Source organism: Cupressus sempervirens, chromosome 10 (genome assembly GCF_028749045.1).
Source record: "Cupressus sempervirens isolate cs-2001-9-10 chromosome 10, ASM2874904v1, whole genome shotgun sequence".
In the NCBI taxonomy this organism is placed as follows: Eukaryota; Viridiplantae; Streptophyta; class Pinopsida; order Cupressales; family Cupressaceae; genus Cupressus; species Cupressus sempervirens.
In genome coordinates, this window is record NC_143127.1 from 484,139,778 (window position 1) to 484,211,866 (window position 72,089).

Consider the following 72,089-nt stretch of genomic DNA (forward strand, 5'->3'; position numbering starts at 1 on the left):
TGGGGCATTTTATCAGTTTCTTATAGTCATTCTTGGGTTCTAATCATCTATCTATCATCTTGGACATTGCTCTTTTCTAATTTTCTCATGTCTAGCCAGTTTTTGCATCCCCTTACCTCATTTCAATTTCGATCCCGAGGGGGCAAAAATACTCTATTGCTGATTGTTACAGCTATCTATTTCTTAGGAGCATTTGTTTGACCTTATCACTTGCTCTCGATCTATTCGCTTTGCTAGGTGTTAGAATTCTTTTCGGATCTTAACATCATCTTCCTAGTGTTCAGTACTACCGCTATCAGGCTGTGCATTCAGGACTTGCTATCTATTTCTGCATTTCACTCTTTGAAATCAGACATCTATATCTACCACTGCCTACTTGGCTTCGATTTTCTTTGACATAATGTGTTCCCAGATCGATCACACACTAGTCAAAGAGGGGCAAATGTAATCACCTAAAAATGGTCATCTAGACTATTAGCCCCCTTTTCAACATTTTGGCTAAATTAATTTAATCATTTACATAGACCAAATTCCTAATAATCAATTTATTTGATTATAACCTATACTTTGACTATGCTATCCTAAGTTCATTATTTGATTAAAAGAACATGTCCCCTTTTAATTAAATAAAAGACCCCATTCTTCTAACCCACTTAAAGTGCACACATAAAGTCCTTTTTCTATTTTACAATTAAAAGAAAAGGCTTGTGAGACTTTTTGTCTTATGTGACAAGTCAACTTATATTCTATTGGTTGACTTGTGTGTGCACATGGATCACTCCTATTTTTGAATTCAACCGTTGATCATCCACCATCTTCATCTTGATCTCTACCGTCCATACATCTTTAAAAGGGAGAGAGCTTTCCCCCTCAATCAATCCATTTTTGAATATTGTTATGTTGCAGGTTTTCTAACAGGTTTCTTTGGAGCTTTGTGGAGAACTTCTATTTCTTGTCTACATTCTCTCATCCATGGCATCATGGCATTCTAGCTTAGCTTAGCTTTCATTTTTACATGTAGCTTAATCTCACATAGTTTAAATAATGGTATTGTAACACTCTCATTCACATTCTAGCATAGCTGCATTTTGCATTATCATCTTAGCTTAGTTTCCATACTTGCATTGCATTCTTGAGGAACTCCTTGGGACATTTTCATTCTTGCATCTTGTCTTTGGAACCTCCCATTGCATGGTTTACTAGCAAGAAGAGTATCTCTAAAGCTCATCTGAGAGCCTTTGAATTTGAAATACACTCTCTTGCACTCTATGGATAGGGAGCTCTAAGTCGACATCCAAGCATTCCAAACTCATGGAATCATTTGGATAGAATGGTTTAGAGTGTCACACTTTCGAGTGTACACTCCTTGTCACACCAAAAACTACCCTTGTGGCTGCATATATAATAGCAAGTCCCACAAAACCACCAAGTGGTATTACATAAACCATGTGCTACCTAACCCACAAACCCCACATTTAATATTGGGCATTTAATTATTTTCTCCAATATTAAATAATTACATCAAATATTATCACAATGTTACAATACAAATCATCAAGTATATCCCATGGGAATCTTTACATGTTGGGCGTCCATCTAGGTGCTCACAAATACAACATTACATATTAAAATAAAATAATAAAATTTAAGCGATATCATCCAATGTGTGCAACACCGATTATCTCAACAGGTAGCTTTAAATGCAAGGCTTGATGTCATACCGATATAATGTACTCTCTTTTTTAATATTAATACAAAACTATATTACTAATCAAATAATAATAATTTGATGTTTTTATTTCGTTGTCAATAATTGTCATCTTTTGTGCACTTTTAAACCCCCTTCCTCAAGTATCCACTACTCCTCATTTTGATTGAGAGAAATTTTATTTTACATTAATGAATTATTTTTTGTGCATGGGAGTTGGCTATTCTTCCAAGTTAATTACATCTATGTTTCTACATTATTCTTATTATAAGAAATCATAATAACATTCTTGCATTTGGATGCTTTTTCGATAATGTAGGATAACATGTGTACTTTTTCCTATGTCTCCTTCCTTTAGTTGCAAGATCATTTAAAATCTTTGCACTAGTTTGGCATGCTACTAATACACCTTTGTAATATTGATGATTAAATACATCTATTTTTCCTTAATGTCATACATGTTTGCTTTTGCATATAGTTTGATTGATTGGAACAAAAGAGAAAGTAATCATATGATGAAGCATTTATTCTTAGAGTTTAATCAAATATAATGTCATGTTTAGAAATGTTATTCAATTAATTTTAGAAGTAATTTTTTGAATAGTATCATTTGTTTATAATTGTTGTAGAAGTATTTTGATCTAACACCCTAACTAAATCTCTTGATTTTTGTTGTGTTCGATTATATTGTGTTCTTTGATTAAAAAATCCATTTTGAGATTATTTGACAGTAGTTATTCTTAGTCTACTGGCCCAAAAAAAATCTTTTAAATTTTTTTGAATATTGTTGAAGCATCTCTCTTGGTCTATTTAATTTAGTTTTTTTCTATTTGCTCTTTGTTTAGGATGATGGAGAAGTATTATTAGTCCTAGATGATGTTGGAGTACCTCTATGTTTTTTTTCAATTAAATTCATCTTTCTCAACACTTTTTTTATGATTTTTATATGTGTGTTTGTGAAAATGGATAATTCAAAGGGAAATAAAACAAAGACTGGTAGAAACTAAAAAATTGAAACACCCATCATAAGTATTGTAGTGCAAAGTGCTCAAACATATGTTTTAAAAGGAAATAAAAATGTGGAGATTATTTCCAGTAAGATTGACGATTTTGAAACATCTATCAGACCAATGACAATGTTGCACAAGTAATATATAACTTTTTAAAAGTTTATATAGAAGTTGTAAATATTTGTGTCAATATCCTACAATGGATAAATGAAAACACTTTACAAGTAAGTGTTCCCCCATGGAAAAAACATCAATACACTAATAATATTTGTTGGATGCATGAGTAACTTGTCTATACAATGATTTCTAATATAACCTTAGAAATAAAATGAATATAACTTGGATAAAAATAATACTGAATATGGTCATTCTTAGTTTATTTGGGATTGATCTAACAAAAGTTGGTAATATAAGAACGATTTAAAATTTCATGTACAATAAAAGGAATATGTAACCATGATATGATAAAACAAGAATTGGGAAGGTTCTAAAGATAATTTCCTACTCATAAGAAGTTTAAAGTTTATCTTTCATTCTTTTTACTAACTTTAATAGGAAGAAGAGAAAATTAAAAATTAAAGGAATTATTGGTCGGTTCAAAAACCATATATCATATAGTCTCAACAAAAATCATAGAGATGTCCTCTATGTAACAAGAAACCTCACTAGTAAAATAACTTAATGCAAATAAGTCAAGGAGAGACAAGCAATTCTAGATGAATTTGTAGGAGATGCTTGTAACTAGAAATAAATATCTCCTTTGTCTCTATTAATATGTTTAGGGAATAATCAATAAAGACCACTACGTATGGCATGGTTGTGCACTATACATAATTTTGGCTCCGCAAAACAATAATTGTTATGGGAAAAATAAATAGAAAAGGGCTAATGATTATGCCTATATCAAGGGTTACATCAATAGATGGCCTTCTATATAACTACCATTCTCCTTTGACTAGTATCCAAAAATGATTAACGGTCCATACACAATTATGAGTAAAAAAAGAAGATTCTTGACTACAACAGCCCTCATTAGAATGATAAAAGGTACACAACTAATTTCTTGTTTTCATGTTTCAAATAAAATTTAGGTTATAACAAATAAATATCACTTCAAACAATATAGTTAGCTATAAAAAAATAGTATGTTAGAAGTTACATAAACAAGCGCTTGCACCAAAAAGAGGTGCAATGGTTATGTTAGTAGCTTTGTATGTTGCGAATCAATGCATATTTATTTGGAGATGTGGAGTAAGAAAAATTATTTGTAGAGTGTCAAAGTTGATTAATCTAATCATAGTTGTTAGTAGTTAGTGACATTACCCAGTTCATTCTTGGCATGGCTCCCTTGAAGACAACCTTGTGTGGTATCCACAAATTGAAAGGCAGAAAGTTTTCAATTCATGTCCAATCAATGCTTGACACAAATTATGTAAATTGGTGGAGGAGGGTGTGCAATCATTACAAATATGAAGAGATATTCAAACAGAGGATGGAAGATTTTATTAAAATAGTTTTGGGACAATTTTATCAAGGTTGTATAACTATAGGCATTGAATTATTTTTAACAAGTGATTAAACTAATTAATGTCAACCAATCAAATTTCATTATTTTCATTAACATGTCAAATTTAAAGATTTGGTAATGTAATATACACAATAGTTAACATTTTAAATTTATAAAATTATTTATCTTTTGCTTTATTGGTTAAAAGAATTACGCGATAATAGCATATCTAGCAGAAATTCTCACTATACTAAACTTTCATGTTATAGTTTAATGATGTTAATTTTAATTTATTTAACTTATAATAAGTTACCTATAGTTTAATGATGTTTGATTATAATTTATTTAACTTATAATAACCTATATTTTTAGAATTTTATTAATTTTTAATTTAATATTAGTTAGAAATACAATATTTATTTTTATGAATGTATAAACTAATATTGTTTATATTTATTTTAAAAAGTTTAAATGATTACAAAATATGAAATAAATTATGATATAGTAATATAATATAGGATATAGTAATATAATAAATAATATAATAATATAGTAATATTTGTTGTGTTGGTAAATAGATTTGTCACTATGAAGTTACTTCTGAAAATGATCGTGTTCGCCCTGTGAATAGTGACAAGTGTGCCAACGGTTGGAGAGATCACAACTGATCGCTATCAGAATAAAATCTTCTTCTACATTTGAGAGGGGCAGTTCCCTCGTAAGATATGGGTATTTGGGATTTTTCAATGAAAATGTATTCAAACTTAGAAGACTAAATGAAAGCTATTAATGACAAATGCACCACACAACTTTGAAGGTTCCCTAGATTAACGTAAATTGCTAATTAAAACAACCAAGAACTACGCTTGAAGGTTGTCATTAACACAATCCTAATTCAATCATTCATGAATATATGTACAATACCATAAAAACACTCATTACAAAGAATTAACACTTCAACAATTCAGAAGTATGGAAAAAGAACCCAAATGCAAGTTCCTTTATTTCCTTGCACAAAGAACATAAGCAGAAACTTCGATTACAAAGTGACTTCTATACACACTTTCCAAAAATTGTCTTATCACCAAAACATAAGTGTCCCCTTATTCCAAATTCCAAAAAAAGTCCCCCCTTACAAAGCCAAAAATGATTTCTTATATAGGCATTGAGGTTAAGAACTACTCCTCTATGATTAATAACTACCTTCCAAATACATGATTTAGGAGAGGTTAATTAACCTTACAAAAATTAATCTATACAAGAAAAATTCTACAAACATTACTCAAGCCAAAGAAGTCACACAAAGCATTCCAGTTTGTTGATCTAACTTGACTATACACTAAATTTCTAAAGTAAATGTCTTTCCTCATGTCTATATCCAACTTTGAATGTTCCTATCTCATTCACAAACATAGTAGATGAAGGTGAATCCCAAGGATGCTTAGGTTCACATTGTCATATTATTGAGACAAGGTGCTTGAAAGACATTTGTTTCATATCTCTCCGATCTTTTCTCTTGTTGATCAAAATTTAGGTCTTAGAGAAGACTTGTAATAGCACATGTAACACTTTCAAATCTCCACAAATGCATCCAAATTATTTGATGTTAATTGATTTTATTTGATATCAATTTAGTTTAGTTGGGATCAATAAAAATATTTGATATTAATTGATTATATTTGATATCAATTTAGTTTAGTTGGGATCAATAAAAATATTTGTTATTAATTGATTATATTTGAAATCTCCTTAAAAATCGCTTGTTACTCAAATCTCCTTCAAAATCACTACTTCACATTTTACTCAAGTCTTTAATGGTTTAGTTCTTATAAGTGCCAAAATTAAGAATCTCGAGAAAAAATTGATCACAATGTCCTACTTTGGCTAGAGGACACAGTATTGTGAGTTTGTTGGCATTATCATGATGATGATGTGCAAAAAAAGTTAAAAGAATTAGATTGGTTGGATTATCTATATTGTATTGTCATTGTTGGCAATAAGATGATTTACAAGTCATAGATCAGCTATATTAGTGAAAGGACTGATCAAATGGATATAATTGTTAAGTGTAGCATACGTGTACCAAGAAAAACAATGGCAGATGTAGTAAGTTTGGATATATGGTAATATGATTGATGAGTTATGATGTATGGTTGATAGGCCATGATTTTTTCAGGCATGTGTATCTACATGATGTAATATCTACCGAAAAATTCAATGGATGTGAAGATTTGATTAAGTCTACAAATCACAATATGAAGAACAGTTAACTAACAAAGTATACTTCTCTAGATCTACTAATTTGGTAAAGATTATGTTGTTAGTTAAAAATTCAAAGTGGTTAGTTGATAATGGGTTGACATCAAAGCATGAAATTCAAGATTATAGTGCTCAATCATGGAATTTGAATTATTTTTTTATCCAACTAAAGATAACACATTTAGAGATTTCCCCTACCTTAATTGTATAAAAGGGATTGAAATACCAATGTGCAATAATGGTTGGTGTGATATTTTTATTGTGGGAAAAGTACAATGTCTTAGAAACAGTCAAGAGTAGAGAATTGGTTGGGAATTAGATTTTTCATGCATTTAGTACAACTTTCATATCACTAATTGCTTATTGGTTTGAGTAGGTTGACAAGTTAAATCCCCTAATAGGGTCACTCCTAACAGAGTGGGAAGGATCCTAACAGGTTTGAAGATAAAATCCTCTAACAAGTTGACTCTCAGAAGGAGTTTCAAATCCCTTAACTAAGTAGATCCTAACAAATCTTCTTTGTAATCTACTAATAGGGCTAAATACTCTTAATAGGGTATACCCTTAATCGAGTGGATGTAATGCTCCTAACATAGACACTTATTATTATAGTAGTGAGAATTTGTGGGTCTTAATTTCCACAGTGTTTTTTTCCTTTGACCAAGGGCTTCCATGTGAAAAATACTTGTGTTAAAGTGTTGCATTTGTAGATCTTTGATTTTATTGCTATTACTTTGTTAATTCCTTTGCATGTTTCATATCGTGGATGTTGATGGTGAAAGTAGCTAAAAAAATTGTTACACCCCCACCCTACCTCTCAATGTCTCTTGACAATAATTATTGGTATCAGGGTAAGGTTCCCTTGAAGAAGTCTAGCAGCTTGGGAAATTTTCTTGAAGGAGACATGGAGGCCTCTAGATATGTGAGGAATCTTGAAGATCAATTTGCAAAGGTTGAACATGCAATTGAGAGGTTGAAGAATCAACCAATATGCGATTAATTGGAATCATGTACTAATAATGAATCTAAGGAAGTTGGAGCCCTATAATCCTTGTCTCAAGAGAATGAACAAGAGCACAAGGACCAAAAGAAGAGGGAGTTAGAAGATTTTCCCATTAAGATGGGTCAGCAAATGGAAGCTAAGAAAGCTACTGAGGAAGCAAGAAGAATTGTAGAAGATGCCCTACGAGCAAAAGTTGACGAGCTCTTCAAATTGAACAAGAAGTTGGTACCCTCCATTTACATCTTTATGAGACTAATGAAGAAATGTATGATCTACGAGGTGATCTCAGCAATTTGATAATGAAAAATGAAAGTTTGGGTAGAGAGAATGAGATATTGCATATGAGCTATAGATGTTGTGAACAAGTTGATAAAGAAATTTGATGAAAACTCTAAAAATCTAGGTGAGCAACTTAGGAACCAAAGGATGCATGGTGAAAATCAAGGTCTTGTCTAACACTAGTTTTGAAAATGGAGAATCATCTAATCCAAGAACCCCAAACAAGATAAGTCCCCACCCAAAGTGAACAAGAAATTTCTTGGTAAGAAAACCTGCAAATTTATTTTCTTTAACTACCATAATGTAGGATATACTATAAGTATATGAAAGAATAGGGCTAGTACTTCTACATGCTCAATTTACTATGAGTTAGCTCATACTGCTGGAGTTTGTAGAAATAGGCAAAATATATTTAATGGTCACCGCAAAAAGTTTGGCAATAAAGCTAATGAGTGTTGGATAAGACTCAATAACCAAAGGACATTTGTGAACTTAAAGAGTCCTTATCAAAATGAGAATAGGTGGAATGTTACATGCTCACAGTAACACAACCATGGTCTTGTAGAAATCAAGTGTAGATTGAGGACCAACAAAGGTAATGCTAGACTTTGGAGATCTATTGAGATGACATGTTTTCATTGTCACAAGATTGGACACGTTATGAGGTTTTGTAGGTTAAAGAACAAAGGAATGTTATCAATAAATCAAGAAAATGACAAAAAAAGGAAAGTAAATTGTTACAATTGAGGAGACAAAGAATAAGATGAGAAAAGTTTGGATCAAGAAAGATGAGAACAAATCATCTCAAGTGTCTATATTTACATTGGGTGCAAAGAATTCATTTGTAAACTAAGATTGTATTAGCTTAGGGGGAGCTTCATTGTCAAATTCATTTATGAAGCTCCTAAGTATAATTAGATGCATAATGGTGTGATAATATGTGGTATGAAGTTTGGTTACATGATGAGATAACTTTCCCTGCTAGAAATAAGATTATTTCAGTGAAGTGCTAGTTTTGCTACACCAGTGATGCATTTAATGTTGATGTGTGATAGTTAATAAAAGGCCTTTTTTACTTCATCACTCACGTGTTTAGTGTGAAACCATAGAAATGATAGAAGTGATTACCTAAGCAATTGAAGTGATCTAAGCTGCCAAACAAACGTTTTACTGGCTATTTGGTGCAAGTTCGGGGACTTGTTCAAGTGTTCTTGGAGAAAGCCTAGTTTTGCAATCTCAGAAGGTAATTATCAAATCTTAAAGATTGAATTGTTAAAAAAATCATGGCCACTCTTGTTGTTATTGTTGTTATTGAGAGACCTTAGCCTGAATTCAAGAAAAACTCATTCAAATCAACTGAGGTCGATCTAATCGATGTGTTATCTAGTGTGTGTTATGGTGCCATGCATATCGAAGACATACAAGCTTACAAACACTACAAAATAAAAAGTCTAGGTGTAATAATTAATTTTTATTAGTATAAAGAGATGAGCGATGATAATCTAGGGTTGAAGGATGAATATAAGGTTTTGGAGAACAAGGGTTTGACCCACACTATTCAATTCTTGGGGAATTTTTAAGATAAACAGATTAAGTATGTGTTAAACTAAGTCCTTGATCAATTCATGTGGTTAGATAGGCCAAATAAGATCACAAAGGAGGTTATACAAGAGGTTATTGGCTATTGCTACTAAAAAGTTTGAAATGTTAGGACAACTCAACAAGATAAGGTCACCCAGTTTACCAACTCGAAGTGAGATAGGTGAGCTATGATTGTGAATGATATGTCTTAATGATCATCAGGTCCAAGGCATTTCAATCTAGTTGGATTAGTGGCATACCATCAAGTGTTATTCTGACAGCATACAAGATGGTCAAAAAGAGTGTGAATTTTGACTTGTGTGAAATACTAAGGGAATAGTTATGCCTAAACTTGGAAAAGATCAAAACGAATAAGAGAATACCCTTCAAGTATGAACACATATTGATGGGTTTGTTCTGTACTTTCAAGATTTTTTCCCGAGCATAGAAATATTGCATGGACATCAAATACTCCAATATTAGTGCAGATCAAGAGTTGTACTATAGTAGTGGAAAACAGTTTTACTAGTGTAATATGGGGATATTTCAAGGATTTCCAAGAGAGGATTCCATTTGTTGTGGTGAAAAAGTATAAAATTTCTATTTGTTTCATGGTGGACATTGATACCTATTTAATGGAAGCAATAGAACCAAGAACTTGTTGGGTTATGTTGACGAGTTATGAAGTACAGGTTGAATTATTGATAGCCTATGTGGAGGACTTACTATCGAAGCCCAAAGATTCAAATATTCCATTGTTTGGAGCCTTTGAGGAAATACTTAATGTTGAAAATGTGTAATCATGAAATTAATCTTATCCGAAACATAGGTTCAGTAGCTGCCAATAATATCCAATTGTTGAGTTCAAGATACCAAGATTTATCATTACAAATATCAACTATATATTGTTTTTGTTTGCATTAATAACAAGCCTCTTATAAAATGCTATTAAAACAATCAAAGTTCGCATTTTCATATAATGTACATTAGGACACGAAATGATGATAAATCACATTTCAACTTGATGAGATGTAATTCATCAAGTATATACTTGATGAGATGTAATTCATCAAGTATATACTATTTCCCATGAAAACCAAATCCAACTATGCAATAAATGAAAACAAACATATCAAACATGGTATAATAACATTGCAAAACTATCATAATTATAAAAAATAAAGAGTTCATAAACCACTATCAATTTTAAAATAATAGCTACAACACATCTATGAATTAAACGTATTACTCAAAAATGGATACTAATCTATAATGTCAAAATGAAATTGCCTATCTGTGCATACATTTGTACAAAACACAATAATTGGTACAATTACAATCCACATCAAAAGAATTAGTATGGAAAGATTATGGAATCAATCAAATGTTCAAAAAGACAAGTTACGCAATTACAAAACTTATTTAAAGACACAATTTTAAGTTCATAGTAGATCTTCAAGAAAGAGATCAAGAATGACGTTATGCAATCTCAAGAGAGAGATGGGTCTAAGAATTTCTAACAAATATACTTGTATTGAATTGATACACTAAACCAAAATAGATTACAATGAATGCCTAAGGGATCAAGCTTAGATGGTAAAATGACAATTTGCAATTGTAGAGACCCAAGTTCAATCCCTTTGAGGGACATCTAAAGTGAAGTTATAATTTGTGACTAAAGGACATCATAAGGGGTGGTTTCTAGATGAAAGTGAGTTTCTAAATATTGGCTCTTGGTCTTTGATAGGTGATTTATAATGTGTTTGCTCATAAGGAGCTCATATTGACCTGATTTTGTATGTGTGAGATATTTATAATCACAATTCATTTCAAAATATATATTATAAGTCTAAAGATTAAACCCTAGATCTAAATCTAGATGAACTTTGAATTAGAGCATGACAAGTATCATCATCCTATGTAATGATGCAAAGTGACCTATACTTAATCTAATAATAAAAAGCACTCCTAGGTTTCGCTTATCTATAATAAAGTAATATATATCAAAGTAATTAATGACTAATTAAATATTGATGATGCAAACCCTTTAGATTAACTTAGAGAGAAGCCTAAAACCAAATGGAGAATGCACAGATGAATGCATCAAAATGACTAGACTAGGGCTTGATATGAGGTACACATGTACGAACAAATAAAATCTCTCATAAAATGAAAAATGAATGAGTAAATCTCCTCCTAAAGAGAAATAAAAAATTGTAAGTCAAAAAAATGATAGGACTCCTCTTATGTAACTTTTAAGGATTTCTTTTGCCACTTGTGTACCATAGGTGCTCCTTTATAATAAAAGAAAAAGATGATTTTCACGACTCTGACATATATTTTATCACTAAAATGCTTATCACATCTAAAGAGCCCGAGCAATGATTAATGATATACAACCGTGAGAGAGATCGGTGCAAGATAAAATGATAGATATGCATGCATTGGATTGATACAATAAGCCTAAATAGAATACAATGAATGCCTATAAAAGTACAAAGATAAAACTTTTAGATCAAAACCTAAAAGATGGTCAATTTAGAGCATGGCAAGTGTCCTCGTAGTCTTATATTAGTAAAGCACTCCAAGTTTAGTGCGAGTAAAATAAAATAGCGGGGGCATAGGTAATTAAATATTGACTAATTATTACTTACGTAATTGCAAGGAAATTAAGGCGGCAAAACAAGTTGTTACACTAACTTCTTTTAAACAATTTACACTAACCTTGAGTGGAGGGTTATGCAAAAAAAAGCTGAGATCTTTGTAACATTTACAGAAACGAACAAAAATTGAACTTAAATAGTATACCTACCACAACAGAATGGTCTTACTCTAAGTTCGAGCATAGAATTAGAGTGTAAATATTGTTTTGTACACGTACACTAAGCTTAAGGGTTCATAGGAATTTTGCTTTTAAGTGCAATAAGAATTGAAATAAAGATTCTATTTTGATGGGTGCAATTTCACCAAAACACCAGTTTTGACTACTGCATCGCACTAAAATAGTTTTGGTTGATACACAATAAAACTACTCCAGAATAATCTTTTTTTGGAGCTCGAAAGTTTCCACAAATTCCTACAGTTTCCCATTCAATCATACTCAATTAAAAATTAAGCATTACTGTATTGAGAGCTTGATAGGAGAAAAGGGGAGCATTCCATGAAAAAGAAGCAATCTGGTATCATTTCCAAAGAATGTATCACAATATTAAATAAACCATTTCAAGTTCTTTCAATCACACTCCATTAAAAATTAAACATTACTATGCTTGATAGGAGAAAAAGGGGAGCATTACATGAAAAAGAAGCAATCTGGTATCATTTCCAAAGAACGTATCACAATATTAAAAAAATCATTTCAAGTTCTGTCAAAATCTTGAATACCATTTCAGGTTCTTTCAATCATTCTCCATTAAAAATTATTAAAAATTGAACATTACTATGCTTGATAGGAGAAAAAGAGGAGCATTAAATGAAAATGAAACAGTCTGGTATCATTTCCAAAGAATGTATCACAATATTAAAAAAAATCATTTCGAGTTCTGTCAAAATCTTTCTGCCAGTGTGGCAAAGGAAATGGGCAGCATACAGTAGCTAGAAGCTTCTAGAATATATCAACTAAAGAACTATGGGACTCTCTTTCCCATTTGGACGTTTGAATAAATTGCCTACAATAATTGATCATGGTAGCAATCACTGGAAGAGAAATTCCCTCTTTGGCAACATCACCAAGTACGCTTTTCAGTTACAAAGCCGAATGCACGCTAGTTATCTGCCCGTAATTTGAAATCTCCAGAGAGCAAAATCCAAATTAATGAACATTCAAGACCAATTGACCTCAAGAACAAAGGCTCTCCTGGAGTAAACTTTTAAATGGTAAAGATGATGAGAGAAAATTAAGCAATTTTCTTCTGACTAGAAGACATTTGCCGCTGTCGCCTCTGCCATGACGGCATCCGACCAGGGAATAGCCATCGCAATGTATGCTCCCAAACAAAACAACTTATCATCATAACAAAAGCCCACAGAAGGAGCTTGCTACCAAAGGGCTGTGGTAACGGAACCAGCTTTAACCAATCATTCAAGCTTCTGAATATGTCTGAGGTAATAGCAGAGAAAAAGATAACAGCGACAGTCAGAGCATAGAGAAAGGGTTTATTTTCCCGAATACTTTGGTTGAAAGGATGGCCCATATAATTTACTGCAAACGTAGCTACCTGTATCATCATATTGGCCATGTAAGAGACCGTGTTAACCAAATTGGGATGAAATTCTGAGTCGGGCTCAACACATTCCTCTGGCATATACTTCTCAGCTTCTTTTACAGTTGAGATGAGGAAAGTCAGATGTATAGCAAACTGTCCTAGAAGTGAGAGAAAAACATAGGAACAAAATATATTTGGATGTGGACGCTGGGCAGAAAGCTTATCCAAAGGTCGGGCATGAGAAATGAACAAGAAAAATGCTGCAGTAAATATACCACTGATGGTTGCTTGCATATCACCTAGCTTAACTCCATCCAAGTACATCACACTTAATACATAAGCTGTTGCCAAGCAATTTAATCCCAATATCTTGAACATCTGCAAGGTTGTCACCAGTGTGCTTCGTCCCTGCCGAATAATATCTGTTATTGGCCTAACAGAAGCATGCTTAGCAGTGAAAGGAGAAGCCATTGATGCATCACCAAGCTTGACCATGGGAGCAGTTCTGCCATCTCCCTCATCTCCCATCTCATCCATAATCTTCTTCAGTTTCTGCTTTTGTCTCTCTGCAGAGTTAAGATGTCGATTGCTAGATGAACCGTGAGATTGAGATGCGGCAGTCAAGGCATTACCCCTTGCCAATCGATTTGTGGGCACAGAACCTGCTGATCCATCATCAATGGGGTTGACATTTAATGACTGGCCCGCTGAATCAGAAACTCCACTTTTGGACTTCCTTGACTTTGATGTTTTGGCTGTTAAAAAACAGAATCACAACCCACCCATTTAGACTACATATTGAATCAGCTTAAAACATAAAAGTAGAAGAATGCATCTCTGAAGATTTTACCTCCAGGACTCAATGGTTGTGCTGCTGAGGTAGAACTTTCAGATGATTGAGTAGGTGGGATTGCATTTAAAAGGGCTACACCAACATGAGCCTGCAAAATTTTCAGTGAACAATGCATTTCTTGTCAAAATCATTTTCTGTAATGTGCTTCCTTAAAAACTTAGATATTCCTTAAATAATAGAAAGAGATATGCCACACCATACTTGTTTGAGAGCACCAACATCATTTGTACCATCCCCACACATCAACGTCATCCTTCCCACCATCTTAAGAGTAGTCAATATAAGTTCTTTCTGCTCAGGGGCAACTCTTGCGAAAACCTGTGGTTCAGATAGATGAGATGCAATACAGTATGATAGTTGTTCAAGCAATAACTCAATCAACAAAATGTTTGCGTTAACTAATGTATAGGCTTATACCTTGACATAAGGGATGACTAATAGTAAGGCATTTGTGCGTTGTAACATCATGAAACAATCCCCACCTATGCAAAGGTCATGAGAAACTGATAGATCCTCCACTTCATTTTCCCTAGAGAAGCATGTAGCATTTGGGAGTAAGTATAGAATGCGCATAAACCATCCCTAAACTCAAAAACTAGTTTGAAACCACCTCTTCAGTATGAAACACAATTTACAGTGACAAACTACCGGTTGTCAGTTGTCTGCAACTGTTCTGAACAATAACTGCACAAAATAAAGAGGATGCCAAAAGACTTACTGGTAAGGAATTGTCACCATTTCATCAGGAGAAATCCATTCGAACCCATCATTGTTCTTCATTGGAGTTAAGATCAATGCAGGTTGTGAAATAATGTGAACTTGACCAGCAACATGACAAGCTGTCAAAGCTTGATCGCCAGTAATCATTACCTGTACAAAATTGACATCCAAGCAATCAATGTCCTCTGCTCTTTATTCAGGTTTTTGAAACAAGTACAGCAAGGTTGGGCCCAATCATGGAGATGGGCAAAACATTTCCAGAAATTTGGGGAGATAATTATTAAAAATTATTAATAACTAAATCAAACAAAAACCAGTTAATTTTTAATCGGGTAAAACATGATCTGCTAAACTTTGCAAAGATAATCCTCCCATGTATATTTTTGCCTTTCCATGGTGTTTTTAAATTAATTTACTTAAAATGTTACTTTCTCAATTTTATGCACCAAATACAGTAGATAGTCCAGTCCTGAAAATTGGGCAAAGTACCCATCCCCAGGAAGCCCAGGACAATAACCAAATCCTCGGGGATAGATCCACGTAGATTGCTCATGTCTTCAGACAGTTACAAAAGAAATTCAGCTTTTCCAAATAAAGTAAAGAGAGAGCATGAAATACCAAGTCATGTGATGATGCTTTAAGTTCCTTTAGTACATCAGCAGAGTCAGCACGAACAGGACAGTTAAAGACCTGAAGAAGAAGAATAGAAACAACTCAGGATGCGGATAAAAAGGAATTATATCCAATGGAAAAGGATCTATAATGTCGTAATTAGAAACAAGCATGCATATGAGAATTACTGACCACAAACCCTGCAAAGGTAAGCTCACTCTCAACAGTTTCTCTTTCTAGACTCCTAGCCTCGCCAACCTGCAATGTGTACATGTATATAGTTATGGTCCAGAACTCTCTAAATGAAAATAAAATTACTGGTTCCACTAAATCTGATCAAAGCCACAAATAATATAATGTTGTGCATCAATATGTATTTATTTAGGATAGCTCATCTTCTGAAGTACATGTATTCTTTGTAGTCTGAGATTGATTAGACTTGGACTTTCATATTATAAAATCAATCACCTTATACTTCCATAGATGCATATTTAGTATTTAATTTTAAGAAAAACTGTGCTACAGTTGTATACTTCTAATTCTGAGAATGTGTACCAGTAATTCAGATTAATATCATACAAATCTAGCAAGCTTCAGTTACTCAATAAACAATATATTATATAATATTGGCATGAGTGTAATCGTATCCAATATATTGAAAAGATAAGAAAAGAATCCAGAAGAACTATAATATCATCTACATACAGCCATTTCAGGAAGATGCTTGTATGCAAGGGCAAGAACTCGAGAGCCTTGGCGGGTATAATGCTTGTAAGTATCCACATATCCAGGAGGTGTAATTGATAGTCTCTCCTGAATCGTTTCAGGTGCACCCTGTAGTGAGAAGTTCGTGCAACAAGAATCTTCAGTACAAAGATGCAAATATCTAGTCATAAGAAAATTACATGCCCATATCATCTTTAGTGAACCATTCATTACAACTTAAAATAAGTTAGACTAATTGCAGTTATTCAATCTCTATCAATCAATGTCTGATCCGAAACAGATTATTGATTGCATCCAGTACACTACAATGTTGGATAAACAAAAGAAAAGAATGGAGCTGTCAATTTCACACCTAATAATCTCAAATCCAGTAAAACAACGCTAAACACACCCCAAAAACAGTCTGTTACCATGCAAATTCATTCCAAGAGGCATCTCTAATGTTCAGGATTAAGGACTCCAAAATGATTTCACATTGCAAAATTATTTTTTTGTTTCTTGTTCTAACCATAAAGTACAACATTTGGGAACAGACTGCATATAAATTTGATCTGATCCATCAACTAATTTAATCCAGTCAACCATATAATGAGGCTATACCCAAGATGATCATATGCAAAGGATCTTGTTAAAGATGATACTGTTCTTCAACAAGACGTTGCAGCACAACAATTCAACTAGAGAATATCCACAAAACAATTAAGAAGCTTTACTTATAAAAGTACTTAGAATTTCTGAAAATGCCTGGAGTGGATCGCATTCACATCATGATGAAACTTGAAATTGATATGTATTGAACTCTCTTTTTTTATTCGTGTAGTCAACTCTAATTTTGGTCTACATATGAAGGAGACCAGTAATATGTTCTCTAATTCGATAGTAAGCATGTTTTAGGCCGAATATTTTGCAAATTTGTGTCTTTTTTAACGTTAAGAAAAATTGGCATTTTGCTATTTTCAAAGTATTTCAGATTTCTGTATTTTTGCAAAAAATTGATCCCAACATATTTTTTCCCCATTGCTCTTTCTGAAGACTTTGCTGCTGAAATCGAACTATATCATATCCTACTTATCTACAAGTCAGCCTTATTGGTAGTCCTACTTTTGAGGGGTCACCCAAAATACAGCCTTACTAAGTATCATCAAACTTCCATTAATCATGTGATCCATGCCTTACTAGTATCATGACATGCATGATAAACTCCTTTATTCACTCCGGCCTTGGGTCAGCTTCTCTTTGAACAACTCAAACATTTACTAATGCTACTCTGCCAATTAAACCAGTCCATCCTCTTTCACCAATGCTTCCAGCAACATACAGAAGCATACATAATTCTTCATTCTTGTGACATCCCATAAGTTTAAAGAACACATGCACTTCACTCATTGTTTCAGGTAACTCCCAACATTCTGTAATCAAATCATTGTCCGATGCCTCCATCATCAACAGTATCCTGAGTACACAACAGACCTACTTGTCTTTTGCACAGGTAGCTGGCACTGCACAGACCTTGCAGATCCTGCAGTGAGTTCCAGATGCCTGTGGTCTCTTCTTGGCTGCAACATAATATAAGGGTATATTATGGCTATTTAGTGCCTAAAACCATGTTCTATCTATTACTTGAGAAAGATTAGTATTCTATATTATGTGTAGGTGTCATAATGGATTATGTCAAGATGTATTTACATTTCCTCATCCCCGTAGTGTGTAGTTGAGGGAAACCTTATCATTTCCTCAATCAATCTAACACCACACTATCCTGTCTGGACTCTACAGTTTGTGGTTGGAGTTGCAAGTGTAAGTCCCCTTGCCTTTTTTAATATTTTCAGAATTTCATTATATTCTGCCTTCCCATTTTTTAACCTTTTTTAACAGAATTGTGATAGAGATATCCCTGGTTTCTTTTACAGATACTTGAGACAACTAAAGCTATCACAAAGATCACCCAAACCTAAATTTTGAACTACAAGAAAGCACAATTACACTGTTGTAAACATGTGGGATTAACTTATAGCAGTTACAGAGGTGGAATTTTAAACCTAATTTCAACTACTAAATTTTGGGCATGTAACACGGGTGTTAACACTTAACAAAACCACAAACCCAAAGCCTCAGGCCATAAAACTAGCAGCACACTAACAACAGAAAAACATCAAAAGCAGCTAGTAGCCAAACCATTCAAAAAGTAACCAAAAGCAGTGGTTAGACAGCTAAAAAACCTCAGCACTACCATCATTGTATGGATAAGTACCGAAAAAAGCTGAAATCAAGAAAATCCTTTTCTAATACAGAAAACACAGCAAAACCTATAGCTAAGTAAAATGTTATTCCAGGAACTGTAGTCCAGGTAAAAGACCAGAACAAGAAGAAAAGTACGTTGAAAAGCCCCACGGTGGTGGAGGTAATAGTCATAGCCACCCTAGGGTTTAGGGTTAGAAGGGGATTTAGTTGCAGCCCAATTGGTACTGCACTTGGCTCCAGTCACCGTGAGAAACTTGAACAGATCTTGGTAATTTCCCTCATCATCACCATCCTCGCCAAGAACCTTCTGTTGTGGCAGGCACAATGAAGTCACAGAGCTGTGCATACCTGAAGGCTGTACCTTGAGATGCTCCTTATCATGTGTTCCATTTCAGTCAATTTGTATTTCAGATTCCCTACCTCGCTCTTCAAATTTGTCCTTTCCAATATGGGTACAAAATTAGGATTGGCCACGATAGTAGTTTCCACCTTCAGCATCGTGTCCCTATTAGGTCAATGGGTTCCCTTTTCATGCTGTCAGACATTAGGGTAGAACTATTAGTAGTTGATTTTTCGAGCTGCAAATAGCATCAGCTCCATTCATCACCTTCCATGGTTTTCTCTCTGCTATCCTTGTCAATTTTCTTATTCCCCTGCTCAGTGTTCTCCTCCATATCATAATCAACTAGCAATTGCCTCCACTATGTTCCTCCTCCACCTCATCGTCCTCTTCACTGTTAACATCCTGAATGCAAAGTTTGGTTTTCTTAATCAGGGAGAGGATTTTTCCCCATTTTCTGGAGTTGCCCAACTCGGGTCCTATACTTTTCAAGCCACTAGTGTCTGAGGTGGCCAGATCAGACTTATACACACCTAGATGATGAATGCCTTTCTTTTTAGTATTTACAGGCCTTGGCATTTCACTGATACTGGTTGGCTGGGGCAATAGGGGCGCAGTGCAAAACAAGGGCCTCATAGACAGCAATATGTTTGAGAGGATAGAGTGCTAAGTGAGAATGATAGAGCCTAAATGAGGCCTTGGTGCAAAGGAGTAAGTTTCCTTAATTCAATGTCTGCAGTGTTTTGCATCAAACAGAATATTCAAGGGAGTTTCTTACCCAGATGCCTTAACAATCACCCTCTTACTAATTTCTAAGGAGATACTCTGACAACAACTCTCCTATCCTCCCAGGAATTGGCAAAATAGACAGACAAACTCTCATCCTAAGTTGTCAGTTCAAATTTGAGTTCGAAATTCATTCAAAATTTCCTTGGGGTGGCTTTGAACCCGTTTTAGGTTTGTTCATACAAAAGCATATGCATAGCAAATAAGTTCATACACTAGTATGCTGATGGTAAAGCAACATGGCAAAATACAACACAAAATATATTAATGTTTTAGTCCAAATGACATTACAAAATGCCAAGATACACCGCCATATCAATGTTTCAGCTCAAAAATAATATTGTCAACATTAACAATCAGCCATCGCTGATAAAATATCGACAACCGTATTTTCATCATCTGTTGTGAAAAACTAAAAGCACAAATAGTGTCATTGGCATTGATACTAACAATGTGAGCCTCAGTAGCAACTTTAGTATCACTAGGTAGCTCTTGATCATCATCAATTGCAAGTGCATCAAGGTGAGCAATTAAACCTTTCAACTCCACACACTCTGGTTCAACATCCCAATGCATTGTCTTCCCTTTTTGTAGGTATCGTCTTTGTGTTATAAACCTCAAGTTTAAATACACATAGACCAAGTCTTTCACCTTCTTAAAATGTAGTCTATTGTGTTTTATTATGCTAATGAATGAGTATGTGGTCCAATTCCCCTTGTGGATGATAATGACCTAGCAAACTATCAAGATTTTAATTTTGAAATTAAAAAGTTAAGAGTTTTGAATTAAAAATGTAAGTATAACTAATAAATTCAATATTCATCAACAAGAATTTAGAAAATAGAATCTTAAGAGTTACAAACTTACTTTGATAGCATTTGATGGCATCGTATCATAGGTTTTGGTACATTTCTCCATGGAAGTATCACTACTTATGAGCATGAATATTGTTCTTGTCTTCAAGAGCATCAAGACCACAATCATCGGTCCATGTGAAACTCATGAATTCATCCCTCATCATAGGCCATATGTGATCAAGAATGAGTCTACGAAGGGCTTCCACGTACCCATGACCAACTTCAAGATCTCTGTATGTGGCAACTTTGGTGCTACTCTCCTTGAGGATATAATGTTCCTGAGCCTCTCCGAATTCAAAAAAATCATAGGATTCTCGCGGGAGATCACTTGAATGTCGATGTTAGGCGTACAAGAGGGCAGGAGATTGGTCGTACGCTAATAGCAAGTAACGTACGGTATGGGTAGGCAGGTCTGTACGGAATAATGGTCGTACAACAGCAGCAGGAACAATAGAGCAGACCGTACGTCAGGGGAGAAGTGCAGTACGGTGGCAATTTTATGTCTATTTTGTGATTAGAGTTTCGTACGGATGTGTAAGGGCAGTACAGTGTTGGCAGATTGAATCAATCGTACAAATATCTTGAAGTCCATACGGCATATGGGAAAGCCGTATGGTAGGCCTTAAGTGGCCGTACAGTGTTATGTAAGTCAGTATGGAGATTGTTGAGGGTGGCAATTGGCCATACGGTGGCGTACAGAGTATATGGAAGATTGCTTTGCACAATGATAATTTTATGTATTACGAATATGTGCCAAATACAACACAAAGATAGAAGATTTACCATACAGATACTAATATTTCCACAACAATAAGCCTTCAATTTGCCAGATACAATCCGAGATGAACACCATGGAATAGGGAGAGGGTTGAATCCCACCGAAACCATGCAAGCCAAATAGGGAAGGTCTTTCACTTCCAAAATGGCGAACAATGCCGAACTCCAACAGGAATCCGCAGTATAGAAAGATATAATCCAAAGCATACCTATAGACTACCTACAGTCGTGCTTAAAAACTCGTCGGGAAACCATTCCGAGGGTGTACAAAGATAGCCGACAGCAACACAAACTACAAAGACAATAAAATATGGGTTCGAGATAAATTAAATCAACCGGCCCGTTACAAAGTTTAATTAAATACATTTATTTTATGACGGGAACATTACAGAGAACCAACTTATTACAGTTACTGGAGCTCAATACAAAGGCAAGGAGGAGCAAAGGAGTGGTCATTTTGTTTTGTCTCTCCACCATAATGTTTTGGAGTTCCTTGAAGAATGTTTGTTCAAGATCTTGCTTTTTCATTTATGATTTTTTTAGTATCCTCAATCATGGGGTTCATGTCATCATATACCTCAGCCAAACAAAGCCTATCAATATCAATGTATCGTATCATGCTCAATATAGGCTCATGAATCTCAGGAGGTACTCAGCACGATCCCAGCAAGAGTCACGTAGTATCGTTTTCTTAATAGCAGCTGCCCTTATAGTACTGAATTGCCTCCATACACTCCAATTCGAACTGATTACCACTCTAGACAATGCCTCTTTGACCTTCACAAGGCATCTCAAAACACTAACCTTGGAAGACAAAATGAGTCTTGGCAACCTTTCCAAAATCAAGACAACTACAAACTAAAATTAAAAACATACAAGTTTACCAAAGTCTAAAATATATTTAAATTTTATATAGAACCACTTGCCTTCAAGACTTCCAATCTGAAGAATTGTCCTATTTTACACAAAAATGTGTTTTATGTCCCTAGGGATTTGTTGTTATCCCCAAAATGTTTCATGGCCAATTAATCAAGAAAAAACGCGTCCCCCAACTGTCGCCATTTTCAATAATCAACATGAAACTGTACGAAACGTCCCGACATTTTGGGACAGCAATCCGTATTCGAAGCACCTAGAGGACCCGCGAAATGCACCCAATCCATCCTCAAAACAGAAAAGCATCCCCAAAAATTTTGGATGATATTTGGCATTACAAATTATTTAATTATTTTTGCCAAATCCACTTCTACAAGAGGGAGGTAGTGACTCAAATGATTGTGAGCCTTTGGATATTTGCTAGCTGGAATGAGGCTTAGTTTCATGGTTATGCCTATAGCCTATTATATTTTAATGTTTTGACTCTTGAGACTTTTGGATACATGTTTGTGACATTTTGATTTGGATATTTATATTGATAGACCATGGTTTTTATGTTTGAGAATATTATCAAATCTGTTGTTGTACTACTATATTTATATTTTTTCAGATGTGTTATTTACTTGACCAAGATTAGGATCTTGATATATGATTTTAGCATTATACTACAGAAAAATTCAACCAAAAATAATCCGTGCAAAGATATTTTTCATTTCAGACATGTAAAACTGCAAACATTTGAAGGAATGAGATGTATCAGATTCATTCCCAACCAACCTTTACAAAAGCCAAAAATTCCTCCTGAACTCGTGCTACAACAGCCATTCGTTTCAAGTGAGATGCAAAATGGTGCCTTTGCATTATCTGCACAGGTTGCCCGTTGCTCCTACAAATAAGACAAGATCATTAAATTCATATATGTACATAATCAAGCAATGCTCAAGTAAAACTTACAAGAACATATTTACACACTACGAATCCAACATACAAAGCAAATAGTTCAAATGTAATAAATTCCAGCAGGAACAATTGTTTCTTCAAGATTGTTATTCTGAAGAAATTAGTTTTCTTCCTTGCAGAAGTCTGCTATCCGATATGGGGGATGAAACCAGATCCATCAAATAGTTTTTCTCTTGCAAAATGGGGAGGTTTATTTATACTGGTATACATTAAAATCACAAGCCTAAACTTCCATGGAATTTGATATTGGTATTCAGTTCATCCTTCTCTTTACCTTTTTCAGCACTTCATATTCAGTTCATTTTTCTCCTTGTTTCTGTAATGTCTCTTCATCGTAAACTCTTGTGCTTTAGTATAGCTGTTTTCCCTTAAAATTAATTATCAAGTGTCTATTTTTTTGCAGAGATTTCATGTTTTTTCATTTCAACTCCCTTCATGTTCTCTAACTTGTGTTGCATACTCCTTTATCCTACTACAAAGCAAGGATAGTGCATAGCCAAGTAGTATATTAGCAGTTAGTGTTCATCTTTTGGTAGTAGTTCATCATTCGCTGCATTCTCGCAGTCCGGAATCTCATTATTTTGCACCTCTGTTGCCTTCTTAAGCTGCACCTAAATCTTTGATTTTTATTCTCTCTAGCACAGCCTCATTAGTGTCATTTCATTCTTGCTTCTTTTTAGCACTATTTTAATCTGTTCTCATATATCTTTATCACTGGTTATTAGCTGATAGGCTATTTTTTGTGAGAATGCCCCCCATCAGTTGTAATGTCTCACGACATATTAAAAAACTAAACTCCCTGATCCCCCTACTAATCTAAAGGGAATCAATATCGAAGCACTTCTGGAGAATGCATCGTCTGGAGCAAACGCACTAGGAGAGACAAAAGTCTGTTTACAAAAAGCAACAACTGACATTGGCAAAAATAAAGTGGCAGGACTTGACATCACCATCCAGAGCCAGATCGTTGAACAACCTTTGCATTCGACCAAAGTTCACCTTACAAGAGATACTCTGAAAATCAAAATAACCCATACACAATTATGAGAAAAACAAGAGGAAGCATCGTTGCAACAACTTTCTCTCTGACGAATCAATGTATGAAACTCTTGCCTGTATCTGCCTCACATTACATAACTAATAATTTCTCGGAAGATTTCTCAGCGACTAAAACTTTTTTCTTCTACATCAACAAGGTTGAGTTGTCCTAAGGACCAAGTTAACATTTTATTTACTCAATACCTAATGGAAAGTTGGTTTTAAAGTTGTTGCTGAGAATCTATCTGTCAGGTATTAACCAAAAGTAATTTAGTATAGTAATGAGAGATATTTTCTAATTGTTTATTGATTTACCATCAATGCCTATACTAGCTAAATCCACCTAGGTGGATAAACTTATAGATTTCTTATCTTCTTGATTCTGTGAGGTATTAACCAAAAGTAATTTATTATAGTAATGAGAGATATTTTCTAATTGTTTATTGATTTACCATCAATGCCTATACTAGCTAAATCCACCTAGGTGGATAAACTTATAGATTTCTTATCTTCTTGATTCTGTCAGGTATTAACCAAAAGTAATTTAGTATAGTAATGAGAGATATTTTCTAATTGTTTATTGATTTACCATCAATGCCTATACTAGCTAAATCCACCTAGGTGGATAAACTTATAGATTTCTTATCTTCTTGATGGGTTATTAACCAAAAATAACTTAGTATAGTAATGAGAGATATTCTCTTACTTAACTGATTTACCATCGGCGCATATGTTAACTAAAATATCCACCTCAGTGTTGCCTTCTTGGAATATGTGATTTAATTTTATGTTCTCAAAGGAATTTAATAATTCAAGGGTTATTTCCAAAAATGACTGGATTTTCCGGTTTGGAGTTTTGCCTCTCCTTAAAGTGTTAATAATTATTTGAGAGTCTCCTTCAATTCCAGATTGTGAATTCCTAGTGATTTACTGAGTATTAATCCTTCAACTAATGCATGTCCTTGCCATCATGGTCTCTAATAATGCAACCGATACCTACCTCTCCAAGGTTTCCCCTTGAGGCACCATCGAATTTAAGTTTGACCAATCCAATTGTTGGGGACATCCATATGCACTTGGCTCCTTCCATCTTCCTCATTAGGCTGCCTTTTCCATATTGAGCAGGGATTATAAATCCAAACCAATTTTTACGAATGATTCCATCCATGATGGAAAAACAACCCTAGTGATGGTTGAATTTACTTAATCTATTAGTTAACAATAGTAGTGTCTATCTTGTTAACTAAGGACAGAACTGACATTTCTTTATCTTGGAAAATACGATGATTTATTTCTTTGCATAATTCCCAAGTAATAATAGAGGGGGCAATCTTCCAGTAGTTTTGATACAAGCCTTTGCATATAGACCTAGGCCAACTTCTAAGATGCTCAGTGAGATTGTTCTGAAATGCAAATTTCCAATTTAATTTAGCACCAATGTGAAGCTAACACTCATAAGCGTAAGGATAATTGAGGAGAATGTGGTCCACTGTCTCTTCATTTGTTTTGCATAGAATACATCTGGACGGACCTTCAAATCCTCTCTTTTTTTCCATTCAATCATAAGAATCGTCTTCTGCATTGCAGCCCATAAAAAAGTGCCTCCTTTCGAAGCAAATTTTTTGTCCCAACATAGTTCAATTGGGAGATCAAAAATAGATACTTTTGAGAGGATGTTAATAGTTTCTATCCATCTTTAACCTTGTGACTCCCATCCTTCCACCACCAACCTAGAGATGACTCAATGTCTAAAGTAATAGTCATTAAGATTGGTATCTCTAAAATCTTTAAGAGTATTTATTATAACTTGGTCTATACCTAAAAAGATCAAAGAAGTATATCCTGTCCAAGAATCTTCGCAGAGGAAAATAGATTGCCCATCCCCTACATCCCAGGGAAGTTTATCATTAATAATTGGAATACATTTCGAAATAAAATTCCAAATTCTAGAACCTTTCGGGTGGTTAAGGGCCCGGAAAATGTTAATAGGTTCAGCATTAACTACATATTTATTTAAAGGAATGGAAGCCCATTTCCTATTTGGGAACTTGAGCAGATTCTAGATCAGTTTTGCTCCAAGAGACAGATTTTGCCAGGATAAATTCTTGATTCCAAGACCACCATCTTTTAAAAGTTTACAAATATTTTCCCACTTTCTAAAGAGCCTTGCCAAAAAAGAAGTTCCTAAGTTCAGAATTTCATTTGTTCTTGCAAGAGGTATTGAGGAGAAGAACTAACATTTGGTAGGTAGGGATGGCTGTCAGTACAGATTTGATCATTGTGATTCTACCAGCATTGGAAAGCCACCTCCCTTTCCAGCTGTCTACTTTTAGGTGCAATTTTGTAAGAATATCATCCCATAATTTGTTGCATCTTGGATCTTTGTCTAAAGGAATACCTAGATACTTACACAATAATAAGCCCACTTTGAAGCCCAATATGTTGCAAATATCAGTTTGTACTTTAGGATCAGTATTCATAAAGAATCTGATTTATCAGCATTGACCTTTTTGCCCAGATGCTTCCATATAATTACTTAGTAAATATATAATTGTTTAACTTCCTCACTGGTGCTTTCGCTCGGGAGAATGGTATCATCAACAAATTGTTGATGGGTGGCATTCTGAGTATTTTCTGCAATTTGGACTCCTTTGATCAATCCTTCTTTGTGGGCTTTATGAATTGGACAACCTAAAGCTTCAACCATTATAACAAAGAGGAAAGGAGACAAGGGATCGCCTTGTCTGATACCGTTGTTAATACCAAAAAAGCCAATCGGACTCCGTTCACTAAAATGGAGAGTTTGGGGGATGAGATACAGTTGAAAATCATATTAATCCAAGTATTGGAGAAGCCAAAAGCTTCTAGGCATTTGCAAAGGAATCTCCAATCAACCTTATCATATGCTTTTTGAATATCCAGCTTGATCATCATGCATGGGTCCAAATTTGTTTGGGTCGAGTGAATGACATCTTGTGTTATTATTATACCTTCTAGGATGGATCTATTGGGGACGAAACCTATTTGTACCTCTAAAATTATCTTGGGAAGTAACAATTTCAATCTATTAGTGATAATTTTTGAAAAAATCTTATAAATCGGGTTACATAATGTTATAGGTCTAAAATCTCCTATGGTGTCGCACTCGGATTTGTTAGGTATTAGAGTCACAGAGTATTATTAATCTCAGCTAGGAGAGACCCTGCATTCCTAGAAGTTTCTATGGCTTTATGAAGATCCTTTCCTATAACATCTCAGTATTTTTTAAAGAATTTTGGGTTAAAGCCATCTTGGCTAGGAGCTTTGTCTAGGTTCATTTGAAAGATTGTCACTCTAACTTCTTCAAGTGTGATGGTCTTATTTAACATCTTGTTATCTTCTTTTGTTATAAGGTTGGGATTGGAAGATAGCATCTTGGTTTGAGCTACATGATTTGGCTGGTCTCTTTCATTGTAAATTTTAGTGAAGAAGTTAACTATCTCTTCAGTAATTTCCTCTGGATCTTCCAGAATCTAACCTTTTCCGTCTTTTACCTTGGAAATCCTATTAGCTACTCTTCTCACTCTACTGCTGTTATGAAAAAACTTCGTGTTCTTATCACCATTAGAAAGCCAAGACTCTCTAGATTTTTGTTTCCAAAAAATTCCTTCCTTTGTAAGAACCTCTTCTAGATTTGCAAGAATTGTTTTTCTTTTAAGAAACTTTTATTATCCATACCATTTTTAATAATAATGTCATTAAGATCAGCTAGCTTTGTCTCAATAGTTGTTTTTTCTTCAAAGATATTGTTAAAGTGTTCTTTATTCCAGGAGATCAAATTTAGTTTAACGTGTTTTAACTTTGATATAAATCTGAACATATTTTGAACCTTCCATTGAGCATTGTTCCCACCAATCTCTGATTTACTTATAGAAGTCCATATGTTCCAGTCACATTTTTCAATTCTAAATGGATATTTTGATGAGATTTGGGATTCTGATATGCTTAACCTACCTGGGAAATGATCGAAGCCAAAATGTTTAAGAATTTCTACTTCGAAATCATAATTAAAGGAGGATAAATCTCCTTTAAGAAAGAACCTATCTATTTTCTCAGAAATGCTATTGAAAACCTTCATCCTGTTAGTACATGTATATTTGTCATTTTTAGTAGAAATCTCTAATAAGCAGTTAGATCAGATGAGACCCACAGGCTGAAGTCTTTTTGAGTTTGAGAAATAAAGGTGCTACCTCCTCTCTTTTCTAAGGAGTCTAATATAGCATTGAAGTTACCACCTAAAAGAAAAGTTTCATTAGAATCCTTGTTCAGTAAATCATTAAGTTGGTTCTAAACCAAAAACTTATTATAGTGTTAATCGGCCCATACACATTAATTATAGTGAAGGTTAGATTACTAAACACACTGTTAACTTTAGCTAATATTGATCAAATTAACTTTCCTAGGATCCCAAAGTAAAGCTAGACCTCCTAAAGCACTATTGGCTTATACGTGGGTAGAGTTCCAGATGCTAATCTTTTAACTTAATTTACTATATTCTTCTTTATTTAATCTAATTTCTTGGAGCAGAATTAAGTTTGAGTCGAGAGTTTCCAGGCTCCTTTTAAGGAGTATTTGTTTGTTAGGGGCATTTAATCCCCTAACATTCCATGTAGTGATCTTCATCTCGGGGTGGAAAGGACATTCCCTCTTCCAACATGAAACAGATTTGTTATTTTTGATTGATTTCCTGCCATCCCGTCTCTCTTTTATGATTTTATCTTGAAGTATAATTAGTTTACTTTTTTAAAGTATTTTCTACTTCAATTTTGTTTACCTTTCTTCGTTTAAAAGAGGTTTAATTTATTTAGGTTACTTTTAATCAAGTATTTTGAAATCTCTTTAATTTTAAGATTTTCTAGAGTAAAAATATTTCTAAATTAATTTTTCTATAAATCAAAATTTTAATATTTCCATATTACATTCAATTTCCAATGTTATAAACTTTTAAGTTTTTATTAATGCTAACATTTAATATTACAGTTCTTTTCAAACAGCGGTGCTATTTTCATTATACAAAGAGGTGATTTTTTTGGCTAACCTATTGTTGAAGCTTTTGAAATAATGTGTTATATGATTGATCCAAAACAAATAAGGTCATTGCTAATACTAAATTATAATTTGTTCAAGTATTACGAGTCTTCTCACTATTTTGCCTTAAGGTATTATTATTGATTTCAATTATAAGAATTTAATACTATCAATTTATCAAGTACTATACTATCTATTTGCATGCACATATATGCATGTTTTTGTTAAGATGTGTAGGAAGCCCTTTCCATAAGATTAACACTAGAGGGCACTTCAATTGCAACTCGTTCATAGTAAGCTTTTTGGGACCTATGGAGAATACCTCTATCCAAAAATTTCATATACTCTTACTTTTGTTGATGACATTAAACTTGGATCTCATTTCTTCAGAAGGATCAAGTTCTTGAAATTTTCTCGTATCTATTGAAAGGCAATTTGATTTGATATACGTAATTCTCTTAGAATTGATTATGGTAAGGCATAAATCAGAAATTTATTCAATGGTTAATCAAAATAATTTGGTATTAAGTTTGAGCTATCCATTTCCTATACGCATCATCAAAATGGTGCAAGGGAAAGGAAGCATAGCTCTATTGTTGAAGGTTATCTAAATGTCAGTTTATTTTATGATGTAATTCATGAGTTTATGTTTGAAGTATATATTGATTCATATCTAAGGAATGGTTCCAATTATGGGAAATCTACTTGTAGATATTGTTTCTTTGTTGGATCAAGTACAATATTCTTGGAAAACTGAAAAAACAATCTTCTTCACTTGGCTCTACCAAAGTTGAATATAAAACTTCAATCCATGCATCCAAAGAGGCCGTGTGGTTAAGAAGACTACTTAAAGATTTGGGTTTACCTCAAGAAGCTCTTTTACCTTTGTTTTGTGGCAATCAAAGGGTCATTGCCTTGGCAAAGAATCCAATCTTCCATGCAAGGACCATACACATTTCTCTTCAACACTGCTTCATTAGAAAGCAAATAGAAGACAAAGATTTCTCTTTTTGTATTCTACGGGTGAAGGCCAAGATGCATACATTCTAACTGAACATCTTTGTAACAATAAATTTCTCACTCATTGTAAAAATCTTAGTTTGCAACTCATTAAAGGTTTGATGTAAACTCCTGAAGTAAAGCTTGGAGGGGTGTTAGGAATTAAACTTTACTTGATATTTACTTTCCTCGTTTTGTCTCTTTTAGCAATATTCCTAAAAAATCCCTTTACGTTGTTTGTCCTCTTATGAGTTCACACAACTCATTTTCTTTATTTCATATATTTAGAATACTACTTTTACTCATTATAAGGTGACACATTTGACCCACATACGATGCTTGATGGCATTATTAGACTTGGGAGTTAATTTGTAACTCTTCTCTCTCTACTCTATATATTGAGGTGCTCCTCTTTTCTACTATATAAGCATTTCTATGCTCAATCTCTCTCTCCCTCTCTCTATAAGCATGGGGGTTTTCATTGCTTCTCCCCCTTACAAATCTTGTCTCCTCCTTGGATCTTAGTGAAGTTGCTCCTGGTTTTGGCTTTTCATCTTTATGGTAATATTCTACCTTGAAACAAATGCTCTTTCATTAGTTATATTTGATAATTTATGTTTATAAATATATATAAATAAAAGCAAGCAACAAATGAATATTTGAATTTCATATTTATCTGTCTGGAATTCGTAATAATCGGTCATGTGGGAGGAAGGAATGCAAAGAGGGGGAACAATGAAATTCCCACTAAGTATGTCACCTCATGATGGCGATTAAGGACTACATGAGACCAAGGAAGATAAGGTCCCCCTTGGGACCTAGGGTTGAGAGTCATGGGTACCCTACTGCAACTCCCCTACAATCCCCACATGGATCCATTATTGAAGTGAATATGAATGGGATCTTCAATCAAAGGAGGAACTGACATGATGAAAGGCAACGATGTAAAAACCTCACTAGGAAGGGTTGACATGATGTGGTGTACAACCCTCGCAAGGTATGCCACCTCATGATGATGGTTAAGGACCATTGGTAAATACCAAATGAAGCCACAGAGGATAAGGTCTAACTTTTGGGCCTAGGGTAAAGGATACTTGGCACATTTCCCAAACTCACCTTAACTCACCCAAACTGAACAGGTCATGGGCAGAGTGACTCTAGGCAAGTCCTAGGGGCTTGAACTCAAACAAGTATGCGCCAAAACTTGGCAAACTTGCCCACTCATTGACTTGGGGGTGACCTGGCAAGTGCCGATGATGAGATTCGTCCAGCATTGCCATGCATATTTGCAACCCTAGAACGGACTTCATTTCATTGTAATGGCAAGAAAAAATAAGTGTGACTTGAGAAAAAATAAGAGTCCATTTTAGTGCAACCAGCAAGGAGGTAGAGCTAAAAATCTTTTAAAAATCACATTGGGACAACATAATACTTGCATTTGGTTGAAGATTGTAGCTGTGACAAGATAAAAATCCATACCAGCAATTGCAAAGAGCTCTCATCTTGTTGAAGCTTGTAGCTGTCATAGAGATCTTTATCTCTGATTTTTCTGTTGAGAAAATACCTCTATATTGAGTCAATAGCTAGAGAAGATGTTTATGATAATATTTGATATAATGTTATAAGAAAAGACATGTCCTATAAAGAGTCATGTGTTTGAAAACTTAAAAGAGTCTTGTTTTTGGAAATTGAAGAGACCTTCAGTTGTGATATGAAGAGTCTCTCAATTCTATATACATATGTGATTGCTTATGCATTGGATCAAGTGGAAGAATTGTACTTGAACCTTTTATTATCAATAAAAGAGATACTTTCCTGGTATGGTAGGGCTTTTCCCTTCAAGTTGAAGCGTTTCCCAAGATAATTTACTGTGTCGTTTAAGCCTATTTTTTCTACTTTTTCCTTATTGTTGTTTATCATTATTTTTGGGCTAAACATTAACATGGTATCAAACCCAAGTTACATAACAGCATTTAAGGAAGACTCTTTTCTCTAGCTCATGAAATTCTGGTCACAGTGAGATAAATTATTCTCACTGGTGTTTTGGTAGCTCCGAGAGAAATCATTCTTATGATTTATCAATATTGACCCAATCAGTTTCTCAGAGCTTATCTGCCTTGAATTCTTAGAAATACACTCGTTATTATCTGCAATGTTCTTGTTTCTATGTTTTGTAGAAGTGAGGATGTAAAGATGATTTTGTTTCCCCTTTCATTATTTCTTATTGGAAAGTAACCAGCTGTAGTTCATTTAGAGTGTTCGAGCTGCAGCTGTTCCTTTTCATCAAATCTTTCTCCATGAATCTTTAAGTGCACCATGACTATGTGGAGCCATCGTTGTGTCTTTCATCCTTGCATTGATGACATCGGTTTATGCTGTGACGCTATGTGTTATTGCCATCTTTGTAAATAGTCTTCGACATGTCTTAATGTCATCATATATGTGCATCTGAGGACGAACCTTATTTTATATATATTTTGCACCTTTAATATGGTCAAACTTTAATATGGTCTTATTGTGATTATCAAAGTTGTCCCTTCTAAGAGAGAATCCCAGCCATTTTTTATGCATGTTGTTAATGAGTTATTCTCTGTCGGAGAAGTTCGAGGTGAAATCCATTGTTAAAAGTTCTTTGTGAGAGAAGTTCGAAGTGAAATACCTTGCTAATGAGTTATTCTCTGCGAGAGAAGTTTGAGGTGAAATCCCTTGTTCCACCCTCTGCAAGTAGGCATAGTGGAAATGTCTTCTTCTTTGGAAGAAGTCTAAGATGAAGCCCTTGTTCCACCCTCTACAAGTAGGCATGGTGGAAATGCATTCTTCTTTGGGAGAAGTTTGTGGTAAAAGCCCTCATTCCACCCTCTGCAAGTAGGCATAGTGAAGTCATGTGTGCGACTCCATGACTTGAATTTTAAGTGCTTATGAAATGACTATGGTGAATTGTGTTATGCTGAGATAACATGTTTTAATTAGAATGTATGTGATGAGAATTTATCATTGACATCTTTGGTTGCAGCTATGTGTGCCCTAGGCATAGTGGAAGTCATGTGTGTGACTCCATGACTTGAATTTTATGTGCATAGAAGTAACTATGGTGAATTGTGTTATGATGAGATGACATGTTTTAATGAGAATCTATGTGATGAGAATTTATCATTGACATTTTTGGTTGCAGCTATGTGTGCTTGTCATACTAAAGATCTCGCTCTTGCTAAGAGAGAGTGATTTGTTTGTAAAATTGTCTTACTGCAACAGCCTTGACGATTTGAAACCATATTTTTTTCTCAATGCCTACTAATACTCCACCTAAACTTAAGGCTAAGAGACCAAGTCAAAAGAATGAGGCTTGGACGTATATCGTAGATTTTCTTGGTAGGACAAAAGGACAAGCTAAATGTAAATATTGTAAAGAAATTAATCATGGTGGCATCAATAGATTTAAATACCATATTGCCAGGATATGTGGCCAACATATTGAGCCTTATAAAGAAGCATCTCTCAAGGTTGTTCATGCATGTTATGTGGCAATAGAAACATATGAACCATTAGAAGAAACAAAGAAGAGGCAAATTGGCAAGCATTGGTTACTATTCAACTGCATCTGTAGGTTGTATTGGAAAGGATTCTTTCGTGCCTCCATTTTGTTCTAGTGCTTTTGCTAGTGGTAATGCTTCTTCTGCTATTAGTGGCATTGTTAGCTTTGGTCCTAGAGTTTTGAAAATTTAGGTTGGAGAATTATTTTGTCCCCTATCATCGATCCACTCAGATTCTGGATTGATCTCCTCTAATGTGACCAAGTTGGAGTCACTGCCCATAATCTGTTTGGATCTAAGACGAAGGATAGGGCACAATCAGTCACAGACTCGTGCACAAGCACACATGATGTTGGTCAAAGTGGCATCTCATAGGCATAGACTATGGTTGTTCATTTATCGAGGACCTACCTTAGACGTCTTTGCAGAAGGTTTCTAGACTTGTTTCTGTTTTGATGTAGGTTTGGAACATTTGATGTCATGAATTTCATATTCCATGAGTGTTTTATACACTTAAAATATGTATAATATTATATATCTAAATTTATGTGACCAATGTAGACTTAGCTTCTACTTTAATAATGTTATTGTATCTTTATGCATTACTCAATAAAGGGTGCATTACACAAGTTCGAAATCCTTAAAAATCTCTAAGTTTTTTGGGGTTTTTTTTCACTTTGCCTAGTCTTTTAGCCGACATCCAATTATTGAGTCAGGTCAGCCTTTGCCAAGTCCACACCAAGGCCGACTCTGGAAACTTCAATACTTGGGGCACCTCAACATGTCATCCAACATCACCCTTATTATGGTTGAGCTAACATGCAATCATGGGGATTTCCAAAGCAAGCTTATCTCATTCTACTTCTTGTATAAGAATTCCATCTCTAACTACATTTGCTTCTTGTTTCAATTTGGATGTATGAATTTAGGGCCAAAGTATAAGATGCTACTAAACGGGAAAATTACATAAACATTGTGCTTCCTAGCTTTTTTGATTTGCATGTTCATATTCCCTACAATGAAGATGCAGAGAATTGCCTCTCAAACTGAAAAGAAATCCATTTTTTTAATCTATTAGGTTTTTCTCAAAAGTTGGACATTTAATATAGGACATACTGATCAACAATAATGGGACATGCTAGACTCAAATTTTACATAGGGAACTGTTAGGGGTGCTTTCAGATGGTTTGTATAAGTGTATAAACAAGAATGAATTACTAATTGACCAGACACAGGGAATGGACATCTGTTTGTGGCACATGGTTGAAAGATTTGACGAAAGAAAAGAATATTGTTGGATTTGACAAGTCACAAAAGTAAATGAACATGACAGTATGAACAGTTGGGAGAAAAAACTGTCCCTATAAGTCAAGAATAAATACAGAATCAACACATTTTTTACTTACTTCCTAGGCATGGCTTTCTCATCAGATGTATATATCCAATCAATTCCTTTTAGTGCTGCCTTTTCTAGAGGGTCACCAACCTACAATAGCGTCACATTAGTTAAACTTTGCTATAGCCAAAATTCAAAAAACAGTTTGATCAGCATGTTTACATTAAAATGATGCGTTTCAAATGATGTTCAGCATACCAATTTGTTATCAACAAACACAAGAGCATGGCAAGCAGCTAAAACTTCCAGAGTGCGCACAGGCACTTTACTGGTGTCTGTTTCTAAATTCTGACTGTCATCCAGACCAACAAAACCTCGAAATTCCTGAGCAGAAACTCACATTATAATAACGTGCCAAAACAGATGGAAGCAGCATATCAACATCACCGTAGACAACAAAATCCAGAAAAGAGCAATACCATGTCATCCGTTGTAAGAGTACCAGTCTTGTCAAAGCAACATATATCAACCTGCATCAAAAAATCAACAAGTACAAAAAGGTGTTATATTTATAACTGTTGATTAATACTAAGGTAGGTACTAACAATTGTGATCATAGAACCACTAACCTTCCCAGCAAAAGGAATACGGAATGGCTCAGTGCAAAATATGCCACGTCTTGCCAATGCAATTAAAGAGGTGTTAACTGCAATTGACAGTTCCATCGGCAACTCTGGGGGGATCACGGAAGTAATGATCAAAGAGCAACTTAAAAATAACTTGTACTTGCTCCGTGTAGGATCCTCTAGGCCCTATTCAATTAAAAGAGAACTCAATGACTAAATGGAAATCTTTGCCCAGAGTCATACTTAACATCATGTTCCAAATAACATCTACAAGCTATCTTTGATGCATCTCAGAATAAAATAACTATTCATGGGAATTTGAAGAGACATAATACAACTAGGTAAAACACAGATGAAGAATTAACCATATAAAAGTATGGACACCCCACTCTGCTTTGTTATTGAACTATGTGATCAATGAATCGATCAGCTTGATTACATTCACCTGTCTTGATGAAAGGTGGAATAGAGAATATCTGCAATCCAACTAGTGGATGACTAGGAAAGCACAACTTCTCTCATCAAAAGAGGTAGATATGAAGCATAATTACCTTCTTCAGAACATAGCCAGCAGCAATGAGTGCAAAGACTACCAGGAATAGAATGAACAGACCACTCTCCCAACTGTTTGCAGTAACCTGACAATACAATTATGTGATTTCAGTTCTGTTGGATAAAAAAGCTAAAAATTTCCTTGTCTTAAAAGTACAAATATATATTATACAATTTTCATGAAATGCAAAGAAATGGACACTGGAAACTAAATCCAGAAACTATACTTTACGGACCCTTTCAGTAGAAAAAAGGATAGTACGCATAAGCTTTCCCTGGCTTGTCTCAAACCCAGTGCGGAGAATTATAGCCAGGCACCCTCCATCTGGTGTTTTAAGATGTGATGACTGTAGAGAAACAGATTCAACAAGTTGCAAAAAACCGTTAAACTTTTACAGAAATGCACTGAAATTGTGAAAAATGCAATAAAACTGACCTCTACAGAAGTAACACTGATAAGCAAATTGAAGCACAAAATAAAATACAAACACGTCACAAAGAACAAACAGCTGATACTGATCCAATTTCAAAAAAAAAAATTTGAGCAGATAATACCAGTTTGCCAAAACAATTGTCTACATGACATACACTACCTTATCTGATGTGTGCTGCAATATTTTTGTGCCACCAAAAAGAATATGACCTTTGTCTCGCCTTGCCGATAGTTTTTCCCCCAGCTCCCTCCCCTGGATAGAAACCTGAAAAGGTACCATAGCTCATTTCAACTTCAATATACCAGAAATTCTAGCATTGAGAAAGCCAAAAAGTATAGATCACAGGCAATGTTGTTATTCTACATTGAATGAAAATAATAACAATCTAAGCATTGAGAAATAGCTAGCTAAACACTTACTTTTCTGTGTTTAAGTTCCAGCAATTTTTGCCATATAAAAAAAAAACTCATCTTCAGTCGTGCACTTTACCAATAAAAATGGAGTCATGTCATATGTTATATTAAAATAAAATCAATATGTCATGGATCTTTGGTATCTGTAAAGGTTTTATCATATTATAAAAGTTCCAGGGATTGATTAATCATTATGGAACCCAACGCTTATGCTAAAAACAACAGAGGAACAAAAATACAAGACTAAAACCCCTATGAACAGATCCCAAAGGAGTGGAACATGCATCAAATGGAATTAAAAAAAGTGCAAACCATATTCAACCAAAAAAAGCCAAACAAATATCAACATTTCCTATACTTCTAAATGGTTGCCCAACGGTTTGTCAAGAATATTTCCCAAACAGTACGTCAAGAATATTCGCCATGAAACCCCATTGTTCTGCTGTAATCAACCCTGCAAAAGGACCCGACACCTCAAAAGACATGCTAAGAATATCAAAAAAACCAAAATCTGCCACAAATGAGGTTTCAGAAGAGACTGCAACAGGAGCCAACATGAGGCACTTCCACAACAGTAGATAGATGTGCTGAATTAGAAGTAAGCCATCCTGCAAAGGAAGAATACACCATATCTCATAAGAGTGGTGGGGAACATCTCACAAAAGGAACCTCCCTGACATCAGGAGGAGCTACCATGGCTCCACAAGGAAGAGAAGGAGCTGATGCATCAGTAGAAGAGGGGATCTAAGGATCATCCTTCACAACCCCTAAATTCTTCAAGTAAGAGAACTGTGTACTCTTCCACCATAAAGTCTTACTAGCAACCTCAGGTCTGCCTTCGGTCGGCTCTTCAGACAATCAACCACCAAAAGTCCTACCTAAAAACAAAGATGGCACTGGAGAGCTACGTTTTTTATAATCCATCTATTGCATTAGAATGGAATCCTCAGCTTGTAGCCAGATTTCTTACATAAAACATTTTGCACGAGCAATGTCTACCTTAATCCAATCATGGATAGCATAAGAGCACTTGTCTCCACTGAAAGAGTTTACAAGCTACACAAGGTATTACCCAACCCAAACATGGAGGAGATAAGGTGGCCTCACCCACACCGGAAGGACCAAGAAGGGTCTAGAGAGAAAACTAAAAGCCAAGTACCAAAGCTTAACAAGCATAATAGACTTCCCCAAAAAGCAATGACCTTGCAACAGAATAAAACCCATATCCTCAATTGAATGACTGTCGTCACTTGAAGCAGAAAAATGAACAAAAATACCCTTTGCACGGAAAAAATTGAGCCCTCCATCCATTCAAAACATGAAAACTGGGCCAATAAACTTCAAAGTCGATAATTAAACGCTTTTCTGACATGGTTAACATCTTATTGTAATAAATCCTTTCCTAATGCCAGTACAAGACCATTGCCTAGAAGCAATAGACGTATTAGACAAACAATTGGTAAATTATTGTATAATCTATTAGCTAAGAACAAAATGTTCTCATAGAGTTTACAAGAGAGATGTTTCTAAAAAGAAACATACAAAAAATACAAAGGGTCTATTATACAAGATATTTACAGTATCCAGACGTGACCATTAAATATAGAAATAATTAACATAAGAGATATTATTTTAATACCCTCCCTTAATGGTCACCCTATCAACAACACCAAGCTGCCCTTAGAATTTGACAAACTTCTTTGGAAGTAGAGACTTGGTGAGAATATCAGCAGCCTGGTCTGCCACAGGAACAAACTGCAAATCCATGGACCCATATTCAACCAGCTGATAGATAAAATGACAATGCATGTCAATATGCTTAGTACGCTCATGTTAGACTAGAATTTTGGCAAGTTTGAGGACCCCATCATTGTTGCAAAAGAGGTATGAAGAGCATGCCTGAGACATATTCCCCGATATTCAACTTCCATTGGGGAAAGAGAGATGGTTTTCTGTGTCTTACTTGTCCGAGTGATAGCACTTGTGCCCAAACTAAAGACATACCCAGAAGTAGGCTTTTTGTCATCAACAGAGCATGCCCACCCAAGTCTCTATAACCCATGAGTCAGGGATCTTTGGCTCATCCATAAAAAATAACCAAAATCTGGAGTGCCCTTGACGTAGCACACAATGCGCTTTACTGCAGCCCAATGATCTGAAGTAGGAATTCGCATGATGCAAGATATGCAACTTGCTACAAAGTTGACATCAAATCTAGTGGTAGATAGATCAAACTGCCCACTAGTTGTCTAAATGTGAATTCATTCTCACCAGGAGAACCAGAATTGGCTGTAAACTTTAGACCAAGCTCCATAGGTGTAGATGCGGGTTTGCAATATTGCATTCAGAATTTGTCCAACAGAGCCTGTGCATACTTAGATTGAGAGATGAAGACGCCATGTGATTGGTGCCCAACATCAAAATCTATGCAGTAATGTAGATTCATTCTCACCAAGAGAACCAAAATTAGCCTATTTAATTCCCTGAATCAAAGATTTGGAACTGCTAGTGATAATCAAATCATCAAAATATATAACTAGAATGATGATATCACTATCAGTAGTGCTCCATTGGAAACCCTGATCTTTGAGGTACTTATTAATTTTCATGTATCATGTTCGAGGAGCCTATCTAAGGCCATAGAGTGCTTTCACCAATTTGAGTACCTAATGTTCTTTATCGGCAACCTTGAATCCATCAGATTGCATCATGTACACCTCTCCCAGTAAATCACCATTGAAGAAGGCACTTTTGACGTCCATTTGATGGATCTTCCAATCACACTGGGTTGCGATGGCTAGGACTATTCTTATGGCGCTCATCTCTGTTTAAGAAGCAAAGGTCTCATAATCAATCCCTTCAAGCTGAGAGAAACCTTTGGCAAGGAGATGAGTCTTGTGCTTGTCTAAAGTACCATCCACCTTGTGTTTGACTTTGTATACTCATTTGCATCTGATAAGTTTCCTTCCCAAAGGAAGATTTGAGTGAACCCAAGTGTTATTTCTCAACAAATTACGACGCTCAATTTTCATAGCTTTTCCCACTCACTTACCCTGTTTGCCTTTGTGTATGGTTGAGGTTCATACACATTGTGAATGTTACCATTAGAGCAAAACTTACAGAGTTAGAAGGTTTGCTCTTTTTCTAAGCATTTCTACTCTCAATGAGCTCATCACCATGAAGATCACCAACCATCTTAGCCCACCATTTAGGCCGGAGAAAAGTGCCAACATCAAAGCAAGACGTGTAATGAGATCATCATCATCAAACAGAAGATCATATGAACCCTAAGGAAATCAAGTGGGCTTTCGTTCAATGTCTAAGATCCTTCTAGTGCATCAGCAGTTTAGATAGGGCCCATAGAGGAGTTTTTGGATGTGTACATGGTGCTAAGTACATATGGTTTTACCTTTGACTCTCATCTGCACAATCATTTTTCAGGTGCACAGTTCAATTGCACGTGTCAAAAACTGTGGATGGCATCTCACTTTGCGCAGTTCAAGGAAGCAAGCTTTGCCAACTTTCTAAGTTGCTTCTCTATGAGATATATACTCCTACGACATCTACAATCAGCTACATTTCAGATTGGCAGGTTGTGTCATTTAGATTGGTTATGAAGCTACAGGAGCTAGTTGGCGATCACAACAAAATTACACGATTCTACAGTAGGGATTTGGGTGGACTGATGTGTTATTTGTTTCTGACAATTCTTGGGGACGAGCAATCTTAGGAAGGGCGAATTGTGATGTCCCCATTTTTCCCAGCATCAGAGTTTGATGAATTAGCCTATTATTGTGATCCTCGTAGGCTAATTATTGTGGATAGAGGGTCTTTTGAGGTAGAGGCTTGGCTATGGGAGGGCCTTGTCTTCTTCACAATTTAGTATGTTCTAGTTTGGTCTTCATTTGGCTCAGATTGGACTTTGTTTAGGCTTCATTTCATGCACCTACTATTTATGGCAAGTTTAGAGATGATTGAGAGGGACCCTTTCTATATTAGGAAAAGTGCATTTGGTCACAAGGGGAAATAATAGGTGTGACTCTTGTTTCAGATGACATATTTAAAGGATAAGTATTTTGGGAGTTATTATTATTTTAATGGCCAAATTATTATTAGATTATTAAACGAGAGCTTCTAATTGAAAGGTGTATTGATAAAGGCTCTTTAATGAAAAGTGTGAAGAAGAAGCCAAGTTGCATTATAAAAGGGAATTCATGGAGAAAAAAGAATTCATTCTTGTTGAATGCTTTTTAATTACTTTGTGAAGTTTCTTGAGGGTTTGATCATGGTTTTGTTTGAGGACTGATTCCTCCAAAACTGTTTTGCACTTTAAGCCATTGAAACACAGTGAATTGTGCCTGATTTTCTAAGGTTGAATTGCATAATTGAAGTCTGTAATATTGGTTTTGTTGTATACCAAGATTAGTTCTTCATTTGCAGTGAATAGTTCTACTGAATTGGGTGTTTGGAATTTTCAGCCTTCCATATCGTGGCCACTGTGACTAGAAGGTGGCTGGTATTGTGATTGGGCACCTAAAACCCCAATTGTTTTCCTATTTATTGGACGCCAAGAGGGGTGTTTAGGTGTGTTCCATTCTCACGTCACTGGGTGTCAGTGTTTCTTGCTGCCATGGAAGTATTACAGCTGTCATGGCATTCTTTCTAGCAGCCACAAACTGTTTGAGGAGATTGGCATTACCTTGTTGGGCAGCGTCTAACATTTACATATCTGCAATCTGCAGTAAGGTGGGAAGAATGGACAGTTGTTCATGGTCATTATCATTGGTCTGCTGCAAATTGATCTATACGACAGTTATGTATAGGTTTTCTAATTCAATTGTGATATCCACAGAGATGATACAATGAATTGCAGCATTCAAATGTGATAATTGGCATTGTTTACTTCAGCATTTTAGTGTTCATTGTAAACAGTTGGTATTGGAAAGAGGAGTTATAAGGTTGCACCACAACTGTTTGATAAAATACCAAGTTGTAGTTATATGTTTCAGTTATTAGCTAAGTAATAAGATACGCCGAATTTTATCCACGAAGTTCGAATTTCAGCAAATTTTGTCCTTTCCGAACTTCATCCGACTTTTACGATATTTATTAGAATATTGGTAGTTAAAGTAACATTATTTTATTTTAAAATAAAATTGCTTTATTTAGTTTAATTATTTAGTAGTGTCAAACTAATTTGACATTTTTGTGGATATATTACTCATATTTAAAAATCAATAAATCTAAATAAGTGAAATTTAAAGTTGAATCTTTTTCCAAATTTTTACCCTTGCCGAATTTCATCTGACTTTTATGCTCAACAAACTCGAATTCGAATTCAAACCTTGTGACTTTGGTTATTAGAATGCATGTCAAGTGTTTGTAGAAATGTCTACTCCTGTAGATACACATTTTGAATGTAGCAAGAATATGTATTGCACTTGAATGGTCAAAAAAAGATTGCATCTAAACTTCAGTTCTTTGCTTGGATATCTAATAACCATTTGCGAGTATCTAAACTAAATTTGAAACCATTAGAAGCAAGCAAAAGCAATCTGAAAATCAAGGACAGCAAGATTAAGGTTTCATGCAAAGTATTTGACAAAATGTCAAACATCCAAAAGTGAGGTAATTTGATGTTTGTGGAGTTCGAATCGGTTGGGGTTTCATACAACTTGTCTGAAGGCGGAGGATTGTGCGAAAAGCATGACTTGAGGCATGCATAGACGTTGCGCGCTTAGATACCGGTGTGCTCACATTTGCCCCGGATGCTGGTGCTGATGTCCACAGATGCGTGGAAGCACCTGGATTCTGCACCAATGCTCTCTCAGGATCCAAATGCTCTCCCCTCATTTCAGAACACAAGTCATTCCTAACATACTATTTTACTGAGATCCAAATGCTTTCAATTTGCAGAATACAAGTCATTCCTTTAATACTATTTACTGGGTGTTTCTAGATGCTAACGCATGAGCCCAAATTGAAATTTAACATTGGAAACTGCATTGTTTGTAAATGTCCGAGTTCCTAGATAACTCTGCAGTGCTCAGACTCACAAAATCCAGCAGTTCAGTTTAAATTTTAGAAATTATAACAAGTCACTGAGGAGGACACATGTATTGCTACGCTAAAGCTTGCAGATAAATACCAGCAAGCAAGCTTAAAAAAATTAATCTGAGTATGATAACTGAGATAGTTATCTGAACAAGCACTGCAAGTGCAGCTGATTCCTAGAAATTATGTTTTAATCACACAAAATTATAGTGTGTGTGTATATATATATATATAGACACATCCAAACACATCCAAATCTCTAAAACAATAATTGCGCATCCAAGCACAAAAACAAGCAACAAAAAGCCCTAGATGGGTTTTGAAAAAAAACTACAAAAAAATCATGAAAAATTAGAAAAATTAAAAAAATCGAAAAAATTGCCTACGGCTTTGATACCATACTAGACAAATAATTGGTAAAATAATTCGACAGTTTATTAACTAAGAACAAAAAGTTCTACAAAAAAAACATGAAAAATTAGAAAAAATAAAAAAATTGCCTACGGCTTTAATACCATACTAGACAAACAATTGGTAAAATATTTTGACAGTTTATTAACTAAGAACAAAAAGTTCTTGTAGAGTTTACAAATAATAGAAAGAATCTATAATACAAGATATTTGCAATATCTAGAAATGACCATCAAATATAGAAATAATCTAAATTAGAAGATATCATTCTAATACGACGTCATCCTAAGACCATTGCCTCCAAGCATGCCCCAACATCGACAAATAATGCCTTACCATAATTCTACCGAATAGGATCCTAACCCCCCAGCACTGCCAACCTCATAGCCTGGAGACTCTTGCTGAGAGTGATAGGGACCACAAAAATTGTCCCACCATCAACTGAAGAGCCTCAAAGACCTGCCACAGGAGATGATTAGGACAAAAAGTGCATTGTTGGTTCCTATTCTTCCCAAACAACTTCAATATTATAATATTTGTTTTATTATTAATATTCAGTTAGAACTAATTAAGCATAATAAATGTATCTGCTATATCTATCATAAAAAAAAAAAGTCTGCTATTATAATATTACAGTAATTATTTATTATAGCATTATAATAATTATAAGAGATAACTAATGTAGTTATTAAATTATAAAACATAACTGTTACTAATAAATTAAATTAAATTAAAATAATAATAATAACTGTGTTCAAAGATTTATTCATGATTTAACCCTTCTCTTCCAAGCTATAAGAAGATATTTCTTTAGAAACAATGCCAAAGAATACAACACTATAACAGTATGGGAAAGTATGCAAGAATCAACCTCCACTTGTAGCAGAAACTAACAGAGAGGCCAGTTTCCTAGCAAATTATGCCATTGACAAGAAGAATGAATGCTTAAGCTATAATGTAGCTCAGAGATTGGAATCATTTGGTTTCAAGTTTAAATTAGAATCATATAAACGAATGATTCGTTGAAGTGCACTAATGATCACAAATCAATGGAAATTCCTATAATCCCACGTGCATTAATGGGAAAGGCATCTCACATTTATGATGGTGATCACTTCATGCAAATGAAATGGGGTGTTGTTGTAGTACCATGTTATAAGTTAGAACAAAGAAATCAATTAAGGATGTAACTGTTGGCATAACTGATCTAGTTGATGAGGAAGTCAAGTTGTTGATGATGAAGAAAGGCTTAGTTACCGGATTCGTGCCCCAGAGGCTGGATCCGGATCTGGATCTGTGGCTGGATTTGTCCGGTTTTTTATTATTTAAAAAAAAAAATGAGTTTTTTCTGATTATTTTCTTATAATCATTATGGACTTGATCCATAGATTCATACTATGAAATGATTTAGAATCATAGATTCATACTTTGAAATGTTTAGTTTTAGAATTATGTATATTTCTCTCATTTTTATTTTTTTTGTGTGTATATATACACGAATCCTCCACAAATCATAGTTGGGAGAAAAAATCACCAATCCACAGATCCGATTCACATGCCCAAATCCGATTCGTTTCAGGTAACTAAGAAGAAAGGTTAAAACACGATTATCAGTTATAATTGCTTGTCATTAATGTCAAACTAGTTGGCATATTGTTTTGACTAGTTACCATATCTTTCAGAAGGGAATTATTGTTAATGTAGGAAGATATTTAGTGATGTAAAAGGTTATGTCGATAAGGATCTTATCGGGTAACAGTTGGACCAAACAGTGGTAGACAGTTGAATGATTTGATTGATTATCAGGAATATGGAAAGGAACTAATGGATAATATTCAAGGGAATAATAATCAGGATGTGAGTAAAGGAGAAGGTAATATGATTAACTGAATAACAGTTTATAACAGGCAATACTTATCGGTAAACTAGAAACAGAATCTTATTGAATGAAGGATGATTTATCAGAGACAATGAAAGTTTATAGGTAAATAAAGATCAGATCATGAAGTTTTGAGATGTAATTGTAAAAAGGAAGTTGGACAACTCAAGCATATTTCAAGGAACATGGTGATGACACGACGATCAAAATAATATGGTTGAGGAGGATTTTTCAAGAAGTTTGGACAAGGTCAAAATGGTTTATGGAAATGGTGAAACGTAACGACTATGGAATTATGAGATTATGATCGTTGGATCTAGGTTTAGGGTTCTGAAGATTAAGATTATTTACTTAAGGATAAGAGAAAAAGAAGTTTTGGTATCGCAGTAATGTGACAAAGAGAAGGAGAGTGTGGTGAAGTTTATTGTAAAAGGATATCAATGATACAGAGGAACCAATCGGTGAAGGATAGTTGCAATCACAGAAGATACAGATTAGAACATAGAATTGAAATGGTATGTTATTGTGTTGAGGAACTTTAAAGGATCTGATATAGTAGACTTAGTGCGAACTACAGATCATTTGTTAGCTATTACTCTCTAGCCATTGTGACAGTAAATCCTAACAGGTCTATTGTGAATCCTTAAACAAGGTGGCATTCTCAAAAAAGTGTCTAAAATCTTCTAGCAAGGCTACTCCTAACAGGGTATAAGACTTTAACAAGTCTCTAGGGAAACCCCTTAACCGTGTAAGCATTTAACCAGGTGTAATCCAGAAATGTAGAACTATTTGTGGGCACCAATTTCACACTGCGGTTTTCACCCTAATCGGGTTTCCACGAGATTAATTTTGGTATTATTGTTGTGTGAATATTTTCATCATATTGCATGAATGTCTAATATTCTAGTAACCAATTATAATCAGTAAATATACTAAAGAGGTTTTGGAACTGTGATTTAATGTTACTTCTAATACAATTCTCAAATTTTCATATCTAATATTTCAACTACTCCATTATACTTGGACTACAAATTTCGGTCCATAGCCCACCCATCTCCAAATACCTTCCCTGCATCTAGCCAACCCCCCAGTCTGAAACTTCATGCAACACTACTAACAGCAGACAGCACTGGACTATATTATTAGTTAGGCAAAAAAAACTAGTTATCAATAATACAATATCCCACAGTCTAGTATAGTCTATCTGTGGTTTGAGTACTTCTGCACCTCACAAATCAATAACTTCAATAATAGAATCCAAAAGAATGGTTATTTCAAAACATCATATCATAATTGAAGAAAATTATTGCAGTACACATGAATGTACACATGCAATTTTAAGGTTTGACAGTTCATCTATTATGTTATTTTCATGTTGTACTTTCTCTTCTTTTTACAGAAATAATTGTTTACTTGTGAAGAAGTTAGTTGTTAAAGAAGTTCCCAAAACAAACACTATCATGTAAGACTAAGAATTTTCAAATCTATACTCAGAAGAAAGAAGCAAAGCACCTTCCATTGGGGGGTGGACTCCCCGGTCAGAATTGCCTCATTGGTGATCACACTTCCAGACAGCAACAACATGTCAGCCGGAATGGTTCTATCTTCTCCATTTTGCCCTGCCAAACGACCAATGGATACAACATCTCCTGGTAGAAGATTCATTCCACTTAGTTTCACCCATCTGCACACATACATTCCCACAGAAATTCATCATTAGTCTCAAAAAGTGTGAAATGAATGAAAACAAGCAAACCATATCTAACAGGATAGGATAATCCTACTTTCCACCACGATGCACCATTAATGTCTGATTATCAACTCGAACTCGGCGAAGCTCTGTCAATGTTTTCAGACGACTTTTCGCCATTGTAGACTCAAATAAGAAGAGCATAAAAAGGGTGAATAAGCTGTAGTACCAATATTCGTCGAGACACCAAAGGCATACACAAAATACCTGTAATTGATACATACACAAGTGTATGAGAAGAAAACATTCTAGCAGTCTTCTTTTTAAATTGGTAACAATCCATAAACCAAATTATAATTAAAACCTGGAACACAAAGAATGGTTCCATGCAGTGCTCCTTCATCAACTTCTGGAAAGTAGGCTGTGGAAACTCAAATCTGAAATAGGATAACTCAGAATTAACACCTATACGATGTATACATGAAATGTGGAAAATTATATTTATACAAGGAAGTCCTTCGATGTAATAAACGCCAATAGGAATAATACTTGTAATTCAACTTAAATTGTAAATGTTAGTGCCATCTGGCCTAATGTCTTTGCACAATACACAGGTCACATGAAATTAATACTGTAGACACGAAATAATCATCAAGAAGCTAGTTTCTAAAATAAGATCATTTGAACAAAAATTCATGCCTCCTTTCTTGTTTCAAAAGAATAATAAACTATTTATCCAGTATACCAAAAGCAAGAAAGGGTAGATGAAGAGGTGGTGGCAGCGGAAGTCATATTTACCAATTTGTTCGTTTTTATTTGAATTTAATGTTGTCACTATCTGTTTTACATTTAGATTACAGCAGCAATGTTTATTAGTAGAGGTTTCATAACAATATATATAATATATATGTCTCGATGATCAACTATTTATGATTCCAAAGGGAGTTTTTTGTTCAGTAATTTGTTATTTCTAGAGATCAGGACTGATAATGAATCTGAGCAAGAAGCTTTTGTAGCAGATGTTGCAGTGGTGTCTCAAAGTATTAAAAATCAGCTTGTGGAAGGGGATCCATCGTAAAGTCCTAAACAGAAACTTACTCATTATGTGGGCTAGACATTAAGTATTGGTGAATCTTTTCAAACTTTAAGATTACTGCACTGTAGGATATTTTTGAGCCAAGCGGTAGACTATTTAACAAATGCTTAAGTGAACCAAAAGGCAATTTCATAAGCACATTGCTTCCATTTTGGTGAACAGATTGTTTTATCTCAAGGCTGGTGAAGGAACTGCAGATGCTACTTTCTTGTGACCATTGACAATATATATATATATATATATATATATATATATAAGAGAGAGAGAGAGAGAGAGAGAGAGAGAGACCAAAAAAGAGAAGTAAACACAAATATGAAAATTTTATATTTGATTATTATTATTCCTTATGGAGCAATTACTACAGTTCAACTAACCTAGGGATGAAACTGCTTTAGGCCTGGAACTGGAGGATGAAACCCACTATTCCTATTGCTGATCTCACACAGAATCAACATTGTGCAAAACTGAATTTGAATTAAAATAACTTTAAAAACATTGGCAGATTGTGATCCCCTAAGGTGAAGTATCAGGCAGTGCTAAAGGCATTTTGAAATAAAATTGCTGCAGAATAAGAAAGACTGATTAATGAGCTGGCGGAAATAGACAACTTGATCATTCAAAACCATTTTCTGAATTCAAATCTAATTTACAAAATTTATTATTAGCAGCAATATCTGAATCATATGGATTTCATATTTAATATTGAGAGCTAGATCATGTTGTTTAAAAGAAAAGAAGGAAAAGTTAAAAAGGAACAACATGGAGCTTTTGAATTTTGCAGGAGACAAAAAATGGTAGTGTCTGTTTTATTTTCATTGACTATGGGAAAGATCATTGTGGCCAGTTTCCTAATGGTTGTCAAGGCTGGAATATTTGGGTGGTGGGAGTGATTTATAATGACAGGAATCCAGGATCTTTACTTGGTTGGTGATTAGGAAGATGGAGCCTCAATAATGTGCAAATTTTTCAAGCTTTAATATATGGGAGCAACCCACATGGTTGTAGCTTACAGATCAAACAAAAAATATACAAAACTTTGATGTTTTAACACAGCAATATAATAAAGCATTTCTCAGTTCAAAATTGTTTTTATATTGAAAAGCATGCTACAATTATAAGCATAGGCACGTTTCTATTTCCCAAACAAGCATATACTATTAAGATCTTAAAATTAAATTTCTTTATTATTATGCTAGAATGAAGAACATAAAACAATACCTTATCTCTCAATATAATAAACTAATAATGAGTTTTGACTATAAATATTGAATTTGCATAACAGTTCCCAATATTTGCTTAGACAAGAATTAAAAATATAACTGAAAGATTGGTAGCATACACATTTCGGCCCCATTTCTCCATGGCTGCATTGACTTTTGCTTCTGATCCATATCCAGTATTCCTGATATAAAATCCAATTGTTTCTTTTGACGGATATGGCAGTTTGCAAAAACACTGTTTTTCTTCTGAAAAAATGAACCGCTGTTTTCGAAATTCAAAGGAAAACTCTTCAACATCTGTTGTCAAGGATGAAGATGCTCCTGCCAGCTGTTAAATTGTCAGTACTTCCAGCCTATAATTTATTTTCTTATCCACATTCCATGTGCAAACTCTTTCAAAGCATCAAAAATGCACTAAAAGACATCATTTTTATTTCCTAACACAAAAATTATATTAACTTCTGTTAAAAAAATAATTTAACTGCAATATAGATTTCCCTCAATTACCTTATTGACAGTGCACAATGATAGTGCACCTATAAATATGAAAAGATAGTGCATAGCAAAGATGCCCTCAGAGGACTAGAGATAGAGCTCATCTTTTATGCCAATGTACTGATTTAGAAAGATAAAAGAAAGAAGTTTATAGAGTAAAATAGAATTCAATGCAAACACACAACATTGTAGAAAATCCAATACAAAAACAAAGAACTATACGGAAACAGTGTAAGAGAATATGCAAAGGGAGATGGAAAACACAAAGCACCTTGTTTATATTACAAACAAAATGCCATGTAATCCCAAGAATGATATAACATTGGATGTAGTAGTGGGAAGGTTAACAACAATTGAGTTAGTTAACTATGACAATTATGTTCCTAACACTAACAACCTTGAGTCTGCATTTTGCATAATAACTTCCTAAAAGAAAAATCCAAGTAGATTCATATTCAATGCAAACTAATCCGATTCATAAAACATAAATGACAAATTACAATTATCAGTTTCTAGAGGTAGCATGCATCACCATAGACCCTCCTCTATTAGTAGGGGAGATTTCCCTCAATTACCCTATTGACAGAGCGCAATGATGGTACACCTATAAATATGAAAAGATAGTGCATAGCAAGGTACCCTCAGTGGACTAGAGATAGAGCTCATCTTTTATGCCAACGTACTGATTTAGAAAGATCAAAGAAAGAAGTTTATAGAGTAAAATAGAATTCAATACAAACACAGAACATTGTAGAAAATCCAATACAAAAACAAAGAACTATATGGGAACAGTGTAAGAGAATATGCAAAGATAATTATGGAGATGGAAGACACAAAGCACCTTGTTTACATTACAAACAAAATGCTCTAATTACACAAAGCATTATGGAGATACTTTGTTTACATTACCTTCTGACATAGAGATTCATTGCAAACAGACAACGTAGAGATTCACTGAGGCTAAGAAAGAGAAGTTCACTGAGACTAACATTAAGATTCAATGCAAACAGACAACATTGTAGAACATCCAATACAATAACAAAAAACTCTACAGAAACAGTGTAAGAGTATCAGCAAAAATAATTTTAAAGACAAAAATTTAGAAAACACAGAGCATGAAAGCCTTCCATATATTCTTATTACAAATCAAAACCTGCTTCCCAAGAGCCTACTTGCAATAGAGAACAAGCTATTTACAATTAGAGCATCAAACTCTATTTATTATATGAAGAGATAGTTAAGTAAGCGTAACTAGCAGCCAACTTTAAAAATACATGTATTCATAACTGATTGTGGATAATACCCTTGCTCTTTAAAGATTACAATATAAACAAGTTTGCCTTATTGATAATTGCTTCATAAACCATGGTGAGAAATGACCCACCTGAGCTTAACACAAAAATAGATCGCTTATATTCTTGGAGGAATCATAGACAATAAATCTTCTTCTAATTCTATGATGGCCTTGATCTTGTTTCAAGAATACTACCCTAATACATGATTACTCCACCAAGATAATGCTCTGACAATGCCAAATCAAGGGTGGCAAATTCCTTTGTAGAACAATTTTCTTGGATTATATTAAGACTGGCACAGGAATGTTTGCCATTTCAGATGCTTTTCATCTTGAGACAAAGCTACTTCTTTAGGTGCCCTGAACAATTATTATGCTCTAGATTCGGAGATGTCATCCAATGATGCTGAAATATCCATTTAGCATCACTGATGTGATCTTGAGTCTTGTCTAAACAAAGGAGTAGACCTCATATGAACTTCATGATCTCGCACACAAATTTCAAGGAAAATGCCATTCAAGAATGAAATTGAGTTGGATACCCAACTGAACTCTCACAAATAGGTGCATCAATGAAGCAATAACTGCCATCAGTTTCTTCAGTTGGCATACAGACAAGATCTTAAAGATTAGCGTGTATCTATCAATCTGATATGTGCTCCCTTATCGATACTGGTGAAGATTATTTCAATTTCTGTATTTGCAAAAGGAGTACTGTATTGCTAAAAGGTTCTGAGAACTATAATAAATATATTTTTCTGAGATGCATGTGAGTATCATGGCTTCTTCAAGTGAAATTCTCTATTATTTGTGTAACCTCTGATCGTTCAACGATCCTTGGGCATCTAAATTATTCAAAGGGGCAGACATATTTGTAATCAATTTTGATATTCTAATAAAGAATCTACTTTCCGGTAGGCTGGATTGTTTCCCTCGGTGAGGAGGGCTTTTCCCAGGATATATACTGTGTATGTTCTGATTGTTTTTGAATTTGTGCTTTAAATAGTTAATATAGTTCTACTCGGTTCATATCTTAACACTTCTGTCCATCCTCAAGGCAAAGAAAACTTTCAAAGTAAATGAAAGGGAGAGGGCCCTTATCACTCACTTGATTTAGCCAAAAAAAACCTTGATAGGTTCTGAATCCCATCGGATCATTTTGCATGTGTTCTAAATATAAATTAGATTTTTTCTTCTCAATAGAACCATTCAAGTTGTATCCTATCGATGTATCTGCCTGTTTTTTCTTTATTGCCAAAAAAGTGACATTTTATGTGCATGTCCAATCCCTTCATATTCGACGATAGGATTCAGATTAAGAAAGTGTCTGACAGTGACCAACGGATGAAATGCTCTTGGGAAAGCATTTTGATTGGGTCCCCAGATTTGGCCTTATTTGCACAATGATTTGCATGGGTTGATTTCCATGTAATCCTCTCTTAAATCAACAGATGAATTCCTTTTATAATTATTTTAATTTATAACTGAATTCTGCTATCACAGGAATACGATTAGCTTACCCTTAATGTTTTTCCTTGCAATGGATATGAAAGTGTCAACCATGGAGATTAACTGCACATGTTTCTTGTTTATTTTATTTTTACTGGAGTTCTGTAACAGTTTCTTCAGTTGGCATACAGACAAGATCTTAAAGATATTTCATAACCGAATCTTGGCCATCTCAATCATATTCATCTCCTGTGTCTACATTCAAAGGGATTAGAAATGCTGATTATGTAGGTTGACGAGGAGAGATGTTTTGCCTTTCCTAAAACGAGTTCTCTGAAGCTTCTGCCTGTTGATTGTCTTTAAAAACTTTCCATTGGTTTTTTATAAGATCTTTGTGGAGTGTTAGCTTTGCTTTTTCAAGTGTACTAAGCTAGACACCATTGACCTTGATTGTATCAAAGCCTATTGTAGAGGGGGTGTTCTAGCAGTCCACCAGCTTCTCCCACTTGGTTCCTCCAATATCAAGAAGTGTGTGATCTGGAAAAGGTTTGTCCACTCCTATTTTAACACATATTCATGACCTAGCACAACTTATTGTTAGGTGAACTCAATTGTCATAACTGAATCCTCCATTTTCTTTTTGAGTAGATATTTCTGCCAATATTCATCAGAGAGGAGAAGTGGTTAAACTGTTCGACCCACAATGGGACACAGTTTTGAATCTAAAGTAGGCAGACCTTGGAAGACATGGAGTGGGACTAAAAATTGGAGACCAGTGCATCATGGGAAGAACAAATCCTTTTTCATAAGAAAAGGTCCTCTCTAGAAAGCTCTAAGGTACAATTTTAGCATCATTAAAATATCAAGAAGCCTATGAAGTGAGTAAATGTGTCTGAGAAAAGTTTTGTTTAAGAATTTACAAAACAATCATCGGACTACTTTGTGACACAGATGGCAAAAATTTGAGAAAAGTCAAAGTTGTTAGTCGGGTTAAACCTTTGGATGCACCTTTGGCATATGTCCTTTGTGTAGGTTTAATGTGAGTGGTCAGATTTGTTGATATATGCCCTTGGCAAGATCAACTAAAACAAGAGAAGAAGATAGTTTATATCCTTTACAAGAGCTGAAATCAAGATTTGGTTTGTGAAGAATAAACAATACATAATAACATTCCAACAAGCAGCCACTGCCTTTCTATGTTTCCTGTATTAGGATTGATGTTTCCAATATGTTAAGGCCAAAAAACGGAAAAGGTTGGCCCACTTCTATAATCTGAGAAGTGCAATACATTTTGTATTGTCAAAAAGAATATAAAGCAAACAGCTTCACAAAAACAATAACCATATACTTCACAAAGTTTGATGCATACCACTTTTCTGCAGCAAATCGGAACAATTTCTTTTGATCCAGAAAACTTTGCAGGAATAACTTTACATATATTTGCCTCACGTATATCTTTCACCTGCAGATGAAAAGTAACCAGAAAATTTTAGGAAATGCAAGATTATCTACCTCCAATAAGATAAATTATAAACTAACTGGAATCACTTATAATTTCCAAGCTCTCTAGTTTCAGTTAAAAGGTAATGTACAATGACGAACTTCTTCAAGCCCATCAGCTAAAAACATAAGAAATCATGAAAGACATTCAATTTTTCAGAATACAGCTATGAGAGATTATGCATAATAAAAATTAGAAGGCAAAATAAAACTATCGAGATGGAGAAAGGACCCGAAAAGTGATCTTATATTAAGTGTATTTTAAATGAAATAAAAGAAAGTAGCTGAAATAACTCATGAGAGACATTCAATTTTCCAGAATACAGCTATGAGAGATTATGCATAACAAAAATTAGAAGGCAAAATAAAACTATCAAGATGGAGAAAGGACCCGAAATGTGATCTTATATTAAGCGTATTTTAAATGAAAGAAAAGAAGTAGCTGAAATCACTTTCTGCACACACCTGATTTGCCTGAACAAAACATCGGAAATCTACCGACCAATAAGTGAAGAGCCAGGTGAGAACATGAAGAATTCCAAAAGCCCCAAGAGTAATAGCTGCATCGGCCAAATCTATGCTTGGAAGGATTACAACAAGCCATGTTGCATATATAATTGCAAATGGCCATATGTCTAAGCGCCATGGCCATGTTTTCCATCTCAGGAGTTCTACTCGCTCTACCACCTTTCCATCAACAAGAAACCCCATCTCTTTAACCAGATTTTGTTTTAAATGAAAATGACTCGGTATTAATCAGTCCTCAGTACTCCTACAAAAATCAACCACCCAATTCACCGGTAAATCAAAAATTTAGATATAAGTGCTATAATCTAAGGGGCCACATAAACAAACATTGATGAAGTTATTTAAGACCATATGCAAAGAAATTGTATAACTATGCAAGCTAACTTGGAAATTGCTAAACCACCAAGAATTTAACCTAATTTCCACCGTCCAAGGTTTTTCTCCATTCCCCCACCCCTCCTCAACACTACTGCTTAACCATATACTATTTCCACCCCATTCCTTCATCCTCTCCAATACAGAGTTTTCTGATCAACAACTATTCCTGCAGCACATAATCTATTTTCTACCGTTTCAGATTTTAGACTTTGCAAGTTGATGAGTTTTCCAATTCTCAGATCTACTAGTCAATTGTACGATTTTTTCATTCCCAAAAAGCTAAAGCTACACACTACTTCAACCAATATAGTTATAACTAACTATTTATGCAGTAGCATGATTCGGACTTGAGCCTAACTTCTAAAGTTCAACGCTTCCATTTTTGCGTTGCCGCAACAATTTTCCCCTTGTATAGCCGAAACTAACAATTTCTCATCATTTAACATCAAAATTGACATTTTTACAATATCTTAACCGTTTGAAATAATAATTTTCGTGTTGTAAACGCAAAAAAAATGGATCTCCACTAACATGTTTTAAAATACAAATACTAAACAAAGAAAAAATGAATAAGCAAAGATACAAAGACAACGTTTTCAGTTAGATAGACCGAATCGCAACGCTATGAATTTGCAAAGCGTTGATATCCGAATGCTCCATGCACAGACTTTCAAAGGAAAAATTTACCAAATTTACCTCTTATTTTCCAGATTTCCTTGGAGCCATCCAAATGGATCTGCCGAACAGACATTAGATATAAAAGTTAAGCAACGAATGAGCTGAGATGGTAGGGTTTCCTTCCTAATATTGGTAACTGGGGGCGAAACTTATTCGAAAGGAATTCTGCGGACCTTGGGCCTTCTAAAGAGGCCGGTGGGAATCGAACCTTTTCATTTTCCTATAATTTATCCATTCAAAGCTTTTCCGTTCCTTTCATGGGAACAGTTCGCTTCAGGCAAAATTACACGCCCTGAACTTTTCACCTACGTTTTAAGAAACTCGTTTCATCTTATGGCACGAACACTGTAATCGTGGTGCTGTGTTTGGATTAAGACCTAGTTCATCTCTTATTTGAGATTAAATTTTTTTCCCATTTTCAGAATTTTGCAACTTATATTTTTTATAAATCTTTTTTTAACTAGTCATGCAACAAAAGGAGGTGCAGTTAGGCTATAGTAATATAAACATTAGACAACATGGAGAGATGAATTGGACACTAGTAATAGTATCCTATAACAAAGATACTTCATTGTAGACACTATCATGTTTACAATATATGGAAATAATTATCTTGTGACATAGATTAAATGAATAGATTTGATCTTAGATCATGGATATACATTCTTTGTTAGTATTAAGGTTTAAGTTAATATTAGAATTACAGATAGGGTCTATATATGATTAAATGTATAGTATGGTAAAAAAAATGGTTATTAGGTTTAAGGTTTTAATTAAGTTGGGGTTGGACATGTGGTTAAGGTTAGGGTCAAGATTATGATCATGGTTAGGATTGTTCTTAGATCCAAAAACCTTGACTACACCCTAAACCTAATACAACACACATTAATTTTAATAGCAATACTAAGTGATCCCTAATACTAATACTATCTCTAAAACTCAACTACAATTTTAGGAACACCAACTCCAATCCTAATTGAATCCTAATGTGAACACTGACTCCAAGATAATTTTTGTATTGGTAATCATGAAAACTTGATACTTTTTCTAACCATTATTGAGTTCTAGTACTAATTGTAACCTTAACCATAAGCCTAACACTGCCTTAGACTTATTTAAGATATACATGCAAATACATATCTGTATATGTATATATGTATCACACACACACACACACAGTGTGTGTTATATATGGGTGGCCTCCCAAATAGTCTGGGTGTTTCACCTCTATGAGCATCACCTAGATATAATGAGTACTTGGTGTTCCATTCATTCTCATGAAAGATAAGTCTACCACTACTCATAAAACATGGATCAATAGATTAAATTCATAAAACTACACATAGCAATATCACAAAGACACCATGTTCAAGAAAAAAAGATCCTAAATCGAATCCATAATAATTAAAAATAACATCAATCATTTTGTGATTTAATTCACATTTTTTTGAAAAATATAAAGTATAAATAATATATATATCTAAAAAAAGTAGTATAGTCAGATTCTAAATGTATCACCTATATTTACTTCCTATAATACATTTTGGTTATTTAAACACCAATAATCAAAAACTACTATAAAATATTATACTAGTAGTCCTTGATACTTAACTCGACATTACGTAGATAACAAAATACTAAATAAATTATTATTGAAGATATATTAAAACAGTTGAGATGTTTAACGCTTTAATCCTCATTACCAACAAAGTATCAAACAAAACAAAATAAACCATACAGAACCATAAAAAAATGAATTATATTCATATTATTACTATATAAAATCTAAATATTAAACAATATTGAAAAATAATATAGTTAAATATGAACATCATAACACAATTCAATGCAATTAAAAAATCCAACATCCAATATATATTATAAAAGCTAGGAGTTCTCATCAGTTGTTTGTTTTCTACTGTTCAAGGGAACCACAAGATCGTTGTTATGTATAAGGTTGGGATCCCATGGAGAGGAGCTTCCTTAAAAATAGAGTAGGTGGCTGATGAGAATTTTTAGGGCTATTTAAAGCTAAGTGGTCCCATGAATTTCTTTCTTTTGTCTCATCTTTAAAATTTAAGCTCCTAAGTTTAAGGAAGCTAGTGGTCCTATGAAAATCAATATAACAATTTAAATTTATGATGTTATTGTTTTATCACTATCATAATTTAATTTTTCTAACAATAAATAGATTCTTGACACATGGCAGAAAATCCCTAAGTTGGTGGAGCTAATTCCAGCCCCACCCCATTTTCAACTGCTCAAATTAAGGGGGCTAAAAAGTTGGAGCTCCTATTTTGTAGGAAAAGATTCCAAATAAACATTTAGCCCCCCAATTTTTTTTTATCATGGAGCTACCCGCTCCATAAAAATAGAGCCCAAGTGGCTCCCATGGAACCCTTGACTAATTAATAGATTCCTTTTCTTTCCCCCTCTAGAAGGTGCCATTTTCAAATACAACTCCTTGTGGCTTAGAAAGACGACATAAAATGTTGTCATGTCAAAGTAAAGAAGTTAAAAAAGGTTAGTGGTGCACTTGTAGATGCACAACCATTTGGCATGCATGTAACGGTTCTTCCTCCACAACAACAATTGCATTTCATTGGCCTTTGATAATCTCTTTGTTGCATTGCACATTATCTTGATGATTCTACAAATTTTATCCACACTACCCAATGACCTCTACAAGTGCATCGTACTCCATCATTGGTCGAGTGATCTTAAACTACACTCTAAAGTTGTTGACAACAACATGATGACTTTTCATTTGATTTTGTACTACCTTTTAAATTTCTCGAGTAATGCATCTCATAAACTGATCAAAGTTCCACATATATTGGCACATTGTTGAAATTGAGCTATAAGTATTTTTATTAGTTCTTAATCTAAAAATAATAATAATTCATAGTGAGCAACATACATTAAGATGGATATCATTTTATACAAGATTTTTGAAATAGGGCTCTATTAAATGTTTATTAATTACATAGATCATTTGTCCTTTTTATGGTTGTGTGTCATTTGTGTGAAACATTTTTCTTTCAAACATGTAGAGAGATTAGGAGAAGTTTGGAATGTGCAAGATATAGTTTGTACATGATTGACTTGGTATGAGAAGAACTAAGCCAAAAATGTGCTAGCCATGGTATGTGATTAAATCAATAATTATATATGGGTCAAGTTTTCCTAGTGGCAAGGCAGAAGGTTTCTTTTAACAATTTTTTGATAATTATTGAACAAAAAAAAAGTGATTTTGGGCATTTTGTGAATAGTATTGAAAGAATTTTATAATTTTGGCATGAATTATTTGAGTTATATTTCAGTTTTAGCATAAATTCACAAGTATTGTTAGTGTATAGTCAGAAGCTAGGACCCATAATTGGATGCTTTAGGACCTATTAGACCCCATTTTGGTGATTTTGAGCTTTGAATATGTGTTATACTCAATCTTGGCAAGTTATCTTTTCTCCTCCTACACCTATTTTCTCTTCCAAGATCCCATTAAAATTTGATCTCATTCTCCATGGGACACATTGTTAATGGTGACATGTCCCTGGGTTTTGGGGGCCAAACTTTGTTGGCAATATGGATAGGTTAATGGAGTTAAGGGTTGTTATTTGTGGTAACATATATCTCTGAAGATTGTACAACTGAAGATTCCATGATTAGAAGCAAAAAATTATCTAAGTATTAAATAATTTAACATCAGTCCAAAGGTAATTATGGTATAGAGAATTCTACAGTGACAATTGGCACATGCGCAGTTAAGGACAGGAAGAACAGAGTGTCGTAATGATGTCTTTAAGTGCGCAAGTCAGTACAAACAATATAGAACAAGTTATAGGGCAAACACCAATAAAGGCAATGAACAGAGCAGAACATGGCACAACAAGAATAGAAAAATAAATGTTTAAGGAATTATTATGTTTACAAAATAATTACTTAAGTAATTAGGGACGACATCCTAGATGTTAACCCTAAGTGAACAAGCATTATTAGTGCACTTTGTCAAATGTGTGGAAGCATTAAGGCTGACTGGTCAATAATTTTGTAAAAAATAAAGATATAAGGAATCATAACTTGTGAAGTGATGTAGTGAATGGAATGACATGAAAGCAATATGCAAGGATTGTATATATGATATACAAACTTTATATGATGTGAAGTCTAATGAATGATTAGAAGGAAAGTGAAGTATAACAATAAGAGGTTTTTTAATATATCTCTATTTTGTATAAAGGAACTCCATTGTATAATTGCATGTTAGGCCAGTGGGCTCTTCTTGCATACAATTGTAATTGTACTACTAACTCCTAGTAGGGTTGAAGCAACTTTGAACAGGGTTGAGGCTTTTTACAAGGCCTAGTCCTCTAACAAGGGCTGAGACACTATATGTAATTAATCGACTCCTAACAGGGTCAATAACCTTAACAAGATTCTTTTGTTTAATGGATCATTTTGTGGGTGTCATCCCCACTGGGGTTTTTCCTTGGTCAGGGTTTCTCTAGTTAACAAAATATGGTGTTATGAGTTCTTTGTGTATGGTTTTATTTATTGTTCAACATTATTGGTTTACTTTCATATGCATGTTGTAATGTAATTAATTATATCTAGTTGTGGGGAAAAGTTTGTAGAATACTAATTCCACCACCCCCCCCCCCCCCCCCCAATATTATCTATTTTTAATAATTGGTATTAGAGCACATTTACTCTAAAGAGGCTTAACAGCTTGAGTAAGATCCCTATGGATATGGAATAGTTGAAGAGGAATCTCGAAGAAGGCCTTAAGCAAATTGATCTTCTCACATAAGAAAGAGATGGTGTGAAAGAAAGGTATGAAGTTGCAAAATATTACATTGGAAAACCAAACGACAAGATAGACCATCTCAAATCTAGAAAAAGAGTCAAAAGAGAAAACTAGTGACAGTGATGAAATAGCAATCCTCAAGAAAGAAAATTAAATTCTTAATCATGAATTGAAAATTGTTGAACTTAAGTTGAGTCTAAAGAAGGATGATAGTAAGATTGAACTAGATTTGAAAGCTAAGAATGTTGAGCTAAGATCTCATCTTACTCAAGTAACATCTGAATTAAATTATATCATAACAAAGCATGCATAATTAGAAAAGTACAATACCATTGTGAAAGGAGAGTTAACTCAGGCTAAGTAGCAATTAGAGAAGCTTTATTCCAGTAGTGAGAAAATTGATGAACAACTATTCTATCACAGATCTTCTTGTGATAAGGCAGGTCTTGGATATCTTATTGGAGAAAAATCAGCCAAGAAAAATGAAGTTAGAAAGAAACTAGATCCAGTTGTTGAAATCCCTAAAACCAAAAAAGATAATCAGAATATGATTGAACCAAGAAAACCTACAGAAGTATCTAAAGAAGTTGATCAATTTAATCAATCTAAGAAACGTGATGAACCAAAACAAACATAGCAAGTTAAATCACCTAAGGAGGGTAGACATGAATTCAGAGGTAGATGTTTTAGATGCAATGAAGTTGGTCATATGAAGAGAGATTGCATAGGTAAGTCTTGTTGACTTGTTACTAATTTCTATTACTATATTTGTCATGGTTTTGGGCATAAAGCAATAGATTGTAAGAAACCTAAGTTTGATAGTGATAATGGAAATAGTAGAATGTTTAGGAATACTAATCCTATAGATAATGAAAGAAGGAGGTCACAAAGCATATCCAATGATGGAGAAAGACCTAATGGAGTAAGGAACCAGATTGTATGTTACAAGTGTGACAACTTTGGACACATTGCAAGGAATTGCAGAGCGCCAGATAATCAAAATGTAAGCAATCAGAGAAGGAATACACCTATATGTTAATTGTGCAATAACTTTGGTCACATAGTGTTGCAGTAGCAGAGCGGGAAATAAAATAAGAAATGTTTTATGTTTTCAATATTTAAATTTAATGTTTTCAATAAACGTCCTACATGTGGTGGCATACCTAGAGTAGCAGTTCGATGAGCTCTCCAGATATAGCCACCTAGGACCAGGTATAGGTTTTTAAAATTAGAATAGTTTTAATTCGTAGATAATGATTGTCAGATTCCAATAATAGGTAGTAGGCAGTTTCGGATTCTTATCCTTTTCTTGGATAGAAGACGAAAAAAAACCGTGGATATTTAAAATGTGGCCTACTGCATGATTGTCAGATTCCAATAATAGGTAGTAGGCAGTTTCGGATTCTTATCCTTTTCTTGGATAGAAGACGAAAAAAATGTTTCTCATCCTTTTATTAGAAAAGGAGAGTCAGTTTTAAATAAGCCGGTTGGCTATGTAAGAGAGGCATTCGAATTTGGGTAATAGAGAAAGTTTCAGTTTTTGCCTTAGAAAGGATATAGATAATCGATTATGGAGTTTGGCAGCAATTTGATCTTGGTCTCTCTTGTCAAAGTGCAAATATATTTTCTTTGAGGACATTCTGGGTTAAAGATCTTGGTGTGCAGGTGAAGATAAACTATGGAGATTTATATATTCTGATTAATCCAATCTTGAGTTTGGTTCGAGTTTGATCCCAGCTGATTGATGTCGTGCCCCTTGAAGAAACTCAGTTGAGTGACTAATTCCTCCTGAGTTTTCCAAGGTGTGGCTCTGCATCATTTTTGGTATCAGAGCTCGAGAGTTGCAGGTTGTGAAGTTATATGTTGAATGCCCCTGATCAAGATTCTTCAGTAGGGTCAAGCAAGATGGTGACCAATGCAGAGTTAGCGAAGAAGGTCGAGGAGCAAGAAGAACTTCTCCAGAACGAGAATAGAGAGTTGAAGGGGATAGTGGCAGAACTAGCCAGTAAGTTGGAATATATGCAGAATATAGTTGAGAAGAAAGAAATGAAAGAAGAAATGGAAGAAGAGGAAGACGTACCCGATAGTGAAGAAGATAAAATATCTGAGAACGAGAAGCCATTTTTTAAAGCTTTAAAGGCTTTGGGAGGAAAACCCGTGGAGTTACCTATGTTTACAGGAAAGATGGATGCTGAATTAGTGTTGGAATGGATTGAAGCTCTAGAGAATCATTTTGAATGTGAGAAAGTTTTAGAATCACAGCAAGTTAAATTAGCTAAATCTAGAATGAAGGGAGCAGCCCTTACATGGTGGAATTTTGTGCAAGAAGAAAGGGTAAAGGAGAATAAAAGAAAAATTTGTTCATGGAAGAAGATGGTGTCAATGATAAGAGAGACGTATCTCCCTGAAGACTATGAGGTACAGTTGCATCAGAAGAGGCAGAATCTCAGACAAAGGGATATGGATGTCTGTACTTATACAGAAGAATTTCAAAAGTTAAGTCTAAGGTCAAAATTTGCAGAACCTGAGAGTATCAAGGTAGAAAGATACCTAAATGGTTTGAGGATGAAGATACAAGAAGAGTTGCAGTTACTGAGTCCTAACACCGTAGCTAAGTGCTATCAGTTGGCTTTAAAGGTGGAGGAGAAAATCAAAAGGAGACAAGAAAATAATAACAGAGGCAGAGAAAGACAACCATTCAGAGGAAGAGGTACATTTAGCTGAAGGAGTCCAAATTTTCAGCCACAAACGAAGATGCATAATGAAGATAATAAGTTTGATAATTTCAGAGGAAGTTTCACAGGTAGAAGGCCAAATTTTAGAGGAAGATCACCAGGAAGGACGAATGGACCAATAAGATGCTACAACTGTAATCAGGAAGGGCATATGGCACACAAATGTCCAGCAAAAGCAAGCTCTAGTACTCATGGCAAAGGAAGAATACATCTGACACAAGAAGATTCAGATGGTTATGGTCATCCAGAAAAAGGGGAAGCACTTATGATGAGAAGAACACTGTTGCAAAGGCCTGTCAAAGAAGAACCACCACAAAGGAAGTCCATTTTCAGAACTACCTGTAAATTTGGAGGAAAAGTTTGCAAGGTACTAGTAGACTCTGGTTCTACAGAAAATTTTCTGTCTCTTGAAATGGTGGAAAAGTTAAAGCTACCAAGAATACAACACCCGTATCCTTACAGAATATCTTGGTTAAATAAAGGGCAGCATACTATAGTTGAAGAGCAAGCTTGGGTAGAATTTCAGATTGGAGCCTATAAGGACAGATTATTGTTTGATATTGTTAATATGGATGCATGCCATTTACTTTTCGGCAGACCTTGGCAATATGATCTCAAGGCACATCATGATGGAGTGAAGAATACATATACCATTACAAAGAATGGAAAGGTCATTGAACTGATACCTTTAGTTGAGCCAAGTCAAGAAGAATCAAAAGCCGCAGAAGCCAAAGTTATGATGATAGGTAAGAAAAAATTCTTGAAAGAGGAAAAAGGGAAGACGTATCCACTATTTACACTGGTTCCTGTACTCAAAGATAAATTACAGAAGGATGCTGAAAATTAGACTGAGGAAGAAAATTCAGAGATGGAGTCTTCAAACTTAAAGGTGGAAGTGATAGAAAAGAAGAAAATAGAGGAAAAAGAAATGAGAAAACAAAGAGAAGAGGTAAACAAGATAGAAGAGGAAATAAAAAGTTTGAGAAGGAAACGTGAAGAGAATGAAACTAAGTTGAGAGAAAATAAAATGCAGAAAGAAGGAGTGCAACAAGTAAATGTTGATGAAAAGAATAAAGAGGAAAGTCCTATGGGATTTGAGTGTGATAAAGTTATGGTTGGAACAATAATGTGTCCTTTGAAAATAGAGAAGAGTACAATGTTGGAAGGTACTCTTACGGAAAGATTTTGAAGGCAACTGATGAAGCCTTAAATATGCATAATGAAGAAAAATGTCAAGAGGAATGGCATGAAGATGAAGCTAAGAAATGTGTAACAGCAAGTTCTGAAGAAGAATCTGATTTATGGAAAAAATTTGCAGTCATCGTGGGAGAATGGAAAAGGCATGGCGGTAGTATGGAAACTCAGCTTGAAGAAGAAAGGAAAGAGTGCAATACTATTATTGTTCTTAAGCAAAGTTGTAATAAGAAAGAGATATTTGAAAGTGAGATTACTACAGAAGATCAAGATGATGATAAATGTTTAATAAAGGAAGAAGAGATAAATACGATTCTTAAGATTCAAGATGTGAAACTGGTTGATAGTCAAGAAGCAGATAAGTTTATGGTTACTATTGATGAAGATAGATATGATGCACATTACATGGTGTATAGGGAAGCTCATATTCAAAAAGAGAACTCAAATAATCTTAATGCTGATGATATGTTTTCTTCTAATAATGTTTATGCAGGGATGCAGATTTCATGTATAGTGAATCATGCTGGAGAATTTTCTGTGACATTTACAGCATTAAAGAATCAAAGCTACAAGGTGGAGAAGTTGGATATTATTTTTGTTTTTCTTGTAGATATGCTCATCCTAGTTCAAAGAAATTGGAAAGTTCGAAAGAAGAATGAGATTCATTTCTACAACACATCATCTCAAGAGGACTTGAGATTCTTTCTACAGGGGAGTATGCTGCAGTAGCAAAGCGGGAAATAAAATAAGAAATGTTTTATGTTTTCAATATTTAAATTTAATGTTTTCAATAAACGTCCTACATGTGGTGGCATACCTAGAGTAGCAGTTCGATGAGCTCTCCAGATATAGCCACCTAGGACCAGGTATAGGTTTTTAAAATTAGAATAGTTTTAATTCGTAGATAATGATTGTCAGATTCCAATAATAGGTAGTAGGCAGTTTCAGATTCTTATCCTTTTCTTGGATAGAAGACGAAAAAAAACTGTGGATATTTAAAATGTGGCCTACTGCATGATTGTCAGATTCCAATAATAGGTAGTAGGTAGTTTCGGATTCTTATCCTTTTCTTGGATAGAAGACGAAAAAAATGTTTCTCATCCTTTTATTAGAAAAGGAGAGTCAGTTTTAAATAAGCCGGTTGGCTATGTAAGAGAGGCATTCGAATTTGGGTAATAGAGAAAGTTTCAATTTTTGCCTTAGAAAGGATATAGATAATCGACTATGGAGTTTGGCAGCAATTCGATCTTGGTCTCTCTTGTCAAAGTGCAAATATATTTTCTTTGAGGACATTTTGGGTTAAAGATCTTGGTGTGTGGGTGAAGATAAACTATGGAGATTTATATATTCTGATTAATCCAATCTTGAGTTTGGTTCGAGTTCAATCCCGGCTGATTTATGTCATGCCCCTTGAAGCAACTCAGTTGAGTGACTGATTCCTCCTGAGTTTTCCAAGGTGTGGCTCTGCATCACATAGTAAGATTTTGTAGAATGGATAGAAGGAATTTCAGCAGGAATCCAAACTACAAAAGGAATAATAACATAAATGACAGAAGAAATGATAATAGTAGCAATAACAACCATAAGGAAGCACTTAAAGAGCATTTTGAAGAGATTAAGGAAGTATTTGTGAGAGAAAATGATCCAGATAGTTCACATACAGTTTTAGAAGAATAATTTTTTGATGCACATGAAGAAAGAATGAAATCATCCATAGTGTGTGATTCATCTTATTTGAATTTAGCACCTTTTTATCAAAGATAAAGCATCAAAAAGATGGAACAAAAATTAGAAGTCGAGTTTAAAATTGTGAAGTTGATCAAAGGTCAAGATGATGATGAGAAATCTCAAGTTAAGAGCATAAGTCATATAGAGATTGTATGAAGTAGTACAAATGAAAGCAAGTTTATTGATTAATAGAGTAATAGTTTCCACAGATTTGGTAGTTGTAAAATTAACGCAGAGATAATTTTTTGACATATATAGATCATGTGAACAAGATTGTGAGTATCATTGATTCATGTGAGGAGTGAAGAAGCTTTCAAGAGTGATTTGATAGAAAAGTAAAGGAGATTTCAAGCATTTGCAAGTGTGGAGTTCAGAAAACCCTAATTATGCACTCTAACAAGGTATTATGTTTTCAAATCTCATAATTATGAACAAGAACTTAATCATAAGCATTAATAGATTGTTAATTCATAATGTGGAAGATACTAAAAGACCTAAGATGAAGATTAATCTTGTTACAGACTAGTGATAACCCTAGTTATGTGTTATCAAGAACATTGGGAAATGTTCTACATTTGGAAGATGTCAACAATTATCTAAGAAGAAAATTTGAAAAGTTGGAGAAGAACTTATTTCTAAAGAGTTTGATAATATTTATAACCAGGATATGAGCTATAAACCATCATTTGAATATTTAAAGAACAATGACCTAATCGAGTTTCTATTCTATTATGAATTTGACAACAAAGAATGGACAAGAGTAATTCTAAGCAGAATTCATGATGGAAATTTTTGGCTTGGAGACAATGTGGTAGAAATATTTGTTAATCCAATTCATGAAGTGACAGGATTATGCAACAAGGGCAGCGTCCTTGTTAATGAAAAGAATTTCAAGAAACTAGTTATAGAAAACACCAAGTCAGTATATAATGGTAGAGGTATTGTCATCGGCATGATTAGACAGTATGATGTCAGATTCTTGAGCGAAATCGTTGCTACAAGAATTTTTCATGGTTCCAAAGAGGATGACATGGTAGCTAGCTTTCTACAAGTAGCTTACAAGATTTGTGTAGACAAAGAAAATCAATTTGTGTGAAATTTTGATAACACAATTGACAGAGACTTTGAGAAGGATTAGAAAAGTGAAGAACTATCAATTCAAATTTCAATCCTTGATTACCTATATGTTTTTCCACCTCATTAAAATATTTCCTTTTACACAATTAGAAACCCTAATGAGCAGTGATACTTGTACTATGGATAAAATATATTGAATCTGTAACATGCATTCCATTGACAAGGTAAATGACAATGCAAACCTGATAATGAAAACTTACTAGTCAAAGATGAGACAGAGATTTAGAGTGCCACCCTCATTGGCAGACAAGTTTAAGGAAGACATTTGCTTTATGGTTGATACTAATTTCACTTACATTGAAGTAGTGGAACCTAAAATGCTCTATGTGGAACCCTTGCGGATGAATTGTTAGAGGCTAAGATAGAAGGATATGTTCAAAAAATCCTTAAGGTAGAAAAGGATGAAGAGTTTGACATGTTTGAAACTTATGAGGAATTGATACAATCAACTAGCCATGCACATATAGAGAAAGAAACTAAGAAGAGAGTTGAGGCAGTGATGAAAAAAACTCTTGAACAAGTTGGAATGACTGTAGAAGAGGCAAGTTCAATGAGACATACTCTCACTGGAATGCAACAGATTGGTCAATAAAGGATGATGTGTGTCCCACCCTTGGCTTGAGCTAAACCATCTGAAAATGTGACAATGGTCGTCCCTCCTACCATAACTCCCATTGCTATGTAGTAGTATCACAATTAGCAAGCCCCTATCACTCTTATTATTCCACTCTCAAAGGAATCTAAGGAAATAAAATTTGAGGTGATAGAAGTTAATAGAAAGTTAGTTAGACTTGTAGAGGTAAAAAAAAAGAATCACCTAATTCCCTTAGGAAGAAAAGCGTAAAGGTCATGGCCTCAAGTTCGAGTAAGAGAAAGGACATAAGCCCTACCATTCCAATCAAGAAAATGTGAGGTTGATTAGAGGATCAAGAGTCATTAGAGAAGGAGAAAACAAGTGTGCAGCTAGGAAGGAAGGCCTAGAAGCCCAAAATTGACAAGAAGAAGACAATAACATCAGATATAATCTACTTAACAAACTATGTCAGATAGACTGTAATGAGCTTAAAGGAAAGTGCGCAAAAGTAGAAGCATTGACAAATCAGTTAAATCAACCTAGTGTATAGATTGAAGTAATTGAAGCATGACATAACAAGACTTATGATGAGATAAGTCTTTTGGAAGACAATACGACAAGGATAACAAAGAGGTTCTCACTTCTAAGAGAACACCTATTAATGAAATTGAGCACCATTGAGCTTTAGTTGGAAGATTGTCTATTAGCCAAGACATCTTTTGACAAATTTATTTACTCATATTTAATGCAGTATAGATTGCATCTTATGGTAGATGTTCTCTTCTCAATATTTCAGAAGGAGTAAAGGAATCATGGGAGAAGAACATGAAGAGCCTTGCAATCAGTTTCGTTGACTCTATTTCTCGCCTATTAGCCTAGAAATGAGGTAATCAAATTTTGGCATGTATATAAGTTTTTGACACCTTTTTCATTGATATCAAAGGGGGAGGAGTATATATGAAAATTGTGAAAGAAGCATTTGTAGAAATATAAAGAAAGGGAGAGTAGTAATATTAAGAGGTATAAGGAAAAGATGGTTATATATAATGATCCAAAATTTCACAAATTTTGAAAATTTGTATTTAGGCCAATTTTCAGAAAATTAGAAGTAACATTTTGGGACTTAGTCAATTTTCCCATATGTTTCCATCAATGCCAAAGCAGGAGATTGTTGGAAATATAGCTAGGTTAATGGAGTTAAGCATTATCATTTATGACAACATATATCTCTAATGAGATGATAGATTGTACAACTGAAGATTCAATGATCAAAAGTAGAAATTTGTCTAAGTATTAGACAGTTTAACTTCAATCCAAAGGTAATTCTAGTATAATGAAGTCTATAGTAACAATTGACACAGACACAGTTAAGGACAGGAAGAATAGAGTGTCATGATGATGTACCTAAGTGCACAAGTCAGTATAGGCAGTACAAAACAAGTTACAGTGCAAACAGTAGTAAAGGCAATGAACATAGCAAAATAGAGTGTAACAAAAACAAAGAAATAAATGATTAAGGAATTATTATTTTTATGAAATAATTACTTAACTAATTAGGGATGACATCCTAGATGTTTACCCCAAGTGGACAAGCATTAGTAGTGCACTTTGTCAAATGTGTGGAAGCATTAAGGCCGATTGGTCAATAATTTTGTAAAAAATAAAGATATAAGGAACCATAATTTGCAAAGTGATGTGGTGAATGGAATGACATGAAAGCAATATGCGAGCTTATGCAAGGCTTTTATATATGATATATGAACTTTATATGATCCAAAGTCTGATGAATGATCAGAAGGAATGCAAAGTATAGCAGTAAGAAGTTTTTCAATCTATCTTTGTTTTGTATGAAGGAACTCCATTGTATAATTGCATGTTAAGGCAGTGGGCTCTTCTTGCATGTAGTTGTTATTGTACTACCAACTCCTAACAGGGTTGAAGCAACTCATAATAAGGTTGAGGCTTTTTATAGGGCATAGTCCTCTAACAAGGACTGGGGCACTATATGTAATTAATAGACTCCTAATAGGGTCAATATCCTTAACAAGATTCTTTTTTTTAGTGGATCATTTTGTGGGTTCCAACCCCATCAGGATTTTCCCTTGGCTAGGGTTTCCCTAGTTAACAAAATATGGTGTTACGAATTCTCTTTGTGTATGGTTTTATTTATTGTTCAGTATTTTTGGTTTACCTTCATATGCATATTGCAAAGTAATTGATAATATCTAGTTGTCGGCAAAGGTTTGTAGAATATCGATTCACCCCCCCCTCTCAATATTATCTATTTCAAACTAACTTTCCTTAGAGCTCGATGGTGAGATCCAATTTTGATATTTCCACACGTGGTTGAGCTAGATCAAATTTGAATTATGAAATGATGGATTTGGTATAGGAACCCCTTATCACTCCTCATTTTGACATCCACAATTGTACACAAACATTTTGACAACCAAGTTATCAAAATTTTAAGCAAGTAAGAGCTATTGAATTCACTATTTGAAGGCAAGTATCCAAGATCATGATCTCTGAGCCTTCAATTTTTCATGATCATTCAAATCTAAGACAATATTCTCCATTTAATTTAAGTTTCTCTCTCATGATGACCAAGTAGAGGGATGCTCAAATCAAGCAAGAAGATCAATTCCTTCATCCACCTTCTCTCTGCTCTATTCAAGCAATTATCATGCATATCTAAATTCAAGATCTATGAATGGGAATCATATATCTATGCATTTGTGAAGCCATCATTGATTCTACATCATGTTCCAAGGTTAACTCTCTGGAATTCAAGCATCTTCGTGGGTTTATTTACCTTCCTTTATGAAAATTTATTTCATATCTAAGGTTGATTCCTAAATAGGGGTTTGACATAAGCAATCCCTTTTAACTAACCCTTATCCCATTTTTATGTGTACAAAAATAGGATAAGAAGCCATCAAATCCAATCTAGGTAGAAAATGTATAATCACAAGATCTATGAAAGTTTTAGGAAGAAACATTGTAGACACATTGCCAAATTCAAGTTGTCCCAAGGGCATGTGACCAATCTCGGTGTGTCCTAGGCATTTTTTGCTGAAATTTCTCTCACAAGTCAGTTTCATCATCTGATTTTTGTTTCCATCAGTTTGAGTTCATTATTTTTCTCTTACAATCCATTTTCAACAATATTTTAGGGACTCTTTCTAATAGATCAATTACATCACTTAATCATTATCATTTCATTCAATTAAATTTCTTAGTGAAGGACAAACATTGTCCCCAATTAGTTCTTGAGGCAAATCTTGATCCTATTGGGGACATCTTTCATTGCTAATGTGTAATTAATGTAATGGGAAAGTAATTCATTTATCACTTTACCTATTTCTCCTAATTTCGTATTGTACATTTTTGTAAACTAAACTCCTTTTAGATACTTTTGATTTGGTAGTTATACCCTCTTTGTACGATGTCCTTATATATATATATATATATATATATATATATATATATTGCATGCATTTAGATGTATAGGTTTATAGCATTATAAATCTAAATTATGTTTAGATATACATTATATGCATGACCTATTCCTCATTTTAATAATTAGATCAAAATCTACCCTGCATACTTTGCATTAGATCTTTAAATTTGATATTTAGATTTGTTTTTCATAATTTTTTTTTGTTGATTTACATATTTCTTTTAAATTTTACAATTGCATTAGACATATCTTAACATTAATTACATATCTTAACATTAATTACCTTGTACATGAGTAGTATTATTTTGAGTCCTACTTATATAATTTTACTTAGGAGAAGTAGTAGACTTATGTATTTGTTTGATCCCAAGCCTTTTGCATTCATACTAATGACATTAATTCCATCGAGAAGAACAACTCTTTTCGTTCTTCTCTATGGGGATTTAAGAATCCTTCCTATGGAAATCCAAAAACTTTCCAATGACTT

General features: G+C 34.3%; 1 protein-coding gene across 1 annotated transcript; it reads right to left on the reverse strand.

Moving 5' to 3' along the window:
* Positions 1-12,733: 12,733 nt before the first annotated feature.
* Positions 12,734-56,330, reverse strand: PDR2 (phosphate deficiency response 2). The gene is made up of 23 exons (XM_089806958.1): positions 55,986-56,330; positions 54,849-55,155; positions 54,253-54,345; positions 49,765-49,973; positions 47,694-47,766; positions 47,424-47,596; positions 47,152-47,323; positions 37,042-37,146; positions 36,685-36,795; positions 36,448-36,534; positions 35,900-36,082; positions 35,750-35,800; positions 35,529-35,654; positions 35,341-35,420; positions 23,118-23,226; positions 16,443-16,571; positions 15,930-15,995; positions 15,744-15,815; positions 15,124-15,275; positions 14,823-14,934; positions 14,607-14,723; positions 14,403-14,493; positions 12,734-14,307 (listed from the first exon to the last, which is right to left on the reverse strand). The coding sequence occupies exons 2-23, from the start codon at positions 55,092-55,094 to the stop codon at positions 13,244-13,246; spliced, it is 3,621 nt and encodes a 1,206-aa protein (XP_089663084.1). The 5' UTR covers positions 55,095-55,155; positions 55,986-56,330; the 3' UTR covers positions 12,734-13,243.
* Between the last annotated feature and the right edge of the window lie 15,759 nt (positions 56,331-72,089).

Excerpts from the sequence above, each read along its gene's own strand:
- PDR2 (XM_089806958.1), bottom strand. The coding sequence starts at position 55,094 with ATGGGGTTTCTTGTTGATGGAAAGGTGGTAGAGCGAGTAGAACTCCTG. Across the intron at positions 35,801-35,899 it reads GTATTCCTTTTGCTGGGAAG|GTTGATATATGTTGCTTTGA; the intron begins GTTAGTGGTTCT and ends TTTTTGATGCAG. Across the intron at positions 15,996-16,442 it reads AGCATCTTCCTGAAATGGCT|GTTGGCGAGGCTAGGAGTCT; the intron begins GTATGTAGATGA and ends TACACATTGCAG.